Source organism: Anolis carolinensis, chromosome 1 (genome assembly GCF_035594765.1).
Source record: "Anolis carolinensis isolate JA03-04 chromosome 1, rAnoCar3.1.pri, whole genome shotgun sequence".
NCBI lineage: Eukaryota > Metazoa > Chordata > Lepidosauria > Squamata > Dactyloidae > Anolis > Anolis carolinensis.
Genome location: NC_085841.1, coordinates 293,952,967 through 294,025,055, shown reverse-complemented (window position 1 = coordinate 294,025,055; position 72,089 = coordinate 293,952,967). Strand labels below are relative to the sequence as shown.

Here is a 72,089-nt window from a genome sequence, read left to right as displayed (position 1 = left end):
ACATAGCATCAACCTTCCTGCACATTTCTGTTTTCTCTAATATAACCCCGTAGCTCAAATAATCTTTGCTTCTCATTTCTATGGCACAAGAGAATCTCTTTACCTTTTAATCCAGACCAAAAAAAAGTTTACTTGGGTCTTGAACAAATCACCACAAGGGGTCTCATTTCTTGTTTAGCATTTTTTTTTCACAGGGAGAATAGAAGAACAATGAGACAAAGGCAAACCCATCACAGAAGTTTCTTGGCAAGATTTATTAAGGGAAGGGATTACTTTTCTTTCCTCTGAGACGGAGAGAGAGTGATTTTCCCCAAGGTCACCCAGTGGGTTTCCATGGCAAAGCAAGGATTCAAACCTTGATCTCCCGAGTAATAGTCCAATGCTCAAACTACTACAGAATGTGGCTCCCTATACTAATCCTAAAATACAGTGAAGACTTCTTTTACAAATGAACTTGTCATGATGTAATATAGCAAGAGGCAGTCGGCAATGATTTTATCTGCTAACATGAGTCAAAATGCTTGCATTCATTATTCATCCATCTCTAGGGCTTCCACATCACTCACACTTAACTACCATCTTCTATTAATTATCTGAAAAGTTAGAGTCCCATGCTGATAATCAGGGCCGGCCGGAGATATTTTTTGATGTAAAGCGGGGGTGCTGAAAAGCGCCCCCGCCACCGGCGCCCTGGCCCCGCCCAGCGTGCCCTGGCCCCGCCTCCCACGCTGCGTGGGAGGCGGGGCCAGGGCGAATAGTGAGGGGGCGGGGCCAGAGTTGGCCCCGCCCCCCGTGCCCTGGCCCCGCCTCCCACGCAGCGTGGGAGGCGGGGCCAGGGCACGCTGGGCGGGGGGGCGGGGCCAGAGTTGGCCCCGCCTCCCACGCTACCCCCCGCTCGCCCGTCTGGCCTTTTGTAGCAGGCCAGACTCAGCGGAGGTTTCTCCAGGCCGCGATTGCGGCCTGGAGGAACCTCCGCTGAGTCTGGCCTGCTACAAAAGGCCAGACGGGCGAGCGGGGGTAACGTGGGAGGCGGGGCCAGCTCTGACGCCGCTCCCCCCCCCCCCCGCCCAGCGTGCCTTGGCCCTGCCTCCCACGCAACGTGGGAGGCGGGGCCAGGGCACGCTGGGCGGGGGGGGCGGCGTCAGAGCTGGCCCCGCCTCCCACGTTACCCCCGCTCGCCCGTCTGGCCTTGTGTAGCAGGCCAGACTCAGCGGAGGTTTCTCCAGGCCGCGATTGCGGCCTGGAGGAACCTCCGCTGAGTCTGGCCTGCTACACAAGGCCAGATGGGCGAGCGGGGGTAACGTGGGAGGCGGGGCCAGCTCTGACGCCGCTCCCCCCCCCCGCCCAGCGTGCCTTGGCCCTGCCTCCCACGCAACGTGGGAGGCGGGGCCAGGGCACGCTGGGCGGGGGGGGCGGCGTCAGAGCTGGCCAGACGGGCCAGACAAGGCCAGACGGGCGAGCGGGAGTAGCGTGGGAGGCGGGGCCAGCTCTGACGCCGCTCCCCCCCCCCCCGCCCAGCGTGCCTTGGCCCCGCCTCCCACGCTGCGTGGGAGGCAGGGCCAAGGCACGCTGGGCGGGGGGGGGGAGCGGCGTCAGAGCTGGCCCCGCCTCCCACGCTACTCCCGCTCGCCCGTCTGGCCTTTTCTAGCAGGCCAGACGGGCCAGGGCGCACTGGGCGGGAGGCGGGGCACCGTCAGGTCGGTGCCCCGCCTCCCGCCCAGCCTGACGGCGCCCCCCCGGGCCTGCGCCCGAGGCGGCGGCGTCAGCTGCCGCATGAGTGGGGCCGGCCCTGCTGATAATGAAAAAGAAAATGGCTTCTATTTATGTAACCATTCATTTCTGGGAGACCTAATTTTGTGGCTATTGAGTTCAGTGGAGCCATCCCACATCCATATAAACCAAATTCATGGAAGAGGCAAAGATGTATTTCAGCCAAGCTGTCTGACATGAATATGAAATATTTGGTACATTGTTGAAGTGCAGCCAGTCAATGCAGACTGAAATGCAGTCATCCATTCATCCCTAAAGAGCAATAACTGGTAAGAAGTAGGCTTGACGAATGGTGCAGAATTGAAATTACATGGACAAACAGAAATAGATACCATTTGTGGTGGAATTGACTCATTGCTTCATTAATGAGCCTTCTGCTGCATAATGTGTCTCACAACTTCCAAAGGGACAGTTGACTTAAGTTTCTTGCAGCAGAAAAAAAAGAGTCACATGTTTTGGTTTCTACAAACTTTGGAACATCAGACTTGAAAATAAATTCAATAAAGTTAAATGTTAAAAATTGGAAAATTTAATTCACTACACTAATAATTCCAATAATTTAATTAGTTTAAATAATTTTTTCATAATAGGATTGCCTGAGAATGATGATCTCAACAAGTGTGGCAGCTGTGAGACTTCTAAAAGCTTTTCCAAAGCATGCAATCTGAGTTTACAATCTCTTCAATCTGTGCCTCATCTGCATCTCTCTTCTCTCTACCCCAACTAAAACACAAACTTCACTGACTTTTATCATAGAATCATAGAATAATCATAGAATAATAGAGTTGGAAGAGACCACATGGGCCATCTAATCCAAGCCCTGCCATGCAGGAAAAACACAGTCTAAGTATCCCTTGTTTGTTAAAAGTTAATGAAGAATGATTTATTTCATTTACAGGGTTGAGCCACTCAATAATACAGTAAAACATGGTTAGCTACAATTCGTAGTGAGAAATATTCAGATTTTCTCCACTGCACAGCTGAATTATCGCATCCTTCCTCCTTCCCCAGTTGTCTTTTTCTTCTTCGGCGATCCCTCATTGTCCGAGTCTGATGGTCTTCCAAGTGCAGTGTCCTGGCGGTTACTGTAGAGCCCTATTCTTGACCTGCATGTTTTTCCATAGTGAGGACATCGGTTTTCAGGTAGAAGGCAGTGCCAGACAGGGTTGGCTTGATATGCCTTCCTCTTGGCATGTTTCTTCCCTTCACCCTCCATTCATGCCTCTTCAAATTCCACAGCACTGCTGGTCACAGCTGACCTCCAGCTAGAGTGCTCAAGGGCCAGGGCTTCCCAGTTCTCGGTGTCTATGCCACAGTTGGTAAGGTTAGCTTTAAGCCCATCATTATATCTCTTTTCCTGTCCACCAACATTCTGTTTTCTGTTTTAGTTGGGAGTATAGTAACTGCTTTGAGAGATGGTAATTGGGCATTCAGACATTGTGGCCAGTCCAGAGGAGTTGATGATGCAGGAACATCACTTCAATGCTGGTGGCCTTTGCTTCTTCCAGCACACTGACATTTGTCCACCTATCTTTCCAAGAGATTTGCAGGATTTTCAGGACCAACGCTGATGGAATCATTCCAGGAGTTGAGTGTGACATCTATAGACAGTCCATGTTAAGCAGGGGTATAACAGGGTTGGGAGGACTATAGCTTTATAAACAACCACTTTGGTCTCTCTACGGATGTCCTGATCCTCAAACACTCTCTGCTCATTCGGGAAAATTCTGCACTCTCAGAACTCAGGCAGTGTTGTATTTCAGTGTGAATGTTGACTTTTGTGGAGAGGTGGCTGCCAAGGTAGTGGAAATGGTCAACATTTTCTAACATTACACCATTAAGCTGTATTTTTGGCATTGCAGGGGAATTGGCTGGTGACTGCTGGAAGAGAACTTTTGTTTTCTCTCTTTTTTTAGTATTTTTTTTAAAAAAATTAAAATATTTTGATTTTTAAAATTGTAAAACACCCACAATACGCATTACAAACATATGCACATGCACATACATAGACAACCCACCACCCACAATACAATTACCACCCCCAGTGCATCCCACCACCTTGATTCCCAACACTGAACAATGTAGAGTTTATACATAATTTTGTTTAACGCTCTGTGCTTCTGGATCAATAAATTCCCCTTGTTTTTATCACTTAGATTCCCCCGCCAGATAGGCTAAGGCCAGCTCCCAATTTCTTTCAAAAATTTCATGACTTTCATATTTCACATTGCTAGAAATCTTGGCCATCTGTGCATAATCCCTCAATTTATCCTTCCAATTTGTAATACTTAATATTTTTTCACCTTTCCAATCACAGGCAATCGTTATGCGCAAAACTGTACAGGCAGATTTCTCTTTCTGGCTGCACTAGTTCATCACTGAATAACCCTAAAAGGCACATCCCTGGATTTTTTTTTTACTTTGTTGTGGATCATTTTATTTGTTTCTTTTATATATTTTTTCTAATAGACCTGCACCAATTCACAAGACCACCATACGTGAAGGAAGGTCCCTTTCTGTGTTTTACACCTCCAACAGCATCCTGATTGTGATTTGTTTATTTTGGCTAGGTTGTGTAACATCTGTAAAACATTTTATATAAATTGTCTCTTATTGAGGCTGCCACTGTAAATTTAAAGCCTTTCTTCCACAGGTTCTTCCAATTATCAAAGTCCTATGTTTCTTCCTACATCTTTTGCCCATAAAATCATGGAGGTTTTTCTTGATTATCTTCCAGGTTGTAACCTAGAATATATTTATAGAGTCAGGCTATTAAACCTTTTTTTTCCTTTGTCTAGTATAGTTTCCAGTTCTGATTTTTTAGAAGAAAATCCCTTCTTTTCATCCTTTTTAAATCTTTCATATAATTGGTGATAACGAAACCAGTCTTTGATAACCAGTTCATCTTTTCCCCTCAATACCCATTGGCCATTAGTCCTGGTAAGTAATCCCCCATAAGTTCTTATGTCATCTTTTGAGGAGGGTCTCACAATAGCTTCTAATGGTCTCAACCACAAAGGTGTTTTCGGTTCCATAGCTAACTTGTACCTATTCCAGATATCCAGATATCTATTAGGCTTTCCTGTAATTATATGGTTGAGAAGGTGAGTTGGCAGGTAAAAGAAAAAATGGAAAATGGACCAGAGCTAGATATAGAGGAAGAAGCGCAACCATGGAAGGAATGAGAGATGGGACTGAAGAAGATTTTCTCTACATTATCCAAGTCCCTAACATTATGTGTGCAGGTAAACAAGTTCATTTCTTTGTCCCCAATAACACTACACAAGATTTATAGCCAGTTTTAATCATGAATTTTAAACTCATGTCTTGTGACCACTATATTTTAATCATTGTTCTGTATATTTTAATATATGTATTTTGTAGAAATATGTTTTAATATGTGTATTTTATAGAATGATTATGTGTTTTTAGCTATGTTGTAACCTGCTACAAACCACGAGAAGAAATGGGTAAGAAATTATTATTATTATTATTATTATTATTATTATTATTATTATTGACACAACAACATAGTATGACACAGCAAACAAGATAGATATGCTGGATTTTGCATTACAAAATCACAAGTCGAACACTTCCCAAGCATTTATGACTGTGTGATGTATTTTCGGATGATGCGTGCAGATCCCAGCAAGGTGGCCTTTTGCAGTTGGCAGATGGTAATTTTGTCAATGTTTATTGTTTCCAAATGCCAGCTGAGATCTTTTGGCACAGCACTCAGTGTGCCAATTACCACTGGGACCACCTGTACTGGTTTCTGTCAGTCTTTGCAGTTCAATCTTGAGGTCCTGATAGTGGCTGAGTTTTTCCTGTTGTTTTCAATCCGACTGTCACCTGGTATGGTGACATCAATAATCCAAACCTTTTTCTTTTCCATGACTGTGAGGTCTGGTGTGTTGTGTTCCAGAACTTTGTCAGTGTGGATTCGAAAGTCCCACAGTATCTTTGTGTGTTCGTTTTCCAATACCTTTGCAGGTTTGTGATCCCACCAGGTCTTTACTGCTGGGAGGTGGTACTTGTGTCATAAATTCCAATGAATCATTTGTCTGTGTGATTTTCTTACAGCAGCTGAGGATATGATCAATGGTTTTGTCAGCTTCCTTGCACAGTCTGCATTTTGGGTCACCAGCTGATTTTTCAATCTTGACCTTAATTGCATTTGTTCTGATGGCTTGCTCCTGGGCTGCAGGAATCAGGCTTTCTGTCTTTTTCTTCAGGGTCCCATTCGTGAGCCATAGCCAGGTCTTCTCCTTATCAGCTTTCCTTCAATTTTGCCAAGGAACTTTCCATGCAATGTTTTGTTGTTCCAGCTGTCAGTTCTAGTTTGTAGTGCAGTTTTCTTGTACTGATTCTTCGTCTGTTGTGCTTTGAAGAGTTTCTGATTTTTGACTTCAATCAAAGCAGGTTCTTCACTTTCCTTTACATATTCTGCCAGGGCATATTCTTCTTCTTTGGCTGCTTGTTTTACTTGTAAGAGTCCTCTGCCACCAGATCTTCTAGGCAGATTATTGTTATTATTATTTGCAATAGAAATCGTTCCAAAATGTTATCAAGTGAGAAGTTATTAAAGACAGTTTCAATGCATTCCCTTTTTAGAAGTTTCCAAATACTTTCTTATTATAAAGGTCTATCTTTCTGAAGAGGTCTTGGCTGCTCCAAGGTCTTGATCTCCTGCTAAGCAAACATATCAATCCTCATAATACCTTGCCCATTCAGTTCTAATACAATGGGCTCATGATCTATGGATTCTGCCCACTACAGATTCAAATGTACACAATATATTTGCACCTACTGTAATGGGAAGGATGCCAGTTACCTACTTCTGCCTTCAATGTGGCAGGATTTCTTCATTAAACAGAAGTGATTGGCTTGTGAGGTTTGCTGCTGCCTTTGCTGCTTATAGGATCATAGAACTGAAAGAGACCACAAAAACCATCCAATTCAACCTCCTTTCATGCAGGAATGTGCCATTAAGACATAGTTACTTACCATTTTTTCCCAGGCCCTTCCCATCTCTACTTAGAACTTATTGTTGGAAAAGTACTTTCAAATATACGAGAATATAGAACATCTTCAGGGATTTGGGTCTGGAATGCATTCTGCAAGATGGTGGCAAGGTCTCACAACCTCTGAAACCTCTGGCATCTCGCTTACTGCAGATTTCTTCATCTTCCTCTGCATGTGAAAGAATCTGGTCTATGTTTGGTAATATTCTTACCAAATCAAGAAACAAACTGACCTGTGTATGGGTAGAATTTTTTTTAAATCCGTGCAAACCTAAAGTTTCTAGAAGTCCATGAGAAAAATTACAAAGAGGAAGAGGAAGAAGAAATGGAAAATGACAGCTGTAGTTCAAATAATGAGATAGAAGAACTGCATATATATGTTGTGTCTTCTATGGGGTTTTTAAAAGCAGCACTCAAAGGATAGAACTTCTATGGAGCTTAAATATTGAGGTGTGCCTTACCTTTATTTGCTACTGGTGCTAAGGGTCAAATCTGATTATTTTTTATGTTGATTTGATGTTTTTGAGGAAGGTTTCTTACTTTTTGGTTGCTTTTTGGGGAAAGGGGGTGGTTATCTGTTTTATTGCAAACGTAATACCTTTATATGCACTGCACTTCATGCGATTTGTAAAACCACTCCACACCGAACTTTTTTTCAATTGTTCCAAAAATCTCATTTTTTTCTGGAAAAAAACAACATTTTTTTCTCATGGCTTCAAATTTTTAGAAATGTTGCATCTGTAGACAGTGTGATGGTCAACAAGAAATCCTAATCATATAGTTAAACCATGATGCTGGGAAAACCTGTTGGATTTCTATCTCTCTTGAAACATTTCAAAGTACAAGAGCCCAGTAGCCTCTCAGCACACTCTGTCACTGCTCCCAAATTTTTGCAAGTTGTTAACCATTGATGTATCAGCAAATCTATGATTTTATCATAATACAACAATACTACATTTAGTGAAAGATGGAGTAATTTAAAATTTACACTTTAAGTGTGGACCCATAGAAGATCTGGGGCATTCATGGCGGCTTCATATGTTCCATTGTCAAACTCATATAGATCACATAGGTTGCAGTGACAGTTTCTAACAAACCAGGAGAAGTCTATGCGTTACTTCATCTGAAAATTACATTGCCTGGAGGCATTGGAGGTCATGTTCTCTTACCACATTTTTTCCAATAAAGGAAGCTCTTCAAGAATAGCCCTAGTAGATAAATCACTTTTCTCGTCTAAAACCATATTATTGCTGTATCTTCCTGTCATTTCTGAATTTTAGCAACCCTAAAGTGCATTAGGGTTTTCTCGACAAGATTTGTTCAAAGGAAGGTTGCTTTTGCCTTTCTCTAAGGCTGAGGGAATATGATCTGCCCAAGGTCAACTAGAGTCTATAGAGTCCTGATACAGTACTCATTCTGGATCTCTATTTACAACCATAAAAGTTTCAAAACATCCATGCTTAAATTAATTCAGTTTTTTTTAAAAAAAAATGCTAATGATGAATTCTAAATACATTTTTATTATTGTTTTAAAGGGTTTTCAATACTACAACAGTAGTATGAGCACAAACCTGCTTTCTGTTTTCTAACAAACAAGATTTGAGCCAAATTAAGTGTTTATACTGACAGCAGCAACCCATCCACAGATGTGCTGTTGTTTTCCCTCATGGGAAAATGAACTGTTCTCCCTGAGGGCTAGAGATGTGCTTTTAAAATGAAAATCTTAGCATCCCAGGTTGTCTGGTAGTGTTATTAGATTTCATTTTTAACACACCAAACCAAGATTTATTATGTAGCTGTATCTGTCAAATGGGAATGCATTGTAAGGATGCAACTCTTGCAAGCCACATAATTTACTTTTTTGTGTCTCTTGTGTGGGACCCAAAGTAGAATCATAGTAGAATGCTGGAAGACCCACAGAAGTTGTTAATGTGGGATTTGTGTATTGATAGTGTTTAAATGAAATTTGTGTCTTGTCTGTATTGCATACTGATTGCATCATCCAGAGTGTACTATAATCTGGAAAGAGTTTATTACTGAGAAGCTGTGATGACCTTGATGTGTGGCTGGAGCTGGGGAGTGTCCAGACACAAGTGTATATGCATTACTGATTGCATCAGTTCTGTTCTGAGTAGAGTTGAGTTCTGTCTGCGTAGAGTGAGAGTCAAGTCCTGTGTTTGTCTGCAAGTCTGTTTGTCTTGATTATTACTTGTATATAGTTTTACCAACGTCTCTTGGTGTCACTTCGTTCTGCGTTCCACTGATTCCATCCAACTACTGCAGCACTGCTAATACTTTGACAGAAGTGAAAATGGGAAATATAACTTCCTGAAGTGGTTTGATTCCCAAAAGACATGTTCATATACATATATCCCTACAGCATGAAAAAAATCTCCCTAATTAACTTGTTAATAACCTATCTGCTAGGTTTATCAGACAATATGTGTTGAGACACAGAGGCCTTAAAGAGCCACACACGCTTTTAGTCCAACAAAAGGTTTATTGTAAAGCAACAATAATACGCTCAGAGACACTTAACTTCAGTGTCTCTAGCCAAAACTCAAAGGGTTTGCCCAAACTGGGCTTCAAAAAGCAACCGGAAAATAACCCAGATTAAACAGAAAGAAAATCCGGATTAAACAGAAAGAAAACCCGGATTTAAACTCAGTCAAAATAAACACCAAGCAAACAGCGCTGTAACAAAAGGGTTCCACTAGACAGTTCTGTACCCAAAGAGTCAGTTGCAAATAGGAGTTGCCAAAGCCAGCCGAAGTCCCAGAGTCGCTGTAAAAGGAGTCCAAACAAACATCATTTCCCAGGTGATTAAACAGAGCCATAGTTGAGGTAATCCAAGGGTCCAGGAAGGGAGAGAGCCACACTCACGATAAGTCAGTCCAAACATCATCACTAAGGTGGTCAAACAGAGCCGTTGTTGAATCAATCCAAAAGTCCAGGAAGAGAGAAAGCCACACTCACGATAAGCCAGTCCAAACGTTGTCACTATGGTGGTCAAACAGAGCCATTGTCGAATCAATCCAAGAGTCCAGGAAGGGAGAAAGCCACACTCACAATAAGCCAGTCCAAACATTGAGAATTCTCAGGAAACAGAACTCCAAAATGCAGAACCTGAACCCAAAACCCAACACGAGAACAGGCAGCAACAGAATAGACATGATACGAAACCGACAATTTGCCTTCTGCAAAGATTTCCCATTTCAGAGCCTACTTTTAACTTACACATCATTATCCAATGATGAGCTGGCCTCCACCCCATCATCATCTCTAGCAGCTGTCCTTGTCCTTGAAAAAGAAGGGGAGAAAGGCCTACAGTAGGCTCTCAGGGTGCTTTGAATGCGATTTCCTGCTTTTTAGCAGGGGGTTGGACTGGATGGCCAATGAGGTCTCTTCCAACTCTACTATTCTATGATTCTATGATTCTATGCTTCCAGACAGCAACAAATTGTGGGTTTAATAGGTAGGACAAAAAAACCCAGGACCCGAGAGCAGGTCCACATACAGACCTGTTGGTCCTGGGATTTGTTCCTGAAATGTCCAGACTTGCTGTTTTGTTCCAGGATTTAGAAGCCTGCAAGAAGGCTACCACAGGACATTTGGTGGAAATTCCTGCGGCTTCTTTTTTTAAAAAATTTTAATGCACAATATGCTCATTGTTCGTACGAGTTTTGTTCCCAGGTTATAAATGTCGGATCCTCATTAGTTCTATCATAAAAACCTGGGAAAGTTGATTACAGGGCAAAAACTTTGCCGTGGTAAGAGGGATATTGCCATCCACCTATTTATCAAAGTGTGTCACATACAAAGTTTTTGCTGTTTAATCAACTTTCCCCATGTTTTTGCAATAGAAGCAACGAGGAACCGATATTTGTAACCCAGGAACAAACCAATATTTAAAAAAAAACCTGTATTTTCTGAATACAGGGACATACTGGGAGCTCCTGGGATAAAGGTACAGTATGGATGGGCCATCAGTATCCATGGAAGGGTTGGTTCCAGGATTCCCTGTGGATGCCAACAAATGTGCATGCTCAAGTCCACATTAAAGATGGTGGCAGCAGCATGTACCTACTAACAGGCATGCTATGAGGTGCATGTTCTTCAGGTCCCCCATCCAAAGCAGCATGCCAGCCATTCACTTTGCTTTGTAAAGGAGGCAAAAAAATCATAAACACAAGGTAAGTATTCTAAGTATATAACATGAGGACCTTAATGAAAGATTTCTGAGACTTTGTGTAAAGTCTTTAATTATTGTAAATTCTCTCATCTGAAGACAAACAAGTCCTGGAATAGAATTCAAGTACAGTAGAGTCTCAGTTATCTGAGATAATGGGGCGGGCCCAATCTCGGATAACCGAACTCCTCGGTTAATAGGGAGGCCCCGGATCTCCCTCAACCAGTCCCTTGCTGGAGGAAAGAGTTTCCCCCAGCAAGGGTTTGGCCGAGGAAAACCCACGGCAACTCTTCATTTCTCGGAGGGACAAGCCCTTGCTCCAGCTGGAGCAAGGGCTTGTCCCTCCGAGAACCACGGATCTCCCTTGGCCAGGCTCTTACTGGAGGAAACTCTTTTCTCCAGCAAGGGCCTGGCCGAGGGAGGTCAGGGAAGACGTCCCTCGGTGAGCCCTTTCCCCTTGGCGAGCCCTCGCCCCTTGGGAAGCACCCCGCGATTGCTGCAGCAGCAATCGCGGGGAGCTTCCAGGGCACTTCCTCCTCCCTCTCCCTCTTCTCCTCTTGAGCTCCCTTCGCTTGAAAGAAGGAGAGGGAGGGGCGCCCTCAGCGGATGACACGGAGCCTCGGTTAACCAGGGCTCTACTGTAATATGTAGTTCTCAAAGCAGAAGAAATGTGCATTTGTGCCACTAGGGGAGCACTGCAGGGAAAAGCCTCCAGTTTAGTTTACTTGTGTACCTGCCCGGGCATCCAACAGTTGAGTAATTGTTGGTATACAGGAAATGATAGTTTCTGTCCTCTCAGGCCATAACTGACAGGTAAGAGAGTAAATTTATCTGACAAATTAGTTTCTCTTTCATAACTCTTAAATGATTCCTTCCTACTAATGTTCTCCACCATCATTGCATAATGTTTACTTATCGTCTGGTAAGTAAATAGGTTTTTCTTTCCCCCCTCTCAGTAAAATGGTGAGACCAGTATCTAAAGTTTGGAAACATTTCCACAGTCAATTTCTGCTGAGAGCAAAGCTGCAATTTGCAAATATTGTAAGAAGAAATATTCTTTTTCCAAATGCTACAAGGATGACAAAGCACATTCTTGCATGCCCGAGGCAGCCTAAAGACATTTAAAGTACTTTACGGAATTAAATGATGAGGACCAGAACAAGAGGGCAAGTAGCTTTTCCTTCCAGAGTTCTAATTCCAGAAACACTATTTCTGCTGTTTCTAGATCATCACAAAGTGTTTCTTCACCAGCAGCATCTTCAAGTAAAGAAGTGTTGAAAACCACTGCCTCAAAAAATACATACCTCAATTTATAGATAAAATGACACCTGAAGGTCAGAAGAAAACTGATCATGCCCTTGCAAAAGTAATATATGATTCTGAATCAGCATTGTCAATAACTGAAAATGCATATTGCTTTTAAATTATTATGACCATCATCTCATTTCACAAGGAGACATTTCTTGAGAAAAGCCTCTTATGTGTTGGAATCTGTACATGGAAAAATCAGTGAAGCACTATGTCTTGCAATACTTGCAGATGGATGGACAAATGTTCAGAGGGAAAGGCTCATCAGCTTTGACCCCTTCTACACTGATATATAAAATCCAGATTATCTACTTTGATAATCTGGATTATACGGCAATGTGACAACAACACTTCAACCAGTCTTTTATACAAGCACTGAAACTGGAGAGAACAGGCATACTGCAGAGTATGTCAGCAGTGAAATATGTACAGTTTTAGAGACAATTGTGAGCAGTAAAGTATTTGCTTTGCTGACTGACAATGAAAGTAATATGAAAGCTGCCTGGGAAATCATAATGGACAAGTATCCACATATTCCGGCAACAGGATGTGCATTTCAGGTACTAAACTTGCTTCTTGGTGACTTCATGATACTGGACTTCAAAGGATTTATAGAAGACCTAAAGAAGTTATCAAATATGTAAAAGCTACTCATGTTGTCACCAGAGTCTTCAAGAAGAAGCAAGAAGAAGAAAAAATGAACAGAATACAATAATGACACTGAAGCTCTGTAATAAAACACATTGGGGTAGAGTGGTGATCTCCTTTGAAAGCTTACTAAAAAACAAATAAGCTCTTCAAGCAACAGTAATAATTGAGGATCATAAAATTCCCAGAAATATAAGGAACACTGTGCTTGATGAGGACATGTTTTGGGTTCTGCAGAGCTCCCTACTGATTTTATCACCATTTTTTCAGCAGTCCATTCAGCTGACACTTCACTTTTTTAGAAATTTCTAACCGTATGGCTATGATAAAAACATCTAAGTGTATCTCCACTTACAAAGACTGAAAAAGGTAAAGTGAAAGATTTTATTAGGAAACAGGAAGAATTTTGTTGCCATCTAATACATGTTGCTGCAAATCTACTGGAGCCAAGATTCAAAGGCAGCGGTGTGAGTGGTGAGAATACAGCTGCTGCATTTGACTGGATTATGAAACAAACTGTGGGCTTAGAACCAGAATTGGGAAGGCCAGGGGAAAAAAACAAAAAAATGGAGGTAGAAACTAAAAGTCTCAGAAAACTTTCACTAAGGTCTTCATGTTATATAGTCTGAATACCGTGTCATAGATATATTAATTATCAGTGGAAAAGATTATATTTTACACACTTTTCAAATTCATTTTAATCCATGAAACCCTAAAGTTTCTAGAGGTCCATGAGAAAAATGACAAAGAAGAAGAAATGGAAAATGATAGCCGTAGTTCAGAAAATGAGATGGAATAAACCGCACGTATATGTTGTGTCTTCTGTGTTTTAGACGAGGAGATAGGGGACCAGGGGGGATTTTTTCCTAATTTTTCCATATTTTTCCAGGCCTTCTCACCTCTACTTATGAATAAACCTGGAAAAAAGCAGGTTTACTCCAGGTTAAATCGAATTGGCAGATTTGGGCACTGTATGGAAGCGCCCTTAGGCAATGCATTATATGGTTGATGAAGTAGGCTTTAGCCCATCAAAACCTGGCACCAAGTTAAACTTGTTTGTCTTTTCAGTTGTCACTTGACTCATGGTGGCTACTTTTTGGTGATAGACTAATATAGTCAGCCTCCTGGGGTTTTTTGTTTTGTAAAGTCCAACTAAACCCTTTGATGTTTCTTTTCTTTTCAGTGTAAGTGGCTGTAAACAGGAAACATTATTAAACATTACTTGTAGATATTGCCAAGCAAAATTTGGGTCCATTTAGCATAGAAAAAATGAATGAAATGCAACATGATTGAGAATGAAAAATGTTTGCATATGGAGAAAAATAGATTGAGAGAAGATTTGTATGTTGGTTTATTTTATTTATATTCTGCCTTTATCGCAACCTAGTTCCTAAAATTGTTTACAGAAAAATATCCTACATTTAATCAGAATTCCATGCAAGTTGACCTTTTAGATCCAGAAGAACTTGTGGAAATCTTTTGATTGAACAGTTCCCAGAATTCCTCAGTTAACACAGCCTGGGAATTGTAATCCAAAAGAAGAAACTTTCCGAAGTTCTGCCTCAGAAAGTAGATATGATTATGATGATCTTCATTCCATGGGCATCATGTTTACAAGCATTTAATTAATAGTAAAGGTGAGTTACCTTAATGTTAAAAGATCCAGACCTTTCCTTCAATTCTGGAAACTATAAATGCATCAATTGTGGAAAACCTCCAGATCACATAGACACCTGAAGCCATGGAAAATGTTCCATTTGAAAGACAAAACAAACATTTTCCTTGCAAAAGCTTTCGAACTACACTACAGATCAGTTCTTTGCAATATTTGCTCTGAGAGGGCACCATGCTGCTTTCTCTATTTTATTATTTATTTTCAGACTTAAAAGTGAACGATGTTGTGCATTTTAAAGAAGATCAGTAGTTCTGTACAGGTACACTGTGAAATAACCATAACTTGAGAGTGATTTTAGTAGCTAACTAATAATTAATCATTACTATTTCAAATTTCTCATTACTTTCTGATGTCTTCTGATTAGCACGACTCAATCTTATGGTTCATGGATGCAGGATCTTAAGCATAAACACAAAAGGGAAAAAAAACACTGGACACATTTGCAAGTTTACTTTTGGTTTTGAAAAAAGGCCACTTTGTACAGAAGAATCCCTTAGTTGATTTAAAAGGTTTAAATGAAAACTAAGCAAACTGAAAAATGACACCCCCTTTTGTTTTTACTAGAAAATGAGCAGTTTGGAAGATTCGTGTGCCAAATGTGGTCTACAAACTGACTTTATATAATGAGAGAAATATACACAAGTTATTACAAATCTCATTGGAAAAGAGGCAGATGTCATAGCAGTATATCATTTTACTGACCCCAAAATTTATGCATAAAATGTATGCATAAAAGATGCTGATTTCCATAAACTATTCTCTCAGGTTTTTATAACACTATGCCATTGATTTTGAATATGAAATATGATTAGTTAGTATTTTGCGTCTCTCCTGTGACTTGCTGCCAAGTGATCAATAATGTTTTAATTTAAACTTGAAGCTGAAGTAAACCAAGATCTCCCACAAAAACATACACCCCACTTCAATGTTTTTAGTCAACTGACGTTATCAACAATTTGTGGTTCTCCTATTTTCTTTTTTTATAATAACACTATGGTGACTGTTCTTACTTAACAATAGGTTCTAGGATTGTGAAACTGCCTTTTTTGTCTGGTAGGGATATGAGAAATTCTGGATGTAATTTCAGATTTCTGAATATTTTGGCGATTTGGAGATACAACCCGCTGAACTGAAATGCTAGAAGTACCCCTCTGAAGCAAAAATATAAGGCATCAAAACTTTTTTGACAAATTTGGAAAAGATTTGTTGATTCAGACTAATACACACATACTTTCAGCAATATCTCATTTAATGCGTTTCATATTACCAATAGAACTTCCATTTAGGGATTTCTTCTCAGCCCAGCACTGATGTTCTTACTAGAAGTATCAGTCAGTCCTCCTCTTTACAGATTCAACAATTTATTGAACTCTGACTGGCTTCTGCTACAATCTCTCCCCTATCCTGATTAGGGCTTTCTGATGCTGAGCAGAATTCTGGGAAATGTAATTTAGGGCAGGGCCTTTTGAATTCTCTGGCATAGGGCTCCTCACCTTCCCAAACTACATATCCCAGAATTCTGTGCTTTCTCAGTCTCTTTCTCAGTGAACTCTGCTTTCTCCCTGCTGCTTCCCTCGCCTAATGATGAGAGACCATTAATTTAAATAGGAAAGATAGCATTTTTGGCTTTCCTTTGCTTCCTTCCACTGAAAATGAAACTGACTTTGGGAGACTTCAGGGGTTTACAATATTCAAACGAAAAAGTATTGGGTAAGTTTTGATTCTTAAATTTTTGGGGTGGGCCATGCTTGCACATCAGATATTGAATCATAAATATAAATTTAATGAATTTGATATGACTTACAACAATTAACAAAAAAGTGAACACCCCTAATTAATAATAATAATGTCACTTTTAAAAAACTTCTCAATTTAATAACATGAAGACCCAGATGTTGCCTTTCCATAGTCCTCCTCTCAGCTTGCCTGTCTAAATTGTTCATCCTTCCTTTAAAAAGTGAGGCAATAAGAGGTGCAACACAGTGCAATTGTACACAGTGTCCCCATTCATGCAAAGATTCCTGGGAAGAGTAGTTTTATTATATCTGGTGGAAAAATAGGCATATGTAAAGGATGATGAATAAATGAATACTGTTTGTCCTCTCTTTAACTGCCATGGTTCAATGCTATGGAATCATGGGAATTATAGTTTGGTTAGGCACCAGCACTTTTTACCAGAGAAATTAAGGCTCAAGGCCTTGTAAATGTGTGTGTGTGTGTGTGTGTAAAGACTTTAAAAAATCTTAATTGGTGGATGAGCAGATATTTCTGAAACCTGGCATGCTTACAGTCATAAATGTGGCCTCCAAGAGTAGCAGGTTTCATCCTGATCACCAAAAACAGACTTTATTTTTTCAAGCTTCTAAGGCTGAGAGAGTGTGACTCGTTCAAGGAGCTTAAATTGGAAAACTTTCCTAAAACTCAGTAGATGACTAGATCTTTCTGAAACTTTGCAGGAATTATACCCTGAATATATTGTCTCATTATGCAGAAATTGAAGGTGATACCTCTTTTGGGTTGTTTTGTTTTTAGAAAATTATTTGTAAAAAAAAATTAAACATTTCCTAGCAATCAGTGGATGATTGAAATGTTCTGAAACTTGGCAGGCTTATAGTCATAACTGTGGCTTACATATGTGGCAAATTTAATCCTAATAGCCATATTTAAAAATTTTCAGTCCTCCGAGGCTGAGAAAGTGTGACTCACCCAAGATGTTTAAATTGGATAAGTTCCCTGAAAATCAGTGGATGGCCAGATCTTTCTGAAACTTTACAGGAATAATGCCCTACTCATGTTCTGTCACTGTGGAGAAATTCAAGGGGATACCTCTTTTGGTTTTTTAAAAAACATTTTATTTGTAAAACCTTTAAAAATTTGCTAAAAATCAGTGGATGCCCAAAACATTCTGAAGCTTGGCAGGCCTATAAATGTGGTAAATTTCAGCCTGATAGCCATAAAAATGATAGATAAACGAGCCTCACAAGTTTCCCCATTGGTGCTAATGGACCAAATCTTAACAAAACAATAACAAAATTCTGGATTTCAAACTACGAATTAATCCCCCCTTCCTGTATCTCCCCGAATCTTCTCAAAACAAAACGGAGGCCATCCAAATATTGGACAAAACTGACTTCTGCTGTTTCACACACCTCTAGTGGCCAGTGTCTGTAGGGAAACATTTACTCTTGTTTGAAAACATTTGTTGCTGTCATGTTGAGCACTGTGGAATGATTTTGGATTACCCAGAAATGTTCACTTTGTATGATGAAAATTATGAAAATATCCTCTTATCCACAAATAAATCTTATGAAAAGATGGAGTTGCTCTCTCCATGTGCAAATTCTTTAAATCCAGATTACAGACCTATGTATTAAGACTGGGCAGAACAGCCTTGTGATGAAATTTCTTCACTGTCATTGGTTTTATGGTAATTACTGCCTTGAAAAATGAGCAATAGTTTGATTGGTTAACTGAGCCTAAGCTTTCATTTTTTGAACTTCATATGTGCACTAATATGCCCTGTCAATGTAATCCAGCTCTGATGATTACAGAGTGGGATAATGAAGACTTTAGGAAGAAGAATGAATCTTGAAAAATTCTTATGGCTTTTGTCAATATTTTATTCCATATTATAGTAACTGGAAAGCTGGGAAATCAGTTTGTTAAGCCAGACTAGTACACTATTTTCAAAGATTTTTTGCTGTGTAAGAGTGATTTTCCCCCCATGGGTGACAGCATCTAATGTCATAGGACAGTTAAGCCTTTCTCCTCCAGATGTGACTTTCCATTGACATAATTTCCCCTTCATCTAGTCAAGAGAAAAAGAGAGTGCGAGGAAGAGAGAGAGAGAGCAAGAGAGTGTGTCTGATGCCAATGTCCCATGTATTGATGAATGGTGAAAGAAATGCTGAATTATGAAGAAAATGAGCAGAGGATATTAAATATAAAAAGATTACTTGTTACCACCAACATACTTTCTTTTAATGTGATTAAGAATGCATACATGGATTAAAATTCCTGATTAAGGAGTAAAGACTCTAATGTCTTAGGAAAAGAAACTAAACACCTTTTATAGGAACTCCAGTAAGCATGAGCATTATAACCTATACTCACCCTGAGCTTGCATCTTGAGCATTTTTGCTCAAGCCTGGTTCTGGATTTACCTGCTAGTCTAGACTCATCCTAAGAAAAAAAGATTACTCGGGGTCATCTAATCTAGCTTCATTATAGGGAGGAGCTGATACAGACTTGATGGGAAGAAAAGTGGAGCATCCCTAAGAGTATCAGATTGATCAGGATAAGTAGACCAGAAGGGAAGACACCTGGATTAATGAAACTATTGTTATTGCTGATCCCTATGAGGCATTCTTGACTCTTCAGTGTTAATTATTGCATTTCTAACTAATGGTCCTAGAGTTGTGACATGCTATACTAGAGAATCCTTTTGAGAGTCCATTGTGTGCCTAGGATTCCATATGCAGAGTAGTACAGTAGAGTACCAAACTATAAGAAAGACAGAGTTTAGTAATGAAATTCCTCAGGTGATCTTGGATAAGTCATTCTTTTTCAGTCAATATACCACCCTGAGCTTTTTTGAGGATCCTTGTAAAGATCCATGCTACCTGACCTCCTTGGAAAATAATTAGATTTTTGAAAATGTTATAAAATGAAAATTCTGATTACGCCTTTGCAAAGACAACACATAATTTCTCTAGAGCAAAATAGAGAAAGACCTGGATATAAGAATTCAGCTAGTCCCGACAGACTAACATAATGAAAAGGGCAAGATAATTTTTTGAAACAAGCACTTAAATAATATTGTTTTGTAGCAAATGCCATGGTTATATGCCAAAGCAACAATTTGACTGAGTAATTAATTACATACAGATCAAGCAAGCATACATGTAGTACTTTAAATTGCATTTTGCACTTGACTAGTATCATAGAAAATTTTATATTTCTCTATATAGATAGAGAAGCACAGTATTAAATCATCACAAACTGTCTTCATGATAATCCAGAAAACTCACAGCAATCCTCTCTCCATGACATTGAAAATTAGATAATATAAATTAAACAGCATGGAGTCCACCACTGCTAGAAATACTAGAGAACCAACAGTTATCTCCTTAAAAATCCAGTGGTCAAGTATTCCATGTGCTATGCAATCAGGAAAAATGAAAAAAAAAGTTTTCAGGTCATTTTTTTGTGTCTAGTTTACTTGTAAATATTGTCTGTATCTAAAAACTAGTAACAACATTTTGCATTGCTTTTCTTTATAACCCACACTTTCAGCTAATATAATTCTGTCTATTGCTATCTTAATAAAAACAACTTGAATATTATAATAGCAACTTGGCTCAGAGTTCATTATTTCTCACTGGAAGCAATAAACTGTGAGTAGTAATGCTAGCACATCCTCTTCTATGCACGTATTAGAAAACATTCTGTCTACTTCTTTTCACATTCTTACACAAATATATATGTGTAATACAGACTAATAACGTCTACAAATAAGGTAGACGTAAGTGTGGGGAAGAAAAAATTATTTAACAAGTTGCAGATGTGAAATACTCTTTGAAGGAGACATTAAATAGAAAGAAATACGGAGACAATTCAGAAATCATCCCAAAGTCTCATTCTGAATTCTGTGCCTAGTTTCATAATAATACAACAAAACCATAACTAAAATTGCTATTTATGGCTTTGCTCTGTGGAATAATGGAGTTGAAAACTGAACACACCCTGGAAATATTGATCCAGGTATTTTCAGGGGCAGGTGATTTGTCCATTACAAAACTGTATGCTGAATCAGTTTTATCAAAACAAAATTTGAGGGTGAAAAGGATATCCTTCATATGAAGGATATCCTTACCATTATAAGCTATATATGGTTGGATTACATCAGATGGTATTGATTTATATTTTTGCCTTTCTCCTCAAAAGCATTTGGTGTAAATCTGTTTCTGTGTTCCGTTCTGATTAATATGCAGCTGATGTAGTAACATACCTTATTTCTCTTTGTGTGTATGCATAAGCTATATATAAAAGCAGTATTCCTAAAGTCCATTTCAGACTGTTTTTGCTACCTTTTCTATGATTCTCTTTATGATTGATTCTCTTCTAACATATCACAATGATTGTTCTATCTTTTATTGCTTGAACCACACTGTGATTCCAATGCTCTCATCTGGCACTTGGGACATTAGCGTGTACTATACAAAGGGGGGGGGGTTGGGGGGGCTTATTTAATGTGATTTCATTCATTTTCATAATTAAAAACCACATCAATGTTATTATCCATTTGTTATTATTTCAGTTCTTTTCATTATCCTGGTTAATTTACATTCTCATCATCTTCTAAAGAAATGATTAATGGTGTGGCTGATGTTTGCAAAGTCTCTGTTTTATATCCAACCATGAGAGCATTTCCAGATATTATATACTCTTTTGAATGATCAGACCTGACAATTTTTTGATATTGGAACATATCAAAAGAGACCTTCACCAATGTCCTTATAGCAAACACCATCACACTCATCAACTGGAATTTCCCAGAAGACGTCACAGCCCTGTTTCAACACTGCCTCACTACAAACTACTTCTAATGGGATAATGAATTCTATGAACAGAAAGATGGAGTAGCCCGGTCATAGCAATTTTTTTATAAGAAACAAGCCCTGGAAACAGCACCAAAAAAAAGTCCAGTATATGGTTCCAATTTGTAGATGACACTTTCATTATTTGGAGCCATGGAGAAGAAGAACTAAACAAGTTCCTGGACCACATCAACAACATCTACCCAATATCCAATATACCATAGAAAATGAAAATGAAGGAAAACTATCATTTCTAGTCATCTGCAAGCCAAATTAAAAACTGGGGCACACAGTTTACAGATAATCTATGCACACTGGTTAGTTCCTACATAAAAACTCCAACCTGCACCCAGGTAAAAAAAAAAAAGGTGCACAATTAAAGCCCAAGTAGACTGTGCAAACAGGATCTGAGAACCCCACCTCCTCCAAGTTGTACTGAACCACCTAAACTGGGCTCTACAGGATAATAGGTATTCTATGATAGACATCAAAAGAGCTGCAAGATCAAGAACAAGCCATGGGAGTAAAGACAAAGTTCCAGCTAGAGGAAAAGTGTTCTTACCATACATCAAGGAAACTACTGACCACATAGGGAAGCTGATGAAGAAACACAACCTAGAAACCTAATAGATGCCAAAGACAGAGGAGGAGTCTTGAGTCCCTTCGGGGTAGAGAAAGGCAGGGTAGAAATGATGTAAATTAGTAGCGCTTCCAGAGCTTAGATATTATTATGAAGCCATAGGCTTTAGTTGGTTAAAGGACTGGATAAAGTTTGGAAATTGTACCTTACTCAACCTAGTGGGACATAATCTAAGATTCAGCTGGCATATCTACTTATGGTATGGGAAAGATAAGACTAACTAAAACTTTAATAGGCACCCGATAAGAGCTAGCCTTCTAGCATTATGGAAAAGATATAAGGAAGGGATGGAGACCCCTTTATGGCTGTGTCCTCTGGAAGCAGTACTAAAACAAACATATAATGAGAAATTGAGAATGTATAGGAAATATCTAGTGGAAGATCAAGGACAATGGAAATTAAAAGGGAGAAAAGAACTAAAGATAACTTACTGGTTTTGTTATCATCAACTACAGGATATATTTAGGATTTTTTTTTAAAAAAAATTGGGTTCCACAAAAGGAAATCAAAGTTGGACAATATTTTGAAGAAAGAAAATAAAGGACCGATCTCCATGTTAGACAAATATATTCTAGAGTATAACCTGGAAGATAGCCGAATATAAACAGTAATGATCTCCTAGGATAAAGACTTAAGGAAAAATATAAATTTGGATAATTGGGAATACCTATGAAGTAAAGGATTTAAATTTTCAATAGTGGGGTCCATTAGAGAAAACATGTATAAAATGTTCTATAGAAGTTACATAATGCCTGAATTAATGGTCAAAACTGATAAAACCCAACTTGGGGGGGGGGGGGGAGGTTGCTGGAAATGTAAAGTGCAGAAAGGCACATTCTTCCATGTTTGGTGGATGTGTAAAGAGATTTAAAAATTGGGAAAAGATGATGAAAGAAACTAATAAAATAATTTCTTAAAAAATCAAGAAAAACCCAGAAAAATGCCTATTAGGCTTGATTCCAGAGAGAATTAATAAAGATGATGTAGAAATTTGCCAATATAGTTTTGTAGTTGCAAGAATTCCAATAGCAAAGTCTTGGGAAAGGGAAAAAGAACGACTCATTAAGGATTGGAAAAAAAAATTAGTCAAGTACAGTAGAGCTCCGCTTATCCGAGCTCCGCATATCTGAGGCTCTGGATTATCCAAGGCAGTTGGCTCAGCTGTTGCTCCAGCACAGCAGTCTTCTCCCTCAGAGTGTCTGGCCTGCACCGCCGCGTCTCGCCCCTCCCAGCACACGCAGAGCCCTCTGCATGTTGCTGCAACTCTCTGTTGGCTTCTTCACTCGCCCACTCACCAGGAGCTCAACAGGGAGGGGCGAGAGCCTTGTGTGCATTGCTACCTAGAGAATTTTTAAAATCTTCACAGGACTAAACTTTTTACTTCCAACAATATTGTTACTGTAAGTTCATTTTATGCAATTCTATCTTATTTGTAGTAGATTTTTCTGTGGATTTGTTATAAAACATGATGTTTTGGTGTTAAATTAATAAATACAGGAATTACTTCATAACTTTACCATGTATTAAACTGCTTTTTCTGTGAATTTGTTGCAAAACATGATGTTTTGTTGCTTAATTTGTAAAATTATAATGAAATTTGACTTTTTATAGGCTTTTCCTTAAACCCTCCTTTTTATCCAACATAATGCTTATCCAACATTCTGCCGGCCCATTTATGTTGGATAAGTGAGACTCTACTGTATACCCAAATGGCCAAGCTCTCAAATGGCTTGAGGGGAAGAAACAATGAAGAGTTTATTAGAAAATAAGGACTTACCGTTGGGTATTTAACAAAGAAGACAAAAATAGATTTTGAAATAGCTGCAGAAGGAATGTATTATTGTAATGATAAAGATAGATGTATTATTGTAATGATGAAGATTAGATACTAGTTCCATATGGCGTGATGTTGGAAGTCATGGGTGGCGGTTCACGGGTGGGAATGGGGAGATAGTGGGACTGGGGTAATAATATGTGTATCTTAAATATTATATTTTGAAGATTGCATGTTTTTTTCTTCATATACCGCAGTAAAAATGTATACTAAAAAGAGAAAAAAGAATCACAACCTACAAACAATTTTACAGACCCACCAAGAAAATTCACGAAATGTTACATTCACCAAAGGATAAGAGGGATCCTTTAACCACTGTGTGTATATAGTGAAGCTGTAGACAAGCCTCCAAAGGGACCACCAAATACAGTGTCCAGACACGAATCAAAGAATGTGAAAGACACTGAAAAGTAATTCAACCAGTGAAGTCAGCTATAGCAGAGCACTCAATGAACCAATCTGGACATAAAATATTATTTAAGAACACAGAAATCCTAGACCACTTTGACAACCATTGTGTCAGACTACACATAGAGGCCTTTGAAATCCAAAAGCACATGAACAATTTCAACAGAAAGGAGGAAACCATGAAAATGAACAAAATCTGATTACCAGTATTAAAAACACCAGAATAAATACAGTAAATAAGGAACACCACTCAGAAACAGGGGAACTCAAGACAGCAAACAATCAAGTAGCAGTTAACATCTCCCAAACAGAGGATGCCCTCAGGCAAAGCTACCTCTATGTATTTATTTATTTATTTATTACAACATTTATATCCCACCCTTCTCACCCGAGAGGGGACTCAGGGCAGCTTACAATAAACACACATATAAAAATTATACAGTACACTATAAATCAGATTAAAATTATTAACTTACATATATACCCTCACTGATTGATTTTGCAACTTCATGGCTGGCCACTCAAGGATATTCAAGCTTGCTAATTGCAACATTCACACTTGCTTCAAACAGACAAGGGTTTTTCCTCCCATCCTGGACATTCCACAGGTGTGTGTGCATACACACACACACACACACACTGCCATTAGAACCTCATAAGATGCCAGCCACAGTGAAGGTAAAAAATCAGGAGAGAATGCTACTGGAACATGACCATATAGCCCGAAAAACTTACAGCAACTCAATTATTTGATAGATAAAAGGCAGAAAAACCTGAATGGATGGGCACCTTTTCCAATTTTTGAATGCATCCATTCATCCAGAATATTGTGCGAGTGTCACAGAATCAGAGACTCACAGAGTTGGAAGAGACTACAAGAGCCATCTGGTCTAACCTCTGTCATTGAGGAACACACAGTCAAAGCATTCCTGACAAATGACCATGCAGCTTCTGTTTAAACACCTCAAGAGGAGAAGACTCCACCACACTCCAAGGCAGCATATTCCACAGTTGAACAGTTCTTACCATGAGGAAGCTTTTCCTAAAATTTAGGCGGAATCTCTTTTGCTGTAGTCCTAGTTCTTAGAGCAGCAGAAAACAATATGACATCCTTTCAAATGTTTAAACATAGGTATCATATCTCCTCCTCCTCCTGGCAAAGTATGAGGGTCATCTCTACCTTCTTGGCACCCTTCTAAATTATATCTGTTTAAGAGGTATAATAGATTGATGAAAATGGAAGAATCAAAAGCAAGTCAAACAAAACATCCTTCTGCGTTTGCTATTTTGGTTTAGAAGTTACTAGATAACATCACATCCAGTCCAGAAGTGTAATAACAAAATTATATATTCTGTAAAAGTGATAGAAAAGCATTTTCTATATCCCCATGATTTTCCTGATTGCTGATTGAACGCAGTGAGGAAAATACTGAGAAGGAGAAAGAGATGGAGATATGGAGATATGGAGATATGGAGATATGGAGATATGGAGATGGGGAGATGGAGATGGAGAGATGGGGAGATGGAGATGGAGATATGGAGAAGGAGAAGGAAGAGGAACAGACAAATTAGAGGAATTTTGTTTAATCCTGTTAAATGATTTAGCACTTGTCCTTGTTTTATTAGCAGGAGGCAAATGTAAGACATTGCATTGATCCACACCAGTAAATTTGTAGCATTAACCCACTTAGATGCATTGCAATGGGATATAATTGATTTGACTTACCACCACTAAAGTTACAATTAAGTATGCTTCAATATGCATCATTAGTATTAGTTGAAGTAGTGGTTGAACTAGTGGTTGTTTGCAGACTTGTGCATTTGTATAAAATCACTATCTGTTTCTGTTTCTTTCATTTGTAAGACCCCCGTTTTCATTTTTGAGTGCCTTCCATAAACGGGGGCCTTTCTGAATGGGCATTTTCATTCCACGTCTGAAAATATGAAAATTTTCGTTCCATTGGCAACAATGGGCGGGCTTCCCCAGGCTCCCCTTCCCCTTAGTTTTAGGGTGGTGGGTGAGGCGAGGCAGGCAGCAGGCTAGGCGGTTGGCATTCTTCTCCTTCGATTGGCCCAACAGACAGGGCTCAGAGGGAAATAGCAATTCTCCACGGGCCATGTGAGGAGAGCCAAGTGGCCCGAAAAGCAGGCAAGGAAATGGTACCCGTTCCTGCTTGCTTTTGTGTTGAGCTTATTTTCATTCCAGGGGAGGGATTCCCATTTTGTGCTTCTGCCCAAACAAAAGGAATGAAAGAACGAATAAAATGGGAGAAACCAGTATCACACCCACCTCTAGTTGTTTGTGTCAGGCATTGCACTCAAACCAGAATTTTAAACTTCGTTTTGTTGGTGGAATGCTTATATACAACTCCTGTGTGTATGTACTCAAGTTTCACAAACCCAATATCCATCTATCCAAAATGTGCCTGAACAGCCTACTGAATATCGTGTGTCATCAAAGATACAGATATTCCCACTTGAGAAGCTGCAGTATTTGCACAACAACAATACTGTCCCTGAATCTATGTCAGCCTATCCGTCCATTGAACTGGCATGGAACAGGGCCAGCTTGGTGTAGGGTTTTGAGCACTGGACAACAACTCTTGAGAACAGGTTTCCATTCCCCTCTTGATCAAGAAAAATTGCATCATCTTGGGCAAATCACTTGGTCTTAGCCTCTGAAAGCCCCGTGATATGTTCACATTAAAGTTGCCTAAGTTGGAAATTACTTGAGACTAGTCTTCCTGATATACCTTCCTATTGTGCTTTTAAGATGTACAGTATGACCCTATATTTATCTTTTCCAAATAACTATGTCCTTAAAGGTAAAGGTAAAGGTTTTCCCCTGACGTTAAGTCCAGTCGTGACCGACTCTGGGGGTTGGTGCTCATCTCCATTTCTAAGCCGAAGAGCCGGCATTGTCCGTAGACACCTCCAAGGTCATGTGGCCAGCATGACTGCATGGAGCGCCGTTACCTTCCCACCGGAGCGGTACCTATTGATCTACTCACATTGGCATGTTTTCGAACTGCTAGGTTGGCAGGAGCTGGAGCTAACAGTGGGCACTCATTCCGCTCCCGGGATTTGAACGTGGCACCTTTTGGTCCGCAAGTTCAGCAGCTCAGCACTTTAACACACTGTGCCACCAAGGGCCCCAATGTCCTTACTAGGAATTTTCTAGATCCTCCAGCATGACTCCAAGCTATCCTTGGGACAGATGTCCTTAATTTCAAAAAGGTTTGCTATCACCAGCAATTTCATGCATCCACGTGAAGTTCAGGAATGTATCCCCCATGGGCACAGGGGTCAAATTGTATGTGCAAACAGCCAGGCTCTTGCCATTAAAATGCACCTGAAGACAAACACAGACCCGATCACAGGGATGGCATATGGAGTTGCCATTAAAGTAGGAGAAATGAATTGCTGTTTTCTAAAATGGTTTTTGCAATTAGGCTCTAACAATCAAGGAGTAATATTAAATTCTGTCCTGGGCACTGACATATACTATCTACTTCTGTATTCTGCAAAAATCCCAATTCCCACAGTACATATATATTTCACTCAGTGGCTCCTGCAGGTATATATCTCTGCATTTACTTTCTCACTGCAATTCACATCAACAAGGTAAATGATCTTTCAGATTTATTAAGACATAAACTCCTCAGGTGACATTTATACCATAGGCATTTAGATGAATTATAGCATATTTTATTTTGACATGCATGCAGATTAAATGAAAAATATAAAAGGCATGTCTTGACTGAACTGTCCTAGAACAGCTATGGCTTTTATATTGCTGTACAACATATGACACAAAATGTAGGCATGGTGAATTGGCAATTCATAAATGTTTAAAAAATAATTGGTGTATAATTAGGATGAAATGAATACTTAAATATATTTTAAAAAACTAGCTGTGCCCTGCCATGCGTTGCTGTGGCCAATTGGAATAGCCTCGGTGCTTCAAAGCATGGCCACTTTTTAAATAGGGGCCTCCTTCCTTGGGCTGGATAAATGGGACAGAGTGGCCTCATGGCTTTGAAACCTGAGGGTTTTCCATCTAGGGGAAATCTTGGTTGGCCAGGTTGAAGAGCACTGAATAGTCTTGCTGCTTGCAAGCCTGGCTGGTTTCTACCTTGTGGAATTCTTGGTTGGTCAGGTCAAATAGCAATGAATAGTCTCAGTTCAGCAAGTATGAATGCTGCAATTAGTTACCTTGATTACCATTGAATGGCCTTGCAGCTTCCAAGCCTGGCTGCTTCCTGCTTGAGGGAATCCTTTGTTGGGAGGTGTTAGCTGGGGCTGATTGTTTCCTGTCTCGAATTCCCCTGTCTTCTGAGTGTTTTTTTATTTAGTGTCCTGAGATTAGAGATTATAATTTTCTGTATTGTTATTAGACCACAGTAATTATTACATATTATATGTATAATCTTACATTATCTGCTTAGAACAGGATTCTATGAGGCCCCTCCGTAGAGGCTCGCATGCCGGTCTTGTTGCCTTTGTGTGGTGTGTGGTTCCCTCCAGCCTCGCAATGGCGGTGTGTTCTGTGGAAGACAGAGGTCGTTTGTGAGGGTAGCGGTGGTATAGTGAGGCTGTAGTGTGGTGTGTATTCACGCTATGTGGAGCCTTTGGTGCCATTTTCCTGCCTCTCCCCCCTCAAAGTTTGGGAGTTAGTGAGGTGGCCGTGGTCCCCCAGGCTGTCCCCTTCCCCCTCCCTGAGGATCCCGAAGGCCTCCCTCTGAAGTGCACCTTTTTGTGGAAGTGTTTGGCGCCCTCCTTAGAGGGGGAAGCAGCGAGGGAAAAGCCTTTGGTGCTATTTTTCTGCCTTTCCCCCCTCAAAGTTTTGGAGTTAGTGAGCCAGCTGTGGTCCCCTAGGCCATCCCTTCCCCCTCCCCAAGGATCCTGAGGGCCTCCCTCTGAAGTGCACCTTTTTGTGGAAGTGTTTGGTGCCCTCCTTAGAGGAGGAAGTGGCGAAAGAAAAGCTCCTCTGGAAGAAAGTGGTGAAGAATTGGTGAGCACTGCCGGTCGCTTTTTTCCTCATGTGGGGTGGTTTAAGGATGTTGCTAAATATGGTGGTGGCAGCAGGAATCGAGGAACGACCGTTGAGGGTGAGAGGTGGGGGGTGCGATGAGTGTGCGCCTGTTCCTGTCCGGCACATGCGCTGTTCATTTTTCCCGGGTTTTGGGGTTTTGCGGGTCCCTGTTTGGTTCTGGAGGTTCGGTTTCATGGTAGGAACCTAGCGGCAAGGCTGTTGGGTTCTATTGTCAAGTTTCGTGGTTCTGGGGCATTTAGTTTTGTTGTTTACTTCTAGGCCCAAATTTCATTACCCCTTGATATATAGATGGATGGTCAAAGAGGAATGTCAGAGAAACTGTAATGAATAGAATCTTTGTAGTTCAGTACAATTCCTATACCGATAGGATATATCTTCCCAGACTTACCAAAGAAATATGGAACTGCAGTTAATAACAATCCCTATTGAAATGAATTAGTTTTATTGGAAATTGATCACAGAGACACTGGAGGACCTAGAAAATGCCTAGAGATAACTTTTTTGAAAGCAGGTAAAATGAAATCTTGTGCACTGGACCTATAGATATGGAGGCTATAACATACATATAAAAATACATATTTTTCTGAACAGGAAACATGTTTTTTTTAGCATTTAATGTGTACTAAATAGGTTTCCTGCTCAAAAAACAATGTTTTCTACACAGGATTTCTTTGTGGGAAACATGCCATTGTGAGGGCAAAAAAGCCCCATTCTCATTAAATATAGAAAAATTGGGAATTATTTGTTTTTACTTGCAAGAACATAATTGGGGAAGGTTTATTTTTCTCGTGAAAGGACAAAGCATAAGGATTTGTCCATTACTGTTCACTAGGATGACACTAGGATGACACTTTGGAGTCAAACTGTATTTTGGAGCTCTGTGTTTTGAATGCTGACTATATTCAGCTGTTAAAAAATCCCATAGATTAAGGTAATATCTGGTAGAGAAGATGTTTCAATTATGTTACAGTCAGAGATCTAATATCAAACCCAAGAATAACATAATTATAATTTCATGAAGTACTGACTGAGAGAAGGGCGTCTCCTAAAGATCTCAGGGCCCAGGCAGGTTCATACAAGGGGATGCAGTTAGCCAAACAGCCTGGATCTGAACTGTCTAGGGCTTTAAAGGCATAACCAGCACTTTGAATTGTGCCTGGTAACAGAATGGCAGGAGTCCCCAGTGGCACAGCGGGTTAAATCACCAAGTTGCTGAACTTGCTGACCAAAAGATTGGCAGTACGAATCCAGGGAGCAGGGTGAGCTCCTGCTGTTAATCCCTGCTTCTGCCAACCTAGCAGTTTGAAAACATGCAAATGTGAGTAGATCAATAAGTACTGCTCTGGCGGGAAGGTAACGGCGATCCATGCAGTCATGCCAGCCACATGACCTTGGAGATGTCTACAGACAATGCCGGCTCTTAGGCTTAGAAATGGAGATGAGCACAAACCCCCAGAATCAGACACAAGAAGACTTAATATCAGGGGAAAACCTTTACCTTTTAACAGAATGGCAGCCAGTGGAGCTGCTTCAACAAGTTTAAGCCATAGGGCTCTTCGCCTTTCCAAACTATATTTCCCAGAATCTATGCTCTCTGTCTTTTTCCCAGCTCATTCAGCTTGTCCCGCCCTCCTGCTTTTCTCTCTTCTTTACATGAGGCTATTAATTTAAAGAGGAATGGCAGCTTCTTTTACTTCCCTCGCTTGCTCTAAAAATGAAATCGGCTTTCTATAACATTATAGAATTCAAACAAAAAAGTATTGGGCGAGCTTGGATTTGTAAGGTTTTGCTTCCCCCCCCCCCCCCCCGGTTTATAAATGTATGAATTAGATATGGCTTCCTAACTAAAAGTTACATTTTGCACACCCCTAATAAATATGAGACTTAAGAATGGGAAAATGTCTATCTGTCTCATTTTCTGTGCTGGGCTTCTTTAAGGCTGCTAGACTACTTTCACATAGTGTGAATGATTTTTTTATTTCAACTTTCCTTAACTTATTCAATATCTCTGCCTCACTAGCCTGGAAGCCATCCGTGAGACTGGATACAAGAGGCGGCTTCAGATGGCACATTTTGAGTGTTCGTTTTCTGTAAAGCATTCATTTAATGCCTCAGTTCCTTTGCCATCCTCTGTGACTTCATTTCCCATTCATTCCTGTAATGTTGCCACTTCCCTTCTCACTCTTTCCACAAGGAGCTAGTCAATCTTTTAAACATTTTTATCCATCGTTCAAACTCTCTGCCCATCTCAGCAACCACATTTATTTGGCATTGTTCTGGTATAACTACCATTAAACTTGTTCCTCACAATTAGAAATGTTCTTGGCAAGAATATCCATGTGGGAATACACCATCAGCATATGGGAAATAATTCATCAGTTAAAAAGTTTAATAGCCTTATGCTCTAAGTATCTGGTAACACTGAACAGTATTATTGCCAAGAGCTGGGTTAAAAACAATTGCCAGACTATATTTTGCAACATTGGCTAGTACTGTTTTCTGTTGATTCTTATGAGGGCTAATTCCAGTATGAGGAATCCTTTGGCAAAGGGATGACTTATGGTGATTCTTAGGTGGCCTTTCACAGGGTTTTCTTGGCAAGATTTGTCCGGGGGGGGGGGGTGCCTTTAATTCTTCTGAGACTGAGAGAGTGTGACATGCCCAGGGCCACCCACTGGTTTTTCATGACAAAGCAAAGATTCCAACCCTGCTCCCAGAGTCACAGTGCAACAGTTAAATAACTACATCATTTTGACTGATCTGAAAATCAGTAGGGTTTAGGAAAAGATATCCAAAATTCTTCATTTCTAAATAAAAAAAATGGGTTTCCTGATAGTCAGGAAATACTACTAGAAAGAATATTAAAATAGTTAGGCTTTATGCAATATTCCTTGGTTTTTTAATGTACCAAAGTACTGAGGAATAATTATTATATGGAGAAATACACATGGCCATTATGCACACACATACAAGGAAAACAGATTTTCTATATCGAAAACATTGTGCCTGCATAGAAAACACACTTTTATATGCAGAATATATAAAATTGTAAAATTCCTTCATAATACTTTGAGACACTTGAGTACAGGGATAATACTGCAGAGTACAGGGAAAAACTACAATATTGATTAATCCTTCGATGGGAAGATTAAAATAATAATCAAGTATTTACATTCCCAATAGGTACCTTCTGGTGCAGCCACTTCTCCACAATGTTCTGGAGTACTGGCACATCATGGACACTGTGGGAATCTGAATATCTGCCCGCTAAGTGAGAAGATTTGAACTAGGGCAAGTCTCAATTGTGGTCTTGGATGGGCATTGAACTTGCTAAAGGATTCAGATGACCAAAGGTATCATACACTACTACCACAACTTCTTCTTACATTAACATCTCGGTTTGTGCAGTTTTATCACAGTGAACTACAGGTCAGAGGCCTATCTAAGAAATATGAATACTTAGTTCCTGAAAATAATTTCTTGAATGGACAAATGTGACAGTCTAAGACCAATACTATATACTAAATTCCAAAGGATAATTGAATTTAAACTTAAATCATTCCATTTTTTCTAACATTAGCCATTTTTGCAGGCTTACTCTCACAGACTTCTAGTTTTCAGATCTCAAATATGATAACTTTTGCATATTGTATCTTATCCTAGATCACTCTAACCTGATATCATTTCACAAAGTAATTTGCAAGTAAACACCATGTATATGTTTAACAAAAAATATACTTGCTTTTCTTCTCTGCCAGGTACTCTTAGTAACAGTTAGGTAAGACTGGATGTTGGTCTTCTTCTGTCTGCTTGAGAGGTCTACTATGATCTCACATTTTCCAAGATTTCTGACCTCACAACATATTGTGGAAAGGTAGGTGTAGCGTCTCCTATAAAATATTTTCATTGAACATACATGTGTGTGCATGCTCACGTGTGTATACAAATTCAGTGGTTATGTAATATGCCATCATGATAAAAAAAATGAAATTTTCCTTCATGCCCTAAATTTTGAGCACTAAAGAGAGTGATCTATTGAAAATCATTAACAAGTAGAACTCTCCTATTTGCTGTGTTTACATTTCTTTGGTAACTTTACCAGTCCCTTATCTTTGAATGCCTAAACTGAATTTCTAATTCTAATAAATGGTAATAATTAAAAAATTTCTAGAGGATGAGAAGAGAGTGACACATTATTGCAAAGCTTTTGGAAACCTTGGCAGGCTCCCTGAGCAGTAATGTATTAAATCTTTTTGTATTAGAAAAATCCCAAGGTTATAATAATTATGGATGACACCTGTCAATATTTTATTAATATAATTGCCAGGAGGGCAGGGCAGGCCTGGCTCATAACTAGCCTCAAAGGGAGATAATGGTTCAGTGATCTACCTTCAAGAAGCAGATTCTGAGGTCTGTGTCTCTATGTGTATCTTTTGTGTGTGTCTTCAGAATAAACTGTGTGTTTAATAAAAACACTAAAGATAGAAAAGAAAAGATGGAAATTTGCTAGAGTTAACAAAATTGGTGTGCTACCTGAAGAGGGCTACAACAGATGTTTTATGTTCCTGAAATTGGTAGACAGACTATCTATTATGTGAGTGACTCTTGCTTTCACTATTAGAGTGATGAATTGTGTTTATTTTTAACACATAGGTGTGTGCCAAGATCCCCAAATTGCTTTATACAGTTAAAATGAATATGGGAAAAAACAAACTAGTAGAAGGCTTTAGATGCTTAATTCTTGAAAGGCTAGGTTTGAATTCCTGTATACGCAACCATGTTGATATTAAATTAGAGTTGTCAGCTACATTTTAGAGGCTCTTCATTTTTAACACATATAAGGCAGAAAAGTATGGTGTGTATCTCTCCAAAGTACTACAGACAGAATTTCCTTTGATTCATTCTTAAGATACTAAGAATGTACCCTGTTTCCCCCAAAATAAGACCTACCCTGAAAATAAGACCTATCGTGATTTTTCATCATTTCTGAGGATGCTTGAAATATAAACCCTATTTCAAAAATAAGCCCCATATATAGTTAATTTAAAAAGTAAATTTGCAAAAATAAGACTGCCCCTGAAAACAAGCCCTAACGCATCTTTTGGAGAAAAAGACCCTATCTTATTTTGGAGGAATCTGGTTATCAACATTTGGATTTATTTTTTGGAAAGGACAGAAACAGAATCTCTCACTAAAAATGATGAAAAGAAATGCAATGCCCCTTGGTATCCACTTGAATTAGGTTCCAGGAAACAGACATATCCTATGGATACTCAATTCCATGGCTGCTCAAGTCCCATTAAATATAATGGCAAAGTAAAATGGTGTCTCTTATATAAAGGAGACTATTCATGCAAAATATGGAATGCTTCACAAATTTGCATGTCATTCTTGCGCCGGGGCCATGATAATCGTTTTTTGTGTCATTCCAATTAAAGTATTTTTAGTATGTGCTATCAAAGCAACTCATATAAAATGGCAAACACAAACTTTACTTTTTAGATTTTAAAAAAATATTTTCAAGCTGTGGATGGTGGAATCTATGGATTCAGAATCTGTGGATAAGGAAAGTTGATTATATAACAACAACAACAACAACAACAACAACAACAACAACACTTTATTTATAACCCACTTATATCTCCCCAAAGGAGACTCAGAGCGGTTCACATGGGGACCAAGCCCAGTCAACAGATAAAACAATACAATGATAGCATATAAATTAAAACAATAACAGTAAAATAGCATTAATAAAATACATCAGCAAGCATCAGGACTTATATAGTCTCAAAAGCATGGAAAAAAGCAGAATTGTCACATTCACTCATCCATACACACTCTGCTATTTTTTCTACAATTCTGAAGAAGTAATTGTTAGACATACACCATCAATCTCAAGTTCTTCTGCCTACAAAGAAGATAAACCTATAGAGCTGCTACTGGAACTTGACAGGAAGTTGGAAAAACTGTGCAGTTGGCTTTTGTCTTTTCCAAGTCTGAAGCCATTTAAAGCGTACAGATTTTGAGTGGCAGTAGTCCATCTCTCTCCACAGCAAGAACAAGGGAGGACAATGCACAACAATATAGCTTCAATAGCTCAGTAACATACTACACTGTCATCTTCATCCTCATAATGATGGGCTTAAGGAAAGCAGAAAAATGGCACAACATTAATCCCATCTTGTGGCAATGATGGTAATGAGAATGAAAAACTGAGATTTAACCCATTCTTGTTATACGCTTAGAGCTGTAATCTCATAAGCCTCTTTACATTATGGACTTTAAGAAACTAGAAATAACAACTTATGATGATGTCATCTAAACCACTTAGAAGCATGAAATATGCTGCCTGAAGCTCTTAGCAAAAACTCCCAGAGCACAAAAAGTTGGATTTTTTCCCAGGTTAAAGGAGGTGCCTGTACATATAGCTCTACAGAAGAAGATTTATTTTATTTTCTGTCTTATATTCCACCTTTTTCCTGATGCAGGCCTGAATGTATGTTGCACCACCTTTTATTCCTTTTTGTTTTTAAAGTGCCTGTTTAGAATCCCCATATTGGTCATTCCTAAAGGTGACAGTACTTGATGTTAAAATGTATGTGCTGAATTGACATCCTTGAATAGCTTTGAGAACTCATACATATCCAACACTCTAGAGAATGTCAATGAGCAAAACAAGAGGTCACCTAGTGTTTTTTTTAAAAAAAAAATCTTCAACTATAATTCCAATCTGAGTGTTTATAGAAGGGTTTTTTTTTCACCATGTGGAAAATCATAGGTGTCTTAACCACTTCTGCATAGGTTGACATCAGAGCCGGCCCTAGGTATTTTTCAAGTGTAGGCGAACAGAATTTTGACGCCCCCCCAAACCAATAACTGAAAAATAAAAGCGTTGGATAAGCGAAAATGTTGGATAATAAGGAAGTATAAAGGAAAAGCCTATAAAACATCAAATTACATTATGATTTTAAAAATTAAGCACCAAAACATCATGTTTTACAACAAATCAATAGAAAAAGCAGTTCAATACATGGTAATGTTATGTAGGAATTACTATATTTGCAAATTTAGCACTAAACATTGAACAGGGATATAGGGCAGTGTGGACTTAGATAACCCAGATAGCCCTCAGTATTAAAAAAAAACTCTAAAATCAGGACAATAAATAAAGAACAACACTCTGAAAACAGAAGAAATCCAGACAGTAAACAATCAGGGACAGCTAACTCCTCCCAAAAAAAGATTCTCTCAGGCAAGAAGAAGCCAGGCCTTGAAGCCACAGGGCCATTAAATGCTAATCAAGGTGATTAATTACAACATTCACACCTGCTTCAAAGAAAAGTTCTTTCTCTCACCCTGGACCTTCTACAGATATATAAACCCCACATACCTAGCTTCCAAGTTCCTACAGACCTCACAATCTCTGAAGGCCCCAAAGGTGGGCTTGCGTGGTGCGAAGATGGGCCTGCGCTGGCCGGAAGGCCCAGCGCGGCCGCTGGAAGGCCCGAAAGAGAAGGAGGTGGAGAGTGGTGCCCTCCTCCCAGGACGATGGTGCCCCCGGGACGATGGCGCCACAGGCAAATGCCTATTTCGCCTTATGGTTGGACCGCCTCTGGTTGACATCATGTATTAGTCGAGGGCAAGTTTGAGGGCCAAAATTATGGATCTTTATATGACCTGTGGATAAGTCCAGGATCATTCCATGAAGCAGGGAAATTTACATTTTATATTGATTCGCTGAATTAATTGATTTATATTCCAAATGCATCCTGGCACAAGAACAAAAGTGGCTAAAAATAAAATACAGCAATATAAAGTATTGCAAAAATCTTATTATGTAAAAATAAAAACAATCAAATAAGTAACTGTATAAAAATTTCAAAATCTAAATCAGTTTAAAACACATTGAAAGGATAATTCAAATGATTTAAACATAGCATAATGCATTTTAAAATTATACCCTTCTGATATGTGAGTTCTGAGTCAAGAACCTGCTCAAAAAAAAAAGGTTTTGCTTGCTGGCAGAAGGAGAGCAAAGAGGAGTTCCTGGGAGCAACTACTCAGAAGGATTCTCTTCACCCAAAACACATGTTGTGATTATAAGACTAAGGACCTTTTCACACAGGGTTTTTTGTCTGCTTTTTCTTCTTTTGGACAGGGCTTGTTGAGCGTCATCAAATGAGGCTGGCTTGTCCCTGCCAACTCTCCTCCCAAAGTGGAGGGGAAGTGTCACCAGATGTTTCCTCTGCCACTACAGAGAGGAAAGTGGTTTTTTTTTTTTTGGAGCTACCTGCATTTTCTTCTCTTTCCCCCCATATAATGAGGGAAAGGGCAATAGGGCAACATGCATTGCCACCCTTTCGCCCATCTGATGGGGTGTCAACGTGCCTTGTCCTGTCCCCACCATACGATAGGGGAAGGAGGAAAGGAGCATACATGGCTGCCAGCAAAATGGAACAGCATGTGAAGATGACCAGCATGTGAAGAGAAACCCTCCCCCTGCAAATAGTTCCTTTCAGAATTATCTTCGTGAATGTAGGCAAGACATTCACCATTCTTAGTTTCATAAGTCCTGGTAGATGTTATTGTGGCGATTTCACTTACTTGTTCAGATTGCTTCATGAAATTTGTACTCTTCTTTTTCCATGTGTGTGGGGGGGGGGAATCACCCACACTTCAATGATCACATTTAACAAGTCTGATCATTTGCTGCCAAGTAATTTTCAGTAAGTGAAATTGGAGTAATAGCAGCACTCTGTGCTATCAATCTGGAAGAGATAATTGAAAAATATCTCCAAGTCAACAAGTCCAAGCCATCACCACCTACTCAAATCATTGTGTGGAACTGAGTCCTATTATGTACTAGGGACACTTTCACACTAAAATTATAGCACTAAGATTTTGCTCTAAGTTCCATTTCTGCATCCTATGTAATCAGGATCTGTCATTTTGTGAGGCACTAGAGAAGCTCTCTGGCTAAAAATTCCTAGTGCACCTATAGAGTAATCTGTCCCCTTTCAAGGGTTTCACACCCATGTTTTGATTATTCCTGAGCCTGTATCACCTCCCTTACTTCCAGAAGTTGGGGCTGCTATGTGAACATTCACATGGCAGTTCTGTCCTCAAGAAATGAGCAAGGGAGCTGTTCAAGAGGTGAGTGTACCATGTGTTTCTGTTTCACTGGGTCCTCCCTTCCTTTGCCCAGCTTCCTTTGCCCAGGCCAAACAGACATTCATGACATGCAGGATGAGGAGGAGCCAGTTCCCTGTGCCACTTCACTTACCCTGTGTATCTGGCTCATCTACCTCTTCCTGCATGCCATGAACATCTTTTTCACCTGGTCAAAGGAAGGGAGCCATTGAGTGGGAAAAATACAGTACACAGAAAGAGGAGAAACTGGATCTGTAGAGTAAGTAACATTGCAGGCTCATATGTTCTTGGTTCCTATGCTTCTTCCTGTTTGCAGTGGGTTTCTGTTCCACCCAGAATCTCCCTTCCTTTGCCTGGTTAAAAGAGACACTCATGGCATAAAGGAAGAAGAAAAGGAGCAAGTGAAATGGCACAAAGAGGTGGCCCTTCCTCTTACCATTGGGATTATGGTGAGTAGCCCCACCTCCTTGGGACCACAGTGTCAGCTCCTGATTCCTCTCAGGGATTTTAGTTTTTCGACTTTTGCAGAAGAGTTATTCCTATAACTCTCATGAGAATGTAAGGATGACTGAACTGCAAATCGCAAGATTCAATTAAATCCAGTCACACCAACTAAAATATGATCATAATTGTGTAGTATAACAGGGCCCTGCAAAGTGGATGTTGTTCTCACACAAGCAAATTAAGATGTTACGGCCATTAAGTCTCCATGAATGCATACTAGGACTACCCTGAAGATATGAGAAAAGAGTAGCACTTTCTCATGGAAACTAAATTATGGATTAAGGATTTTTTTGAGTCCTGGGCAACAAAGATGACCAAACTATCCTAATGACAGACACATGATTGGGGCTTCCCATAGAATCCATACATATTTTCATTTATTACAAATGAAGCATGAGTTCTAGACTCCTAATATAACTAAGTATAAGAGACAATAAAATTCATGTAACAAACCATTATTTCTAATGTTACCAGTAAATATTAGTTGATGGTACCTTGCAACCTTGTTCTATTTACAGTACTGAAAGTTGAAGTTGAAATATGAAATTCGCCTATCTATCCAATAGCACATCTTTTTGTCCTTATTCAGATTGTTTTTCCTCCAAGAATGGAACTCATTTTAGTGCTCCCTGGGGAAAAGGCAGATTAATTAATTGCAAAATCTACTTTCACTGAGTTCATTAATCTGATATTTGATGCATACTTTTGTGTCACCTTTTACCAACATGAAGTTCTTAGTTGTTCTTCTCACACACTTCCATACATGCACAAAAACTTTTGTAAAGTTTAATTTATAGGTTAGGAAATGAAGGGCAATGAAATAGCTTTGCAAGAGTAATAAAAAAGACTGATGATTCTGATTATTTTATTTTTTTGTAAAAAAAAGGAGTAAAGACTAAGAATGCTGCTCCAAGCATAGAAAACCAGCTGTCAGTTGAATGTATAATTAGAATGATTTTTCAACAGCCGTGAACAACAACATTTAAAAAATGATGAAGATACTCAAAGAACATTTTGCTTTGCTATCAGGTGTTTCAAAAATTCAAGCTTGTCCAAGGGGATTAAAAGGGATGGTATGTGCTTAGCTTCTGAATTGGTGATGATTATTTCTTTTCTCCAAGACATGAGATAACTGTCATATTGATTCGTTAGCCGTGCCTACAGTGATGTCTTTTTAATATGCATTTAGCACACATCTCACTTGCAGTACCTAAACCTCAGAAATGTGGAAATCCATATACCTGTTCATAGCATTAAGAGATACCTCCATTCAACTAAGGATTAACAGCTTAATCCTGTATATGGTTTCTCAAGTGAATTCTATGGGACTTGCTTCCCAGTAAGTATGTATAGGATTGCAATCTAAAATATGCAACAAAACAGGAATGAGGAGAAAATATTTTCAAAGAAGTGGGCTGTCCTCTGATAGGATTTCATGAATCTGTTCTGTCAGTTATTTTAATATACTTCACATAATCCACATCTTCTACTCTGTCTGTGGCTGGATTTAATTTTGTTCCAGAATCTTCACATGAATAGAGAGCTCCACATGTATATGACAAAAGTCTGCACCTTTGAAAACTGTGATCATAAACATGTGTACATTTAAAATATTCACAAAACTATACTTCAGCCCACAGGGTGGAATGCATCCAACCTATCTATACAATTTTGAGCATGCATGCAAAAGGATTTAATTGGGGAAGTGCCCCCTGCCCTTACAAAAGGATGGATTTCTTCTTGTTCAAAAGGGACAAAACACATCAGAAGTGGAGTTGGGAGTGAGAGAATATTTGAAGATGTGTCTTGTGTAGATATTAGGGGTGTGCAAAATTATTGTCACTCCTAGTAAATCGTATCAAATTTGTTAAATTTGTGCATGTGAATCAATATTACTAACATGCAGGAAAGGGGAGACTTTAGAATAGAAACATTCACTAAACATTTTCATTAAGATTCTGTAACAGTCAGATGCCCCCCAAAGTCTTTAATTTTCAGTATAAGTATTAAGCAACTTGGTAAAGTCAAGATGACATAGTGTTTTTAAAACCAAGGCTGCTTTTTTGGCTGCTCACCATAAGGAAGGGCTTCTGGGGGCAGGACTAAGAGTTGAGTGGGAAACTGAGCTCACAGCATTTTGAGAAATGTAGTTTGGGAAAGCAAGGGCCCCTGGGGCAGACAATGGAAAAGGCCCTGTCCTAATCTACATTTCCCAGAATGCAGTGCTCAGCATCAGAAAACCCAATGAGGGCTGCAGAAGCCAGCCATTTAGAGTGAGTTTAATAATAATAAACGAAATTATTGAATCTGCAAAGAGGACTTAAGTAAGTAAGTAATAATATAAATCTGTGCAAAATTGAAGTTATGTGGTTAATTGTGTGTCATATAGACAGATGGACATTCAAGGGGATTGCTGTTGTGGAATTTTGGGGATAGATGTTTTTGTCTAAACTTTTAAATATCTCCAAAAATCCATAGATGTTTGAATCTTTCAGAAGTTTCCAGGGACTCATGCCCTGGTTATCTTGTGCATTGCATTTAAATTCAAGTAGATAGCTCTTGTAGTTGTTTTTTTGTTTTGTTTTGTTATATATATATATATATATATATATTGTTTTTTAAAAAAATTCTAAAAAAATCCCCTAAAATTGATGAGTTTAACATTCTAAAATTTGGTGGGATATTATAAAAATGAATTTTATAATAATTATACTTTAGAAGCACTTTTAGAAATGAAACATTTTATTGATCAAACATGCCTAATAGATATGCAAGTCTCCAGCAAAGATTTGAAGGAACATTTTGTACACTAGCCTTGCCAATGTCCATTTTAATTGCTAAAGATACACATTTATCCCCATATGCTTCAGTAAAAATAAACTCTCACTCCTTTTTCTCCTTGTCTTTCTTCTTGAAATAGCATGCATCTGCTAGAGAACAGTCTGCTTAGAGAACTTTTACAAAGGCATGGTAATCATCCTCAGAAATCAATTGAGCTATAGACAAAGATCACTGATTCTTAAAGGAGTTGCTGGTAAACCTCCTGTTTCAAGGAGCAAGCTTCAGAAAAATGAAATGGATTTTATCACAGTAAAAGATCATTGATGCTCACAGTCACCTTTGTCTCTCTGAGTGCACAGGCCAGAGCAGAAAGTGGAAATTGTAGTCCAACCGCAGTCCTACAGGAGACCCAATAGAATCAATGTGTAGTTTCATGTCTTCTGGCTGTCAAAAACAAGAAGACAGATAGACTCACACATTTGAAGCAGGTTAAAAACAGGGTGCAGACTGAAAAGGAAGATTCATTTTTATTATGAACTAGCTTGGGGACCCGGAAATGCCCGGGTTATTAGAAGAAGGCACTGTTTGTTTTGGGATGTTAGGAAATATCACTTAAGTTTGGTCCAGATCCGTCATTGGCTGGGTTCAGTGCTGTCTGGATAAGGGTGAACTACAACTTCCAGATTCCCAAGACAATCACCCCCAAAACAGGCCTGTATGCAGAATTGGCCATGTTGGGTTTGTGTGCCAAATGTGGTCGACATCTGATGTCAGCAGGGTTCAGTACTTTCTGGATGCAGGTGAACTATAACTCCCAAAATCAAAATCTTCTCTTAATTCCCCTAAACCCCTACAGTATGTTTAGTTGGTCATGGGGCATCTCTGTGGCAAGTTTGGTCTAGATCTGTCGTTGGCTGGGTTCAATGTTGTCTGGATAAGGGTGAACTACTACTCCCAGAGCAAAGGTCAATCAACCCAAAACCAGGCCTGTATGTACAGTTGGCCATGTTAGGGCTGTGTGGCAAGTTTGGTCCAGATCCGAAGTCAGCTGGGTTCAATGGGTGTGGGTGAACTAAAACTTCCATATGCAAGTGCGATTGTCCATGGTCCATCCTCCTCCAAACAATGCCAGGATGTAGGGTGGGTCATGGGTGGTCTGTGTGCCAAGTTTGGTCGAGATCTGACATCAGCTGGGTTCTGTGCTGTCTAGATAAGGGTGAACTACAACTCCAAGATCCGAGATAAATCACCCCCAAACCAGGCATGTATGCACAGTTGGCCATGTTGGGTCGATGTGCCAAGTTTGGTCGAGATCTGACGTCAGCTGGGTTCAGTGCTTTCTGGATGCAGGTGAACTATAACTCCCAAAATCAAGGTCCATTCCCACTACCCCCTGTAGTATGTTCAGTTGGTCATGGGGCTTCTCTGTGCCAAGTTTGATCCCAATCCATTGTCAGTGGGGGTCACAGTACCAGTGAAGGTACTACAAGTTCCCATCATCCCTGGCAAGTGTGGTCTAGACGCATTGTTGGTTAGGTGAACAGTACTCTCTGGATGTAGGTCAAGTACAAGTGTTGTAAATCATGGTGTGAATTCTCCCCTAAACTCTTGTTCAGTTGCTGATCAATTCCTCTGTTCACTGTGTGCCAGGAAATGGTAAGAAAGAGTTAAGGTAGAGGCAGTGGGTGGGGTCATGCAAATGAAGGAACCCTGGGGATGAAATGGGCCCTTCACTTGGGTGCGGGGCAGGATGGTGTTTGTGGAGGACACTGGCAGGGTTTGGGCTGCATGTTCGTGGTGCTCACTATAACCTGCAAAGTCAGGTGAGGGAGTGACTTGGTGGCTTCACAGCACTGGAAACTATAGCCTGTTTGTGGAGGCCGGAGGCTGTCTGTCTGAACAGACACCCGTGCCACATACACACATACAGATTTTTCACTTTTATTATGGACTATCTTGGGGACCCGGCGATGCCCGGGTCATTTGAGAATGGTATTATTTGTCTTTTAATGTTATGTATTGTGTTTGGAGTGGGTAAACTACAATTCCCAGAATCGTGGCTGAATCCTCCCCAAACCCTGCCAGTATGATAAGTTGGCCATTTTGGGTGTGTGTACCAGTTGTGCTGCAGTGCTGTCTGGATGGGGGTGAAGTACTGCAACTTCCAGATTCCTGGGGCAATTGCCCCGAAATATCTATCAGTATCCACAGGAGACAATATTCAGTCTGTGTGGCAAGTTTGGTCTAGATTCGTCATTGGCTGGGTTCAGTAGTCTTTGGATGGAGGTGAAATACAACTTTCAAAATCAAGGCCCTTCCCACAAATACCTGCAGTATGTTCAGGAGGTCATGAGGCTTCTCTGTGTGAAGTGTGGTCCTAGTGCATTGTCGGTGGGGGTCAGTGTTTATCTGGTTGCAGGTGAACTACAACTCCCTTTTTCCCAAACTTGTCCAATTTGTTGTATTGGTTATGGGGGCTCTGTGTGCCAAGTTTGATGCTCATTCATTGCAAGTGAACTATAAATCCCAGTTCCTACTACTCCTCAACTTCCAGTCCAGTTCCCCTCCAAACCCACCAGTAGTCAAATCTGGACATATTAGGTCTGCATGGCAAGTTTGGTCGAGAGCCATCATTATTTGGGTTCATAGTGTTCTGGGTGTAGGTGAACTACAACTCCTCTATATTCCCCAGTAGGAGTGACAGTGCTCTGACTTGATGCAGGGTGAACTACAACTTCCACCATGTGGAGTCAATCCATAAACTCCTCCAGTAAGTTTGCTCTGTTTGTTATGCAGAGAGATTGGAAAGGGAAGGGCAGTGGGCGGGGCCATGCAAATTCCACAGCAATGGAGAACTCTGGAATGCCTGCCTGTGGTGGAAGAAAAAGAAAAATCTAGGATGAAATGGTCCCCAAACGAAAGCATTCCTTGGGTGGTGGGCTGTAGTGTTTGGGAAGGACATTGGCAGGGGCTGGGCTGCATGTTCATGGAGCTCGCTGTAACCTCAATGTCAGTGCAAAAGGGTGACTTGCAGGATTCTTAACCCTGGGAACTATAGCCTGTTTGTGGAGGCCGGAGGCTGACTGTGTGAGCAGACATCAGTGCTACGGGTTTTCACTTTTATTATGGATTTAGATAGATTAGATTAGATTAGATTAGATTAGATTAGATTAGATATAGATATAGATACAGATATTTAGAAACCAGAGCTGGTAACAGTTCTTTGTATTACAACTCCCACAGTCATTGTAGTTGGGGAGATGTAGCCACAAAAATAACTTTTCAAAAATGTACCTTTTGTTTTCTTGACAAAATTCATATGATTCACTCAAAAAGTCATGTTGGTCCCTTGATATAGATTTCATGTTTATTCAATTGAGATAACCCAAACTGACCATCAGATTTGAAACAGAGATATAAATGTATGAGTAAACTAAGGGCCACTTTATTAACTATTTAAACTGATCCAAAAAAGAGCTCCATGGTACATGTACAGTAGAGTCTCACTTATCCAACATAAACGGGCCGGCAGAACATTGGATAAGCGAATATGTTGGATAATGAGGGATCAAGGAAAAGTCTATTAAACATCAAATTAGGTTATGATTTTACAAATTAAGCACCAAAACATCATGTTATACAACAAATTTGACAGAAAAAGTAGTTCGATACTCAGTAATGCTATGTAGTAATTACTGTATTTATGAATTTAGCACCAAAATATCACAATGTATTGAAAACATTGACTACAAAAATGCATTGGATAATCCAGAATGTTGGATAAGCGAATGTTGGATAAGTGAGACTCTACTGTATTTACTTTTCCTTCAATATTTCAAGAGCAAGCAATTCCTGATTCCAGAGACAAAACAATAGATTTAACTGGCACTCAGTCAGTCCATCCCAGGAAGTCTAAAACTACTGATCTCCCTCTCAAATCTTGAACCATAAATGAAAAAGCCACTCAAGTCTAATCTTAAAGGTTGTTCCTATTCCCATCCTTGAGTTCTCCAGAGAAGTCTGGAGAACTCCCTTTCACAAAATATTCCCCTGAGTGCTCGCTGTTATTTTCCCTCTTTTCACATTAATCTGCCAAAAGCAGCCAAGGTGATAATTATTTACAATTAAATAACAATTTTACAAATAAAATTCATAATGCAATAAATATTAAAGAAGCTTAATAAATCCAGTCAACTTGTTTAAGGTACCACCCAAAGTAAATTGCCCCATATTACAATGGAGAATTGGGACAAGATAGGGAAAACACCCTTCTTTGTCATGGTTAAAGGAGAAGATTTATATATTTATTTATTTACCTCATTTATATCCTGCCCTTCTCACCCCAAAGGGGACTCAGAGCGGCCTTACAGTTAGGCAGCAATTTGATGCCATAAACATACATACAATAAAAATAAACAGTTACATTAAAACCAAAATCATCAAAACAACTCAATTTATAAACAATTATTAAAATCACACCATCCAAAATCATGATCCAAGGCCATTCCATTTGTCATTTCACTATTCCTTATTGTCTTATTGCACTAAAATTTTCTATCCAAAGGCTTGGTCCCACAACCACATGTTTACTTTCTTCCTGAAGGTCAGGAGGGAGGGGGCTGGTCTGATTACTGACCAATATTAACCATGAGGGTAAGTGGGTAGACTGAGTAACTGTCAAAGAAAATGGAAGAATGATGGAGCTGTGCTCTATGCCCACACATTGTCTCCCATCCTGCCTTGTGATGCATAATGTCACTGAGTTTCTTTGGGTCTCCTTTGTGGAGAGAAAAAGCAGGGTATAAATAAACATAACAACAACAACAACGATTCTTGCTTTCCCCCCATGGTGGCCCCCACTCTGTAGTTGCCATAATAAGCAACATGAAGGTAAGAAGCTGAATTTTTGTAAATGAGTAAATTATGGCATTCTTTTAATGTTCTGCACGGCCGTTTCTGTTTAACAATTATGCAAAATGTATTGTCGGAGGCCTTCTCACAGCAGCCCAGTAATGCAAAACGTAATCAATTCTCAACTCTGCTTTTAAAACAGTCTCTTAGAACTGGGATGTGTCCCAGTGTTTCTCACCCTCATTATATGTACCTGCAGGGCATTTGTGAAAACATGAGTATAGACTCTTGAGTGTTTCTCAATATGATTTGTATACAGTTGTTGAACTGAGTGCTAAATCTTCTAGGATTTAATGATCTGCTCTATAATCAGCTAGCTGTGGTTATAATTTCATATCACTCTCTTCACACAGCCAAATTTCAGGGATTTGGCTTAGGGCAAAGGAAATCCATTAAGCTTTTTTTAAGTTCATAGCAGCATTATAAATATTCTTAAGTATCCATATGTATATTTGGGGATTCTGTGATATTTATAAAACAATTTAGTTCTAGCACAGTAAATTAACTCTTACTGCTCTTACTGTGAAAAATGGTTATGTATCCAAAATACATGGACCAGTAAAATTGCAGAACAAATCCTTGTTAGGTATAAACCCTCCACCAAGCCAATAGATGACATCAAACAGTGGATTTTTGTTCATACAAATTTCCTTTATTCCTGTCTTTCTGCATGCCTCTTTTATCTGTTTTGAGGTGGCTCTGGGTAAGCAGGAGGAAGAGGAGGAATTTGGCAGCAGTTTCTTCAATTAGCAGAATGTTACTACTGGATACAATCCAAAACTTCTGTTAAATCTTCCCACAGAATGGACATACAACATGCTCTAAAGTGATACAGAATGGTTGAAAAGCCAGGATGATGAGCTTTATACAAAAGTGGTTTGGGTGTTGGACCAGGTCAGAATCCCTACTCAGTCATGGAAACCTTAGACAAGTAACACCTTTTCAGCCTCAGAGGAAAGGCAAAATATTGTCAAGAAACCTGGACCTTGGGGTCACCATGAATCAGAAACAACTTGAAGGCTTACAGCCACAACCATATGCACAATAGGAGGAAGAGAGACAAAAATCCAATGAAATACAAGTAATATAAATGGTATTTCGACTTCCCACTCTATCTTCACAATACTGTATAGATAAGGCTGAGTAGAAGAAATTGCCCAAAGTTACCTATTGAATTTTGTGATTCCGTGGGGAGTCATGAGGGGAATTTCAAATATCACATGTCAAGAACCAAGCCAGTCCTCCACACTGTCCCTCCACATTTTCAGTTTTGATTTTTGCAGATTTGACTTAAAATGTTATCACTAGAAATCTCTAGGCTCTCCAGTGTGACCCTATGGTCAACCTTCTGCAATTATGCTGGGAGACCTAGAGATTTATAGAAAGAACACCTGTCTGGAAATTTCTAGGTTCTCTGATTTGATTCTGTGGTCGGCTTCCAGTGGACGTTGGTCATAGAGTCATGCTGGAAGAACTAGAGAATCCTGGAGAGCTGTTGTTCTCTCAGGTAAAGCAGTTTTTCACTTCCACAGAGAACCTTTACCCCATAACCTTAGCAAATGTAGAGGGCTGATTGTGGTTTATATCCTTGAACTGTTGCTAAGACAATGTCAAAGATTTCTTTTATTTTGCTTTCAGAATCATCAGCAGTTATATTCCAGTGAAAATAATTATCCAGTTTTTATGCAAAGTGGGATGAAAATGGAATGGGCACATTTTCCCACTATAAATGGTAGCTGCAAAATACAAAGATCAAACACATCAGTGGAATTTAGAAAGCTGATCATGCTCAACCCATTTTCTCTGGCGTGCAGCATAATAAATTATAACAATACTGAGAGTCAGAAAGCAAAGACTCTTGTAGTTCATAATCCAGTTATAGCAGAACAGAAAATCTTTAAGGAAGAATGATTGTGGAGAAGTAGAATTTGTAGATTTCTTTTAAAAATGGAAAGGGTGAGCCAACTGCTTGGTAAAAATATTACAAAAATTTAGAGAAGGGTTTGTGCACAACCCCCTATCAACATTTATTTCATAATCATTCAGCAACCCTTTTCACATAGACTTTATTCAGTAATCTAAAACATGTGGAAAGGGGGCAAAGTCAAGTATCTTGAAATCTCACTGATTTCAGTGGAATTGATTTGCACATCATTCATTCTTTAAAATGAATGTGGCTTCAGGATGCTTAAATATCTTGGTCCTTTTCCTGAGACAAAAAAATCAAAGGCAAATAATATGCTATTTATTAATAATTGTATAACTCAGATGACCTAAAGAAGATGGGATGATGTTTTTGACAGGCTATCTGTAATCTCTCATATCATTTTCAAAGGAAGTTAAACAGCAAGCCTGGGACATGCATTCTAAGACAGTTTCAGGATAAATCTGAACTGGATCTTTTCTGCAACTCTTCAGAAGTCTTCAGTCTCATTCTGGAGCTTTTTAAAAAGAGCTCCACAGCTTTCATTGCTGTTATTTGTTTTCTCTTTGAAGTTCTTGCCAGATATGCTCTAACCCACTTCCCTCTCTCCAATCTCTTAGCTACACTGCAGAATGATAGCAGTTTGACACCACTTTAACTCCCATGGTTCAATATTTTGGAATTCTGAGATTTATTGATTGATGTGGTACCTGAACTCTCCGACAAAAAGGGCTAAATCAGTATCTCACAAAATTACAAATCCCACACTGAGCCATGACAGCTACAGTGGTGCCACACTGCTATAACTCTGCAGCCTGATGACATCCTTACACATTTACTAAATTCCACAGTGCTACATTTAAAATTTAGGAAGCCACTGCTCCCACCACATTAGTTTGGCTAAAAGAGCAGGAGAGAGCATTCTTTGCATATTTTTAAGCATGGTCTTTTACAACTTTTCAGAAGGGGGTGGGGAACTGGATTTTTGCAATCATCTGAAAGTTTGACCTTTTCTGTAATGTAGTGGCATTCATTGTTCCCAGGTTGAAAATGTGGGAGGGGAGGTTGTGGGAAGAGCTAAACCACTCACCCCAGTAAGGAAGAGTTCCGTTGCCACCATTACCTTTTCCTCACAGAGCAAGTTGCCAAAACCATTTCTTTCTTTTTAAAAAGCCTTTTTGGGTCCCTCCCTCTCTTCCAGAGGGGAAGGAAGACAGCCAATCTATCAGAGAGTAAAAGACACAGGGAAAGAGGAGAGGGGGAAGAGAGGGGAGGGGAGGAAGGCAGCCAATAGCTGTCAGAGAGAGGGGGGAGGGGAATAGCCCTGCTGCTTCAAAGCCTGGCTGCTGTAATGCTATTAAGCAAGTATCCAGATCTTTGGAATTCAGAAGCCGGATTTCATTTTGCCCACATTTGTGGCAGGCATCCTCAGAGACAAGTGGGATTGTTGCAATTGTCACATCATTGTCCATCATTGGAAATAAGGCCCACTGAGTTCAATTAAACTCTAGCGCCCTTCAGGACTGTCTAGCTATGTTCCAGAAGCATGATCTCATTATTATCAGAGGCAAGTGGGAATTTTGCAACTGGCCACCTTGGTTAGCACTGAATAGCCTTTCAGCTTCAAAGCCTGGCTGCAATTCTGCAATGATCCAAGTATCCAAATCTTTGGGATTAGAAACTGGATTATATGGCAGTGTCGATCAGGCCCTAGATAATGTCACTTCAAAATAAAATTCCCCCCTTTTCTCTCTCTCTCTCTCTTTTCTCTTTTCTTCTCACTTTCTCCCTTTTTCTTTTTCTTTTTTATGTCAAATTGTAAGGATAAGCTTTAATAAAAAATTAATTACAGAATTTTTTAATAAAAAAGATAACATTCCTTGGAAATAAGGCTCACTGAGTTGAATTAAATGCTAGCGCCTTTCAGAGCTGTCTAAGCAGTGTTCCAGAAGCATTATCTCATTATTATCAGAGGCAAGAGGGAATGTTGCAACTGGCCACCTTGATTAGCATTGAATAACCTTGCAGCTTCAAAGCCTGGCTGCAATTATGCTATGATGCAAGTATCCCCTAGTAATTTGTTTGTACATGATTATGAAAATATTATACAGTGTATAATACTTTGTTCCCAGAGCACACACAGCTAAGTTGCAGAGTTTTGTCCCCTTCCCCCATGCCAGAAATAACACTGAAATATCTAATTCCGCTTGTTCCTCTCTTTCTTATTTCCGCCTCTCTTTTTTGCAGCACCCCAAAGGGACAAACTGAGTATGCTCAAAAAACTTCTCAGCTCTTACATTAATACAGAGCAAGGCTGAGATTTCAAAGAGAGGAGGATTTCTTTCAACAAATAATGCAGGTGGAGGGCTGGTGGGCAAGGCCTCAAATCTGTAATGTGATGAGAAATTTACTCAAAGAATGCGGAGAACATACCGGGTTGCATGGAAGTGTGTTGAAGGTAAGGAATTCATCAGTTTCATAAGAAAATTGAGCTCTACTGGGCTGTACTGAGCCAAACATTTTCATCCATTTCATTACCTTAATGTGATGAAGTCCTTAGTCACAGTTAGCTCTGCTAGTTTTCTATTAAAGAAAACCCTTTTCAAACTGTTTCACTTTTCCTGCTATGTGAATGTGATTTTAAACCCTTTACAATATTGGATTATAGCACATGGCTGAAAAAAATTTCATAACAGTAGTACAGCTGACCTCTGATTAAATATGAATGTATTTTTACGAGCAAGACAACAAGTACTTATTGTTATACCATTCACATATTTTATTGGATTGAACAGATTATTTTCAAGTAAGAAATCAGTGGAATTTATTTTGAATTAATGTATCCAGATATTAGTCATTGGCTTTCTCTCTCTCTTTTTCTCTCTCTAAGTCTTTCCTTTGAAAAATCATATTTCCTTCACAACCAAATGTCTATCTGTCTAAAGCAAAGGTGAACAAGCATGCAGGGCCAAGAGAGTAAATTTTCTGCCCATAAAATAATTTTGTATCTGCTGAAGAGGTGTTGTGGGAGGAGAAATTAACTTTCTAGGCACACTTCACTCAGTTCTAATTATGCCATTCAGGGGTAAACATGGGGCAACTCAAGGCAGGGACCTAGAAGGCTGCAACCTTCCAGGATCTTTCCTTGTTTCCTCCACTCCATGTGATATTGGAGGGGGTGCTGAATGAGAATTAAGTAGGCTCTAGCTTCCATCCAACCTAGAGCAGTCAGAAACAATTATCACTTGTATTCTAATGTAATAACCAGCTCTGGGAATGCAGCTCACAACAATCCCAATCACTATGTATTTCCCTCCAGCTGTGTGGCGGGGACAAGGAATAGATCAATCTGGAGGGCTAGGAGTAGTCCTCATGTCTACTTGAGAACTAAGGGGAAACATAAGAAAAGACCTTGAGAAGGCCTTCTTCTTCTTCTCATCAAAGATTTCAGACACTCAAAACCCCAATTTCTTGTGAGACAGAATTTACAACTATTGTCAATTTGCAGCCCTAGCATATAGTATATATTGAACTATTTCAGTGAATGTGCTTTATACTGAATCGTCTTTCACAGTTTAGTATAATCTGATTGACAGAAGCTCTTCAAAATGGAATACTGGTTTCCAATTATGATTATCAAAATTGTTTTAATGGTGATGTAAGAACTCACTATGGGATATTCCACATGCATAGTATGTATGCTACCTACTAAGGTATAATTGCTTCATCTTATTCCTTGTTTATCTGTAAACTGTAAATCAAAAAGAATTTCGTTCAAAAAAATCCAACAGCCATGGATCAAAGTATTCATTAGCAGTGAAATACACAAGAATTAAGAGACCACACTACTGAAACTCAAAGGATTCACTCTGTCAGATATTTTAGAATCTCTCTGAGATTGCCTAAAGAAAGAAAGAAAATCTTACACAAAGACTCAGTGGGTGGGTTGTGGGGTTCTGATGTACAGCAAATAAATAAATAAATAAATAAATAAAAGAATTCCAGCTAAGAAAAAAAGTATAATGGAGTCACAAAGCCACTTGAGTTCTAGCTGTGGCATTGAGGTGGTAGACTCAAAATGAGCTTTCCTCAATTATTTGAATAATAAAATATTTAAAAATTTGGAGTTTTGTACATTTGGAAGAGATGGAACTTCAGGGAAATCATTTTTAAAAGCACAAACAAATGTATCAGATTCACAGGTGCTACTTTTATCAGTCATTATGGTTGCAAAAAAGACTGCTGTTGTGGGGTATATGTGTGTCGTATAACATCCTCATTATATTCTACAGAAGATGGCTGTTGACTTCAGACACCACAGATGTCCTTTTGGACCGGAGATTATGAATAAGGAATAACAGTTGAGAGGACACCAATCCACTGCAATACTGAAGTGTAACAATAGGCAGCTGCAAGGTTAGTCAAGAGTGAAGAATCAGTGCTGCATCAGAAAACACTGATTAATTCAAAAAGTAACTTTTCCAAGTTTTGTGGCCCTCCCAGATGTTGAACTCACCAGTGACCTAAGGGAGGGGATCTCATGTTACTCCTAAGAAGTGATATGCTCCCCTGCTCAAACTATGGCCTGTTGGTGGTCGAACTTCCATCGTCCTTCACCATTGGCCATGTTGTTAGTGCTGATGGAAGCTACAGTTCAACAAGAACTATCACATCTATTCAAATCCATTCCTATCTACCGAGTATTGTAAATTGTTTTGTGGGGAAGATGCTGGATCATGACATTTGTTCATGATGGAAGACAGACAGACAGACAGACAGTGTGGACTTCTATTAAGTTCTGCATTAGACAATGTTGACTCAATGTGGTCTTTTATTGAGAGTTTTTAATTTATAAGTGTTTGTGGATGTTTACAACAATCACTATATGCTCTGTGCTGAAACTGTGTTTTTCAAATAAACAGAATGGCTTTCAGAATTGGTGAAAAGCCATAAAGCTAGTACTGCTGTGTAAACTAGAGGAAACGGAATCAGAGGTTTAACAGTCCACTGCAACACTACATTACTGTTTAGGATATCAAATAAATAATAAAGGGCCTGATTCATCAAAATTCTACACCAATTTGATGCCAGGTTTATTCTACAGATTGGAACAAAGGTAGAATGCAAAGAAAGGGCTATAGTGCAGCAATTTGTGGTTTTGCTTTGTTTTTAAAAAATCTATTCTCATCTCTTCTTTACAATAGTAAGAACACCATCTTAAAGTTATATATTTATTTCTTTTTGATAAAATCTTTCTGATTTTGTCAAGACTGCCAAGAACAGCTTGTGGTGCACGACACCATTACAAGCTATCTGACTGCCCATATTTCCTACCCAGAACAGAAAACCAAAGTATTGTTACTCTTTCATATGCTACTTGTTGTCTGTAATGCAGATTGACTTTTGTGAATCTTTCTTCGCTTTTTAAAAAATTAATGTTAAAACAAAAGCTTGCAACTAGATTATTCAAGGACCAAACCCAGCATAGCCTAAATCCAGTTTTAGTTAACTTTCTATGTGTAAAAATATAGAACAACAGCAGCACCAACAATAACAGCACCCTCATGTTTGTTCAGCTTTCATTTTATGAGGCATTTAACATGGTTTTCTGATCAGTTAAGACTGGTTCCCTTTTTATACTTCTACTGACCCTGCCATTTGGAATGTGGTCTTGAAATTGGGTCCTCAGGAGACTTGGATGACAATGTTAAACTCTCCCCTAAATCTTATGCTACCATCATTATTTCCTGATGAGATTGCTACCACAAATATGCAGGCATTGCCTTTTATTATAATTGATGTTCTAAATATTCAATAATCCCCACATCTATTATTCTAACTACCCTTACAATAACTGTGTTAGATGCAGAATTAATATTGCAATCATATCACAGATTAATAATCTGGGCCTGAATGAAAATGGATAATCTAATTCATAATGGATACTTTCAAAAAAGAAAGTCAATACTGGATAGGATGAAAGCAGTTCATAGGATATATCAGCTTTCCGAACTCTTTCTAAAGCGACACACGACTACTAGATGTACCGCAGTGTAATCCATATATCAGTTCTTTCTCATTGGTTCATCCCTGCTAGTTTCCAATATCAAATGTATATATCCCATTCTAATTTAGTAGCAGCTCCAAACATAAATGCTTGGGAATAAATTTAAAATCTATGAGAATACTGCTAACGTATTATGAAGTTTTATACAAGCAAAAAAATCACACAAAAAGAACTTAAATTACAAAAAGTCAGAAGTGTTGATTGTCATTGCAGTCAACACTTCTTTTGAGTGGGTGCCTCAGTGTGTCATGATACTCTTTCTCACTGAGAACAAGAAAAATTCAAATATTATTGCATCTTTAGAATGATGCTCTGTGTTCCAGTAGGAGACTATGGGGGGCTGGCATTTTAATCTGAATAGACTGTAGCATGTCTACACTGAGGTGAAAGAGGAGGCATCTGACTTGAAATTCGCTTGTACCCATCCCACTGCCAATAGGCAAGATTAATTTCCCACTTCCTATTTACAGCTTAATGGAATGTCAAGATTGCCATCTATATAAAGGCCCGTTTAACTGCCACATATCAATCAATAACAACGAAGGATGACATATTTACTAGTTATGACTTTTATTACAGATACGACTATCCCAGAGGTCATTTTAATGTTTCTGAAGCAGCAGTTTCACAGAATTCTTTCCTTGCCACTTCAAAAAATGAGTCCATAAAACAGAAAATTAAGATATGCAGCTTCAGTTAGATTTCTATTGAAGTTATATATGAAAAATATATTGCATGACATCAGTTTATCACAGTTTCTGTATCACAGGAGGTCCTCCTAGTGGTTTATTTCTTGGTGTGGGATGCTTAGACTGGTTTACCTAACTGTCAAAAAAATGGTCAGTACACATGGTGGTGGGTTTTCTTTGTTTGTTTGATCCCCGCCACTTGGCATCCAGTACAAGACAACAGAGCAGCAAACTGAAGAGCATTTTGTCGTTTGATCCTGCACACCTATAGCTGTCTCTGTGGGAGTGCTCAGTGCTTAGTAAAAGCCAGAGTTCACAAGTACTGAACTTCATAACTTTTATTCCTAGCAGGATCTTAGATCAATTGTTCTGGATCTGAGGAAAAGAGTTACAGTTGCTTCACTTGATGCCACCCAAGTACGCATACAGTAAGACAGACTAACTCTGAAATAAAAAAACAATAAACAACCTCTGCTATGCTGTGCACATTCTACTGGGTTAGGTTTGATAGAATGTTCTTTCTGAAATATTTGTCAACATGGATTCTATTTATATCATTTTAACTATTCTCTTATATTTGAATTCTATCTTCTATAGCAGTTTATCAAACTGTGCTCCTCTAGATGTTTTGGACTTCAGCTCTCACAATTCCTAACAGCTGGTAAGCTGGCTGGGATTTCTGGGAGCTGAAGTCCAAAACACCTGGAGGAATGCAGTTTGGAAAGCTCTGTTCTACAGCAATGAATTCCAATTTTTGGTCCTCTAGGAGTTTAGGAATTCAACTTCCAGAAACTCTGGCCAGCTTTTACAAAGTGTCAGGAGTTTTGGCAACTGATGCTCATACGATGCTTTCCCTCGATTTGGAGGAAGGGCCTCCACAGGAAGTTCCTTTCCATCATGTGATACACCGCAGGCCCATCCGTCCTCCAGCTGGAGTGGAATGCTTCCAAAGGTTAATGTGATGAGGTCATAAGATTCTGGTAAACATCCTGGTATGTTCAACCTTTGCGATTGGTTTACCCTCTTCAGTGCAGTTGGCCAAAGCTAGGTTGGAACCTTGGTGCTGAGAAGCTTTCTGTACCAACAGCAATTCTAACTTGAATCATTCCTCTCAGCATGCCTATTGAGATGAATAGGAGGAAGGTTCTCACATTGCTAAAGGGATGGGGATAGACAGAATCAGACCTGCACCTGAAGGAAAAACGAGTTGTTTTGTCATACCATATGGTTCTCCAGGTTAAATCTATATTATAGGCATGCCCTTCTCCTAGTGCCTGTTTGCAACATCATTTTTTGCAAGCTCATTTTTTTAACAGAGGTTTCTAGTCCTTATAGGATATGTAAATGTGTCATCATGCTGCTGTAAAATTGTTCTGCATGAAACAATCTCACTCTGCCTTTCTGATACAAGGGTAAGAAGAGTGAGTGGAGGGATCAATGGAGTGGTATATAGTGAGATTATGAGGAGAAGCAAGGCAGGGAGTAAGGTGGAAGAAAAGCAAGTGCAAAAAGGGAGGCTGGGGGTCATTGTGAATGTATGAGGTGTGGTGAGGTGGAAAAAGTAGAAAGAATATAAGGTGAATGATGTGCTCAGCAAAATGTATGACAGAAGGGTTGTAGGTACAGTAGAGTCTCACTTATCCAACATAAACGGTCCGGCAGAACATTGGATAAGCGAATATGTTGGATAATAAGGAGAGATTAAGGAGAAGCCTATTAAACATCAAATTAGGTTATGATTTTACAAATTAAGCACCAAAACATTATGTTATACAACAAATTTGATAGAAAAAGTAGTTCAACAGGCAGTAATGCTACATAGTAATTACTGTATTTACAAATTTAGCACCAAAATATCACGATGTATTGAAAAAATTGACTACAAAAATGTGTTGGATAATCCAGAACGTTGGATAAGCGAATGTTGGATAAGTGAGACTCTAATGTATATGCATTATGTGGACATGAGCCGAGGCATGGGAGAGAGTAGGAGGGAAGGGTCACCAATTACAAGAACAAAAGCCCTACAAGGGCATGATCAAAGGATGAAGTAAGAAGGAGGAGAGTGTACAGCAAGAGAAGCAGAGAAAAGAGAGGAAGATGGATGCTACGTGCAGGGGCAGGAACCTAATGGCAGGAATCAAGGAAGAAATACATTGTGAGAGCTTAAAGTGAGGTATAGAATGAAAAGAGTGTGATTTTGCACGATCACTATTATACACGCAGCCTGTCCTATTCAGAACCAAGAAAAATGAAGTGAACCTCTTTAATCTTAAGCCTTAGGCAAAACAACTGCAAGGAAGTTATTGCCGTAAGGCAAGGACTAGATAGATTCAATACAAAAGGCAATCCCCAGAATAAGACACACACAACCAAATTAAGGAATTTTATTTATTATCAAGGGAAAGGATAGTATTTATTTGGGAAATATGATTGGACAAAATTAAGCTAGCTAAACCCAAGCTAACAAGAGGATGTCATTAATTAGGAGGTAGAACAACTGGGGGGAAATCGTGCACAGATTATAGGATGCCAAGCAATAAAGTTATAGACATAAGGTTTCCAATGCAGCCTGAAGACACTGAGCAAAAGGGGGAAAACTGTTTTTTAAACATACAGAAATAGAGGGCACATCTATTCTGACCCTTGATCCCAAAGCCAATCTAGACTGTTGAATTCCAGATCCAGCCTGATGGTGTTGACCCCTGGCTACTATGATGGTGGGAAAATCTACTTACTGTCCAGTGGCACCAAACCCTGTTCAGCATTGCCAGATGGGCACCCTTACTATCCCTCACCCATTTTTATTGTAGAGGTAGTCAGCAGGAACAACATGGCTAGTGTTTCTTGCCCATCACCTGGAGTGACATCATCCAGAGTGCCAGAGCAATGCAAGAGAGGAGAAAGGAGAGGAGGAATCACTCCTTTCTTCCTGCCTTCTCCAATTGCCCTGGGTGTCCCTGTCAACATCCTGTTGTGTCTCCCATTTCCTATGAGGATGAGTTGGAAAAAGAGAATTTTATTTTATTATTTACTCTATTTCTATTCTACTTTTCTCACCCTTGCAGGGGACTCAGAGCGGTGTATCTAATGGCAATATTCAACAACATAAAATCAATACATAAATACAATAAACAACAAAACATATACATTTCATAACACTATTACAAACATAATTAAAACATAGTACCCAGTCCTAAGGTTGTCATCGTGTGCTACATTGTGCTGATTCTATATTGCACTAGCCAAATGCCTGATTGCAAAGCTAGATCTTCACTTTGTTTCTAAACACCAGGAGGGAAAGGGCCAGTCTCATATCACTGGAGGGGGAGTTCCATAGCTGAGGGGTCCACCACAGAGAAGGCCCTGTCTCTCATCCCCACCAGTTGCTCTTGAGATGTGGGTGGGACTGAGAGCAGGGCCTCCCCTGCAGATCTTAGATCTCTGACAGGTTCATAGGGAGAGATACTTTCCCTATGAGAATGAAGATGAAGTGGTTGGGGATTCAGAGCTGGTGGTCAGGTCTCCTTGGGAGGAAGAAGAGGAGAAAGGCAATCCAGCTATTCCTAGTTTTTAGGAAAGTGGAAGGGAGCACCAAGCAAAGTGTAGGTCAGTAAGGATTGCTGAAAGAAGAGCAACAATCAGACACATTTGCTGTGGGCTAGGGCTACAAATCAGAAACGTGGGAATAGCTCACTGCTACCAGCAACCAATCCATCACCTAGCCTTTGTTACTGATTTGTTCGCAGTTTGGCATCTTGTCTGTGTATGTGGGATTGCTTTATTAAGGAAACTTCATAAGACTGTGTCAAGAGATGTGTTGTTGAAGGCTTTCATGGCCGGAATCACAGGGTTTTTGTGTGTTTTCCGGGCTGTATGGCCATGTTCTAGAAGTATTCTCTCCTGACATTTTGCTCACATCTATGGCAGGCATCCTCAGAGGTTGTGTGATATATACTTCACAACCTCTGAGGATGCCTGCCATAGATGTGGGTGAAACGTCAAGAGAGAATACTTTTGAAACATGGCCATACAGCCCAGAAAACACACAACAACCCTGTGTCAAGAGACTTTGCTTTATTTTGTGGACTTGGTCTTGCTTCCATTGTTTTGATTTTGCTGGAGTAAACAGTTCTTACTTACCTTAAACTTGGTTTCAAGGCTATTCTTGGGTAAAATAAGACACACCTCTCCAGGCAATTCACAATAGACCAGCCATGGTCTTTCTCACTTGTTGCTGCTATGACAAGAACAGGAGGGAGACTTTCCGTGAAATCCCGAATCCCAAGCCTGCCTGAGTCTGGGGAATTCAGGATGGCCATGTAAACAGTTGTGGCCAGTTACATGAAAATTAGCCCAACTGTTTACATAGACCCAAAGTCTCAGGAAGAACTCAGAGCAAGTTGCAATTGCAACACAGTTCAAGGCCACGTTAAGCATATTAATCCACATCAGCTCCGGACAGCTTGCAGCTGCCACAGAAGTAATTTGCCACCACTTTGGAATAACAGGCCAGTGTAGATGTGTCCTAAAATGGTTCAAGTTGGACATTCAGTTCTAAGTCCTAGTGAGTCTAAACCCACCCCACACAAATCATGATCAGTCCATGACAACAGAAGAATAAAGTGCTCTCTCAAACTGAGATCATTATCCAAAAGGAATGATTATATTTCTACATGTTACATGCTTCAATTTATGTCAGTCTTTGAATAAGGATCTCCCAGAAACTCTGATTAACAACTCCACTCAGATCTTATGACTTTTCTCACCAGCATTATAGAATGGAGCAAAACATTTGATCTGCTACTGCAAAATTCAGGGAAATGTAGCTTAGGGAACTCAAGGACCTCTCTAGCTGAGAATTCAAATGCTCTACATTTCCCATTGTGAAGAAGTGTATAATTATATTTTGTTTATAGATGATATGTGTATTTAATTTTGTTTAAACAGTCAGGTTTGGCTAAGTTTAAAATGGTGAGTATTTGAATTGATATGTATGGGGGAAGGTAGCCATCTTAGAATGCTAGAACAGGTTACCATAGCAACAGGGGCGGAGCCAACTGCCTCTTGGAAAGGAAAAGGGGAATGTTTTAAAACCCAGCAGTTGGTGATTCTCTAGTCACAGAGAAGGATCTGATCCTTGTGTGGAGAATCAGACTGGCTTAAATAGAAAGATTTGAGTCAGATTTAGGTTAGACCAGACTAGGCAAGTTAGGTGATTTTTCTAGGGTCTTTTATAGAGCCTGTGGATTAGGGAGAATTAATCCCAGGGGATCCAGTAGGATCAGGGTTTAGTGTAACTTAAAGAAAGAAGTATTTTGAAAGTTTAACCACCTCATAACCGTTGTAACCATTAAGCGAAGTGCCTTTACCAAGTTATCTGAAACCATCAAGCTCTGTACCTGCAATAAACTTGTTTTGATTTTATTCAAATCAAGCCTCTGTCATACTCTCATATTAAGTTAAGTAACATCAACACCTGAAATGGAACAAATAGAGAAAGCTTATAAGAACCAGTACCACCTGCCTGACGTCTCCATTGGTGGCAGCGAAGAAGAAGATAAACAAATAATTAATTAACATCATCTCTTATAAAACATCTTTATTAAGTGGTGGTATCTGTGTGTGTGCGTGTGTGGGATCAAAAGGGTTCCATCCCGGCCTCACATTCCTGTCAGACACCTCACCTCTGTACAATATTGGTGGCAAAGCTGAGGGATCTGAAGGGATTCCATTCCCTGCCACCTCAGCTCCCTACATTAATTGGTGGCAGCGGTGGGATCTGAAGGGATTCCATTCTCTGCCACATCAAGTCCCCACATTATTTGGTGGCAGCGGTGGGATTGAAAAGGGGATTCCATCCTCTGCCACATAAGCTCCCCACATAAATTGGTGGCAGCGGTGGGATTCAAGGGGATTCCATCCTCTGCCACATCAAGTCCCCACACCCAGAATTCTGCAGGAGCAACTTGGACAATTGGCACCCTCTGTTCTATATAGTAGGTGGGAAAATGTCCTTGAAGAGTTAGAGCCATGGTTTATTTGACTCAGTTAATCCAGCGAGGAAAAAAACTTGGGATACTTGCAAGGGGCAAACTTCACTCTCACTAGCCTAGATGTCAGCATAAATGGAATTTCATTTTAGTTACTGTTACAATATTTTTCACAAAACTTGGCAAATATTTTAAAAGATAGGTAAGACCCAGAGTTAGTCATATTTGGCGTGGAGACTTGAAATCAATAAAACCAAATTGACAGTTTCAAAATGTTAACTGATGCTTCATTAAATTGTATATTATATACTTCCGAAGATTACTATATACCTTTTTTAAAAATGTACTATTTGATGGGCATTCTTGCATCAAAATGTGTGCATTTGTGGGGAAATGTGCACTGTGAAGATTAAAGCATGTTTTAGCCATGTACTCAGCATAAAGAAAATGCACTATTCTTTGTGTGTAGCCCTCTACCAGGATGCAAGTCACATCTAACCATGCATTCAATGACAATTCCATGAAACCCTGGATGGAAATCAGATTCTTCACCTATTTGGGTGTTATGTTTTTTGTTGGTCATTAAGGTGCTACAGGGCCTTCTTCCTTCCTTCATTTCCCTCCTTCTCCTGATTTTTCTGCATCACAAATTAACACGCCTATTCCTTTAGAAATTGCTACTTCAGAAAATTTGGGAAATTGAGAGAACAAAATTAGAAAAAAATTGCAATACACTTTGTAGTTTGTACAGTTTGCATGATAACCAGAAATAATAATTGAACCGTACGGCCGATTTTTTTCTTTCTTTCTTTCAAATTCAAAAATGGGTTTTTAAAAACCCTGCCAAGCCATTCCAGCAACTTCTTTTGACCAGATATCACTCAAAATAATGTATGGAAGTGCAAGGTGAATAGTTTTATAAGGGGATTTAAGAACAAATTATGATTGCAATAAAAGCATTGCTGAGGTTAACAGACCCAACAGTACCATCAAGCAAAACTACCATTTGTGACAACCAACTTATTAAAATATTACTGCCTTGGACCTATGCTCTTTGCAGAACGGAGGTCCCGATTTTTCAAGCGCTGTTTCTTTTTTCAAGCTCAGCTGTCTGTCAACCTATCAATATTATAAAAGCAAAAAAAATTTGAGGTGTGGGTCTGTATCAAGTAGTTTCTAGACCTGCCCCTGCTGTTTGGCACACTCTGGACCTAGTTTTCTGTGCTAAATGGAATGATGTAATCTTGGCATAGAGGGACTTTTTGCAGTTTCATTGCAATGGGCAAGTTTAGACTCATTGGGATTTGAAATCTTCCTGGGGTAGTGGACTAATTATGGAGTCCTGAGATATATAATTTGGTGGAATATTTATATAGAAATCCCTACTAAAGTCCACTCCTCTGAATTAGCAGAGGATTCTAAGTTCCCCAGGGCAGTAAAAACCCCAAGATTCTATAGTTTGGAGCCATGGCAATTAATATCATATCAATCAAACTTCTGTAACAGAGTCATGTAAATACACATAGTCATCCTCACTCCATTTCCTGAACTTCATTCCTTGTCTCAATCAGTAATTCTACTCACTTAATTCTTCAGTATTTGTTGGACTTACCAAAAACAAGTCATGCCAGACTAATCTGATCTCTTTTTTCGACAGAGTTACGAGTTGGGTCGATACAGGGAATGCCGTGGATGTAGCGTACCTGGATTTCAGTAAGGCCTTCGACAAAGTCCCTCACAACCTTCTGGCAAACAAACTAGTAAAATGTGGGCTAGACAAAACTACAGTTAGGTGGATCTGTAATTGGCTAAGCGAACGAACCCAAAGGGTGCTCACCAATGCGTCATCTTCATCTTGGAAAGAAGTCATGAGTGGAGTGCCGCAGGGTTGTGTCCTGGGCCCGGTTCTGTTCAACATCTTTATTAATGACTTAGACAAAGGGTTAGAAGGCACAATCATCAAGTTTGCAGACGACACCAAACTGGGAGGGATAGCCAACACTCCAGAAGAAAGGAGCAGAATTCAAACCTTGGAGTCCTTGTGGACAACACATTAAACATGAGCCAGCAATGTGATGCGGCTGCTAAGAAAGCCAATGGGATTCTGGCCTGCATCAATAGGGGAATAGCGTCTAGATCCAGAGAAGTCATGCTCCCCCTCTATTCTGCCTTGGTCAGACCACACCTGGAATACTGTGTCCAATTCTGGGCACCACAGTTGAAGGGAGATGTTGACAAGCTGGAAAGCGTCCAGAGGAGGGCAACTAAAATGATCAAAGGTCTGGAGAACAAGCCCTATGAGGAGAGGCTTAAGGAATTGGGCATTGTTTAGCTGCAGAAGAGAAGGCTGAGAGGAGACATGATAGCCATGTACAAATATGTGAGGGGAAGTCATAGGGAGGAGGGAGCAAGCTTGTTTTCTGCTGCCCTGCAGACTAGGACACGGAACAATGGCTTCAAACTACAGGAAAGGAGATTCCACCTGAACATTAGGAAGAACTTCCTCACTGTGAGGGCTGTTCGGCAGTGGAACTCTCTCCCCTGGACTGTGGTGAAGGCTCCTTCTTTGGAGGCTTTTAAACAGAGGCTGGATGGCCATCTGTCGGGGGTGCTATGAATGCAATCTCCTGCTTCTTGGCAGGGGGTTGGACAGGATGGCCCATGAGGTCTCTTCCAACTCTACTGTTCTATGATTCTATGATTCACAATCTATCAGAATATAGGAAGGGTTTCTTATGTTTTTTTCCAGAAGGAGATTGATTATATTTCTAGCGAGCTAAAAAGATTGCTTACTAACTTTCACCTGTATTGTCCTTTTTTATTCTGCATTCAATATTGTGGCCATAGCATATCCCTCACATGTGTTCCAGGAAATCAGCTAATCAAAAATAGATTTAAAGAAGCATTCATTGTTTTAATAGCAATAATCTTGCAAATCATAGATCGGAACACTATTTTGCTATTGCTTTTGTTGATGAACACTGTAAATGGCCTGGATATGTAGTGAAATGCCATAAAAACTCAAGGATACCCAGAGGGAAATAGTGCCATAAAGCTGTGATGAATTGTAATTTGCCAGAGCATTCCATGGTATCTAGCCTAGCAAATAGAATGTGTAAGGGAAACAGTGTTGTCCATCGTTTTACTGTTATATTGCCATTTTTGGTCAGTTTGCTTTTAATGTGAATTTGATTTAATGTCTTTTATGCATTTAAAACAAAATAAATGCTGAAGGTCTCAAATCACATTTATTACACCTGCCTGAAGAGGCATGTAGCCGTAGCATACAATATTAAGAAGCAACCCGCACAGCAATGCATAACAGTAAATGGAAAGATGCTATAACACTGCAAGAGTATACTTTACAAATATTGAATATTATCTCTCTATGTCACCTGTTGACCTGAAGTAGCAGTCAATAATGAAAGGACCAAGGCAGTGACATCTCCAGCCCATCTGTTCAGATATCAACCAGCACGCCAACACCTTAAATCAAGAAATACTTTCTAAGATCTACAGAGATAGTCGCAGGAACACCTCAGCAAGCAAGAGTCCAAAAGTGGCAGGCTAAAACCCAGAACCTCAATCCATGGCTGATACCAGATGAGAGACTCCTCCATGGGCACACAGAAAACTGGGCAACTTGGAAGGTTCTGAACAGACTGCGTTCTGACACCTCAAGATGCAGAGTTAACTCTAAGAAATGGGGCCACAAAGTGGAGTCCATGACATGTGAGTGTGGAGAAGAGCAAACCACAGACCACTTACTACAATGCAGCCTCAGCCCTGCTACATGCATATTGGAAGGCCTTCTCACAGTGACATCAGGAGCACTCCAAGTGTCCAGCTTCTGGTCAAAGGACATTTAGTATAAATGCCAAGTTTTAACTCCATGTTTTTAAATACATTATAACTGTACCCTCAGTTTGCTCCTGACATGATAAATAAATAAGTTGTCGACCTATACAGGTCCCATAAATTTCATAGGGTTTTCTCAGGCAAGGAATATTCAGGTTTTGCCTTTTCTTTCCTCTGAAATATAGACGACAGCATCTAACAATCATTAGTTTCTCATCCAAATTCTAACTAGAGCTGATCTCTGCTTAGCTTCCAAAATCAAGCAGATTTGGTGCCTTTAGGATATGCAATTAATATTTATCTAGAGTTGATTTAAAAGATTACACCATTATGGAGTGGGAGGAATAAAAGGTAAAAGGCACTACTGCGTAAGTGCTCCTGATCCTATGACAGAGTTCAAACCTGCTTCTTGATGATAAGGTTATGGGTCCCACCAACAAACCATGTTTTCTCTTTGAAAATGTTCTGGAAAGAGCTTTGCTCCTGGATTATCAGCTGGAAGCTAGATCCAGAAGTAGTTTTGCTCAGCTTTCACTAATGAGCTGATTGTACCCAGTCCTGGAGATTTCTGATTCAGCAGGTATTTTTGTACCTTAGGAAAGGACTCTTTCAACACAAGACTGCATTTTAAAACTGTTGAACAGTGCCCCAACAGAAAACATCACTCCTCCATGCCCTATTGTACAATTCTTTGGGAAATGGGAATGCTATGGTGGTTTAACAAATAAATCATCCTTTGAAGCAACACCAAGATTTTGTTTTTCAGTATTAAAGACATAACCTTTCTTTATCAATCTTGGGCTTATTTTTAGGTTTTTTTAAAGTAGAATTTGCTCTTTGTTCAATATAACTTATTTCAAAAATATTACCGGAATACATTTTTTTTGTAAATCTGTTTCAAGTATGTGAAATAATGAATAACAAAAATGATTAAAATGGTTGTGTGTCAATAAGGGAAGCATATTAATTGGATGACAGGAGAGTTTGGGTGCTGACTTTCTGCCCAGAAGAAGGGGGCCAGTCTAGATGTCCCTTGATGGTGTCATTGTACTATGTACTGTGATTTCTGTTCCTGGGTTATAAATGGCAGTTGCTAATTGGTTCTGTCATAAAATCATGGTTGAAAGTTTATTACAAAGCTAAAACTTTGTGCAAGGAACATCATCTCATATATATATATATATACACACACACACACACACACACACGCTTTGCCTGGCCACGCGTTGCTGTGGCTTATGGGAATCATTTGTTGGCCAGGTGGAATAGCAGTGAATAACCTTGCAGCCTCAAAGCCTGGCCATTTTCTTCTTATGGGAATCCTTGTTTGGTGAGTTGGAATACAATGAATAATCTTGGTGTGGCAGGTATGAAAGTTACAATTTGTCACCTTGATTAGCATGTAATGGCCTTGCAGCTTCAAAGCCTGGCTGTTTGGTCCCTGGGGGAATTCTTTGTTGGGAGGCGTTAGCTGCCCCTGATTGTATCCTGTCAGGAATTCCCCTGTTTTCAGAGTGTTGTTCTTTATGTACTGTCCTGTTTTGTTTTGTTTTGTAATGGTGGGGAGTCAAGTTTGGTGCATATATTTGAGTCTATTTTATCTGTAATTACCTGGCATGTGCAAACTTGGGCCGTCTTGGTGATTTGGACATCAACTCCCACAATTCCGGCTGTTAAGAATTGTGGGAGTTGAAGTCCGAAACACCAAGAGGGCCCGTTTGTGGGAGTTGGTCCAAAACACCAAGAGGGCCTAAGTTTGCCCATGGCTGGTCTATATTATAATGTTATGTGAGACGGTAGGGACTTACGCCATGTTGTTGGGCCCTCTGGGTCTTTTGGACTTTAACTCCCACAATTCCTACCAGCAGTTAGGTAGTTTGGGATTGTGGGAGTTGAAGTCCAAAATAGGAATGGAGCATCAGGGAGGGTTTTATAAATATAATGCAATGTAATGTTGGTTGGCCAGGTTGAATAGCACTGAATAGCCTTGCTGGTTGCAAGCGTGGCTGCTTTCTACCTTGTGGAATCATTGGTTGCCCAGTTTGAATAGCAAGTATGAATTAGACACCTTGAGATTAGCATGTAATGGCCTTGCAGCTTCAAAGCCTGACTGCTTCCTGCCTGGGGGGAATTTTCTTTTTTTGGGAGGAGTTAGCTGGCCCTGGTTGTTTCCTGCCTGGAATTCTCCTGGTTTCAGAGTGTTGTTCTTTATTCACGGTCCAGGTTTTAGAGTCTTTTAATGGTTGGAGGCAAGTGTTGTTCATTTGCAAAGGATTTCCGTAGGTAGGAACCAGCCAGGGAAGTGTAGTTTATATACCTGTGGAATAATGTCCAGGGTGGGAGAAAGCAGTCTTTTCTGTTGGAAGCAAGAATGAATGTTGTAAGTAGACACCTTGAGATTAGCATGTAATGGCCTTGCAGCTTCAAAGCCTGGCTGCTTCCTGCCTGGGGGGAATCTTTTGTTGAGAGGTGTTAGCTGGCCCTGGTTGTTTCCTGCCTGGAATTCCTCTGGTTTCAGAGTGTCATTCTTTATTCACTGTCCAGGTTTTAGAGTCTTTTAATGGTGGGAGCCAGGTTTTCTGTATATATTTGTATATATTTTATGTGTAATTACCAGGCATGGACTAACTTGGGCCCTCTTGGTGTTTTGAACTTCAACTCCCACAATTCAGGCTGTTTGGAATTGTGGGAATTGAAATCCAAAACACCAAGAGGGCCTAAGTTTGCCCATGCCTGGTATATATTATAATGTTATGTGACATGGTAGGGGCTTCTGACATCTTGTTGGTCGCACTAGGTGTTTTGGACTTCAACTCCCACAATTCCTAACAGCCGGTAGTCTGTTAGGGAATGTGGGATTTGAAGTCCCAAACTCCTAGAGGGCCCAAGTTTGTGTGAGGGATTTTGGTGATAATTTCTGAAGGTAGGGTCTCTCTTTGCCTGTCACCTTCATTTTGGAGTCTCTCCCCGCTGGCTTCTGTGGGCGGAAACATGAAGGGAAGGGAAGCAAGGGCTTTCAGAGCGGCAGGCTGATGAGAAAGGGAGAGGATTGGAAAGGAGGAAGGAGAAAGGAGTGTGGGAAAGGAGGACTTCCTTCTCTCTCTCTCTCTCTCTTTCCTCCTCTCCAGATGAGAAGGAAGGATGGCCATGGCCTGCCCACCTGCCGTTTACGTGGTTCTCTCTTGGTGGATGCTTTCTCCTGAGGGGTAAGGTGCCTGGGATGTCATGTCCTATTCAAATCCCCTCTCGAGCCATGCCTAGCAATGGTTTTAACAGTTCCATTGGGCTTCACACTGTGTTGCATAAGCCTCAGAGTGATGTAGTTTTTTCTTTGGGGGGGGGGGGTGCTCCACGCATGTGCAGTAAGGAATTTTGTGTTTTTGGGTTTTTTTGTTATTTCCAGATTATATTTTTTGGGTTTTTTGATGTAAAAACACAGATCAGGTAACTATTTCTTTTGTTGCCAAATTTGGTGTGATTTGCTCCAGTAGTTTCACTGTTTAAGTTAAGGGAATTATGATCAGAACATTTATATATATATATCACATTTTGCTTTGTTGAGTCTCCACCAATTTAACACAGTTTCTGCCACAAAAACAAAGTCCCTGGAGTAGAACAATGACTTCAAAGTAAAGACCACACAATGAAACAGAAATAACACTTTCAAACCAGGAACAGATGTTTCTATTATTATAAAATATTTTTCATAAAAATGTTGAAAATTTGCCAAAATCCGTGAATAAGTCAAACATTTTGAAATTTGGTAAGCTAACAGTGGGCATTGTGTTCTACCATTGTAGCAAGTTTCACCTCAATAGCTTTAAAAATGGGGAAGTATGAGCCCCTGAAGTTTCCCCACTAACAATTATGTCTTCCTTATTAAGCATGTGTGACCGCCATTAACGAAGTACTTACGAAGATTCGGAAGTTTCGTACTGCTTTGAAATGTTTGTTTACCCCCAGAATTCAGAAAGGACTTTAGAAATGAAGTACCAGCACCTCCTACTTTTGAACACAGTTTAGAACCAATTCTTTGGATTGCATGTGCCAAGTATTTACAGTTAATCTTCAACATTAACAGTCTCATAGGTCCTCTGCCAACCCTCCCGCATCTACAGGGATCCCAATTGTTCTGCCTGCCTCTCGCCCTGACTCTCCATTTCTGACTGATCTAATGGGTTATCACCAGAATCCTAAATTACTATTTGATTCCTTCTCCTAAACAAAACAGCAAACACGACAGCATGCATTAAGGAACAAATGCAGTGACAGATTCCAAAACCAATAAGAAAATGTCTTCAACTTTTTAATTTTTACATTACATATCAAAACAAGCAGTTTTAATCACATTTACTAGCATCCTTAGGTTTAATTCTAATTTTAAAATATTTTCCTTGATTACATTCTTCCAACATGTATGGTACAACAACAAAGAATATGACAGCTCAAAGGAGCTTTTGTTATACCACCAACTATTGCCCCTCAGCAGATGTCAGTCATAGTACAATGTGTCTGAATCTGAAGGTTGCAGCTCTCTGTTTAAAGACATCTAAACAAGGAGAATCCACCAGCTCTCCGAATAGCCCATTTTACTGTCAAACAGTTCATACAATAAAGGATTTCTTCCTAATATTAAGACAGAATGTATTTTCTTGTCATTTTGAATTAATTGATTCTCATTTTAATCTCTGGAGCATCAAAAAAAATAAGATCACTCCAGCTTTTCGACCTGATATATTTTCAAATATTTAAAGATGCCTATCTTATCTTAGTCTTTTCTTTTCCGAACTAAACATACCCAAGTATCACAGTTGTTCATATGGCTTGGTTTCCAGAACTTTGATAATCTTGGTTACTGTTCTTTGGACACATTTCAGAACTGGCAACAGTTAATCCAGATGACTTCTGAACAAAGCAGAATAGAGTGGAAATTCTCTTGATCTGACTATTATATGCCCATTTATGCAGCCTAGAAATACATTGGGTTTTTGTGTTGTTGTTGTTGTTGTTGTTGTTGTTGTTGTTGTTGTTGTTTTGGTTGCTTTATCATTCTCTTCTTATGTTTTGCCTGTGGTCTACTGAGACATGTAAATCCTTTTCATATGCAGTGCTTTCAACCCAAGAAATCCTTTTCATATGCAGTGCTTTCAAGCCATCCTATATTTGTGCCTTTCATTTTTCTTGCATAGATGTGACATTTTATACTTATTTCTCTTAAAATTAATAATAATAATAATAATAATAATAATAATAATAATAATAATAAAACTTTATTTATACCCCGCCACCATCTCCCCAACGGGGACTCGGGGCGGCTTACATGGGGCCATGCCCAAAACAATACAATGTAAACAGCATATAAAAGAACAGCACAACACAATACAATATCATTAGTTCTAGTCCAGTTCTCCAATCTGTTAAGGTCATGGTGCCTTCTGATCCTCTCTCTTGCAGTATTAGCTGCCCCCCCCCCCCAAAAAAAATTGTGTCATCTGCAAATTTGTTAAGCATGCTCTAGGCAGCGATAGACACACACATACACACACACACACATACACATGTTTGTGGCAGCCTGCCTAGTAAATGTGGAACTGAAAAGGGAGCTTGAGGTACAGGAGTGTTAGGGAATCGTATCCAAGTAGGAATATGATTTGGAGCCCAGGATTTTGTCCTTTCATTTGTTATTAATTTCATGGGTCTTTAAGAAAGTCTCAAGGAAATTTTATCCATCTTAAAAACAAAGCTCTATGCCTGTGATGGCATGCCCAAGCCTCTAGAAAAACTATAGTGCCTGGCTTTACTCGGAACTATCTGCATACCTCCTGTTAAGATCAAGACCCTTAACATACAGAGACACTTTAGGCAAGGTGAAAATATAACTAAATGAATTTACTGAAAACAAGATGAATAAAGAGTTAACTCCACCCAGGACTATTATAAAATAGCTTAAAACAATACATTACAAAAGGAGATTTTGCTGGTTGAGGTCATCTCTCTGGAGTCTTTGGAAATTGTTCACATACTGGAGGTCATAAACTGTCTCAATCTTCTTTGTTTGTGAAGCTTAGGCTGACCAAAAGCTTCTGTTGTCTCTGGGACTGGTAGTATATGAATGCTGCTGAATACAGAGTTTAGCGCTAAGGATGCCTGTTTTGGATTGCTTGGGCCTAGGCTTTACCAGACAATGCCCAAGCCTCCAAACACTGTAGTTCTGCTGCAGAAAGAAGAGGAATCTAGCAAGACAGCTCTGTGCTGGTAAATGGAATAAAGGTTGACCTCTAGGGGTTTTTATGCTCCACTAAAAGCTAATACAAATGAAGGTATCTACACTATTGGGAAAACCTATAAACAGGGGAAGTAAAGCAAAGGAGAGGAAAAGGCAGAGCCAATGCCCTCTTCACACTTTAGCATGGCACTGCCCAGCAAATCTGAAGCTCAGAACCATGAGTGTGAAATAAGAAGTTGGACACACCTCATTAGATCTACCAAATCACAACCTATAGAATGCTGTTGGCAACAGTAAGGCAGACTATACAAACTAGGAACTTGTCAGTTTAAAAAAGACACAGGGAATGAAAGCTGATTAGAAAGGAGAGGAATAGATAAAATCTGAAATGGTTTGGAGTGCTGGGAATGTGGAAAACATTAAGAACCAACAATAATCACAATATGCCTTAGCTTAACTATAATCAGAATGGAGAATGCAGCCAAGAAATGAGAAGACTAGGACTTGGGAATACATTTTAGATCCTGAAGTTCAAAGATTTATAATTGAATTTGAAGTTGGTATTTTCCAGACCATCATATTTCCTGTTTCCAGGTATGGTTGTGAACAGTGAAAAAAGCTGATAGGAAGAAAATCAATTCGTAAAATGTGGTGATGAAGAATGCAGCAGATACCATGGGCTTCTAAAAAGAGAGATCAATGGAGCAAATCAAGTCTGATCTCTAATTTGAAGCCAAGATGATAAAACTAGGACTGTCTTAATTTGGCCATATCATAAGAAGACATATCTCACTAGGAAATATAATAATGTTTGGGAAGGTAGAAAGCAATA

General features: G+C 39.5%; 1 long non-coding RNA gene and 1 other non-coding gene across 2 annotated transcripts; both read right to left on the bottom strand.

Moving 5' to 3' along the window:
- Positions 1–34,508: 34,508 nt before the first annotated feature.
- On the bottom strand, positions 34,509–34,614 carry LOC134295778 (U6 spliceosomal RNA). The gene has a single exon (XR_010002385.1). It is a non-coding gene; the product is annotated as a U6 spliceosomal RNA (small nuclear RNA).
- Positions 34,615–36,108: 1,494 nt separating this feature from the next.
- LOC134295432 (uncharacterized) lies at positions 36,109–48,556 on the bottom strand. The gene is made up of 3 exons (XR_010001999.1): positions 41,927–48,556; positions 39,303–39,437; positions 36,109–37,922 (listed from the first exon to the last, which is right to left on the bottom strand). It is a non-coding gene; the product is annotated as an uncharacterized LOC134295432 (long non-coding RNA).
- Between the last annotated feature and the right edge of the window lie 23,533 nt (positions 48,557–72,089).